This window comes from Equus caballus, chromosome 15 (assembly GCF_041296265.1).
Source record: "Equus caballus isolate H_3958 breed thoroughbred chromosome 15, TB-T2T, whole genome shotgun sequence".
Taxonomy (NCBI): domain Eukaryota; kingdom Metazoa; phylum Chordata; class Mammalia; order Perissodactyla; family Equidae; genus Equus; species Equus caballus.
Window position 1 is genome coordinate 55,086,316 of NC_091698.1, and position 72,089 is coordinate 55,158,404.

Here is a 72,089-nt window from a genome sequence, read left to right on the forward strand (position 1 = left end):
ATAAAACTAGTAGAGTTTAATAAGCCTTTAGAGATCATCTAGTTCAATTCTACTATTTTATAATGATGAAAACGAGACCCAGAAAACTTAAATGACCTGCACAAGATCACATAGCTAATAAGTAGCAGAGGTGGAACTCAAACTAGGATTTTGGACCCCAAAATTAATACTATTTACATCGTTACACACTCGTTTCCATCATACTACATCAGTTGTCTTAACAAATAATTACACAATATTTATGGGCTACTTAAAGTAATCTTGTCCTTTGAAAAGAAGTCTGGCCCGGAGGCTTACGGATGGCAGAGTACATAGGAAGATGCATCTAGTGCTAATATCCTGAATGCTTTAAATGTTCCTTACGATCACAGCATTAAGTACTTGGGACAACTGTCCTTGAACCTATTCCAGGCACCTATCACTTTACAGGTACTGAATAATTATTTGTGAACGAATACTGAATGAACCTCACCTGCAAAAACTTCCATATTAAAATATAGTGGTAACAAGAGCCCATCAGTTTAGCTCACGACCTCTGAAGTCACTGCTCTGTACTGGAATACTGCTTCCATCTACTTACTGGTTTACCTCGGGCTTCAGCTCTCTTTGTGCTTCGGTTCTCTTATCTACTAAAAAAAATAATAATGGCAACTATTTCACAGCATTGTCGTGAGAATTAAACGAGATAAAACGTGTAAAGGCTTTAGCACTCCGCCTAGAACGTTAACTGAACTAAACGATCGTTCTTAAAATGCTTAGGTTTCCTAAGAGTCAATGGCTATGTTACGTAGAACAAACTAGCGTAAAATGAGGGAATTGTACTAACTAAACAGGCAGTCCTGATTTGGCAGGTCATCTAGCTCCAAAACTTGTAAGACTCTCTGACATTTAATGAGGGTGTATTTAAATCTCTACTACCTACCCAGTACTGATCAAACCGAGACAACCAACGCCAGCACTGAAAAGCAAAGGAAAGCAGCGACACCCCTTTTATTTTTGAGGAAGATCAGTCCTAAGCTAAGATCTGCCAATCCTCCTCTTTTTGCCGAGCAAGACTGGCCCTGAGCTAACATCCGTGCCCATTTTCCTCTACTGTATATGTGGGACGCCTGCCACACCACGGCTTGCCAAGCGGTGCCATGTCCGCACCGGCGATCCTAACCCGGAACCGGGGCCGCCGAGGCGGAAGCGCGCACTTCACCGCTGTGCCACTGGGCGGCCCGCCGACCACCCTTCACAATGAATAAAACTGAATAAAACACAGGTCTACGTGGCCCGGCAAAAACCAGGTCAGCCCCAACCATTCGGGAGCAATCCGGACAGACAGAACACCTGGTGGACAGTCTAGCTCGACTCTACGGAAGGGACCTCAGGGCCAGGGAGGGAGGAGTGGGAGATGTGGGTGTCCCGACTCCTGCCTTTACAATCGCGGGTTGTCATTTCTGTCTCGCGTGAGTCAGTCCCACCGCGCCCCCGACCCCCAGCGCCCTGCGCCAACACCGGCTCTGAGTCCCGAGCTCCGCGACGCAGCCGCTTCACCCGGCGCGCAGCGGGCAGCCTGTGACGTCATGCCGGCGCCGCGCCGCCAGGCAGGACCCCTTCTCCACCTCCTCCTCCCGGCGCTGGATCAGTCTTCTGGAAGGTTCGTGAAGGCTGTGGGCGCGTACCGTTACTCCGCGGCCAGCCGGAATCCGCGTCCATCCGTCCTTCCCGAGCTCACGCAGACCCAGCCAAGCTTGCCATGCCCGAGAACGTGGCACCCCGGAGCGGGGCGCCCGCCGGGGGTGCCGGCGGCCGCGGGAAAAGCGCCTATCAGGACCGCGATAAGCCGGCCCAGATCCGCTTCAGCAACATCTCCGCGGCCAAAGGTATCGCCTCCCGGGCCCTCCCCGCGGCCCTGCAGGGTCGAGCTCTGCACTCTCACCCCGGTGTTGGGTGGGCATGGCTCATTTTCTGTTTGTTCAGATGATCCCCCCTTGTCCTTCCATGAAAGAAACTCTGTGAAGGGATCCCTCTTTCTGCTTTCTGCCGGTAATTCCCGACCCCGAGTATGTGGGCCTTTGGACTTGCCCCATTCTGTGGTTTAGACGCCCATCGTTTTTCATTCTGGGTGTGCACCATTCATCACATTTCCGCAGAAAGCAGCCGAGGCGCGCATGCAGCGGTCCCTTGGGGTCTGACACTTAAGAGCTGTCGCTTATGCGCTTATTAGGTCCACAGGTAGAATATTGTTTGCACAATAGTTTCCGGTTTTCTTCTTATAAAAATACCATTTAAATAAGCTTTGCTCGGCACAACTATTGAGACAAATTGGGTAAACTCTGCGCTTAAATTGGGGCGGGGCCCCTTGTACCGTGGTGTGGGGAACCGACTTACCAGACTCGTGCAAGCATGATTACGAAACGTTACGTTGTGCTTTTATGTCCTCTCTGCACGTGCAACCAAACACCAGCAAACCGAGAAACGTGAACAGTTCACTGTTTTTGAAGAACAGTATTTGGTCCTTGGTGGAAATTAAGAACTCAGTTTGTGACCTTTAACCTCTAGCCCAGGTTTTCTTACCTATAAAATTGAGGAGGAAAATGTTGGCTTTTTTAAAGAGTTGTGAGGATTAAGAGGAGTCTGGTTGAGATGGAAGAGTCTGGAAGGAAAAGTGAGAAGGACGTAGAGGTCTTGCCCGTTGTGTGTAGTGAGTACAGAGAGTATTTCGCTCGGGTTAGAGAATAAAGTGCATGAAGAAGTGAGATGAGAGTGGAAAGGTAGAACCGGGCCCAATCTTGAAGGGCCTGGTGTCCTGGAAAGGGTTTGGCATAGCTCGTGCACTACAGATTGTTCTTCAGCATAATGAGACAATAGCTAACCTCTGCACTTGCTGTGAGGGTTAAATAAGAAAGCATATAAAGAGCCGCATATGTAAAGTACAGCCTTACAAATATTTGAGGTCATCAGCCCAAGTCACTGAGGGTGTACTGATGATGCTGAAAGAAGTAGGTACACTGGAGGAAGGATGATGGAAGAAAAGAGAATAAGTTCTCATTGGGGCCTAATGAGTTGGAGAGGTTTGAGTGACCAGGTGGGTAGATTTAGAAGTCATTTTATGTACCTGGAAATAAAATTTGATAGATAGTTGTCAGGGAGTACAGTTGAAGCTTAAATTTACATTAGGTGTTAGATAAATTCTGGGGCCATCCGGAAGGTCAAAAGAGCTATATAATGTGGTAGATTTTCAACAAACAAGGAAGATAGAAAGTAGGAGGTTTACTTTAGTAAGCTTTGAAACAGCAGCGCACAGTGAATTGAAGCTGGACAAGGGAGCTATGCATATAGGAAGGAAAGACCACCTAAATTATCTATGAACTTGACCCTTTATTCTAAGTGAGGAGAGCTGTTTGAGCAAAGGGGCACAACTAGTCTTTCCAAGTCAGACAAAACCCCACAAATTGAGAAAAGCTGCTGCCTGTTGCATCTTTAGTTTGAGGAGCCTGGTGCCCGCCCGCCCAGCTGTTACCAAAAAGATAATCCCATTGGTTGATGCTGTGAAAACCACACACAAAAGGAGTGGTAGTTCTAGTACTACTCAGTGTGAGTCCTCCACACGATATGTTAAACTTCAGAGATGTAAGCGTTGTAAAATCTTTTTTGAATACCGTGTATCTTTCTAGAGTCTTCACATAGATGAATAATAGCGCATTCTAAAGTGAATTAGTCTGCATGTAGGATCATGGCCATGCAGGTCAACTGAAATTGCCTGAAAGGGTAAAATTGACTGGATAGTTACGAACAGCAGCCCCAAATTATGAAATAATTAAGTAGAAAATAATTTTTAAATTATACCAACTATTTCCTTTTAAGTTAAGATTGTGTCTTATTCTTCACACGGTATGGGAGGAAGTATGTGGTAGTTGTGGAGTACACAAAAATGATGAGGGCACAGTCTCAGGCCTGCGTATATGGGGTGAGGTGGTATGTGAGGAAGGGGAGGACTTAATCGTTTGTCCTGGACTTGTCAAAGAAAGGGGGATCAAGTACTGTTTGTCAATTCCACTTTCTCTAGGAAAATAACTGGATTAGTAAAACAAATATTCTTTCTCATGGACAAATAATAAGTAACTTTCGAATGGTGGACTCTGTTCAGAGATGTTTCATAACACACTAATTATGACTAAAAGCTGTGATTTTTAGTTTTGGCTTTTTAGTTAAGGTTTAGGGTTTTGTTTTGGTTTTGTTTTTTTGTGGGGTTTTGGGTTTTCTGGGGTCAAAAGTATTTTTTTTACTTGAGTCATCCATATACTAGCTTCACGTTAGAGAACAGAAGTCTTTGCTCTCAGAAATTGCTCTATAGTCAGAGGAGAGAGAAGGAAACAAGTAAGTGAATTATATAGTATGTTAGGAGGTCTGCTTGTTTTAAGGAATGGAGGAAAAAAATAGTCCTCAACCAGCACATAACTAGATTGTACCCTTTTGATATTTAAAGGAAGATTAGGTAAGTCCCCAAAATTTATTCTGCCATAGGCAGAGGACAAAGTACTATGTATAGTGATTTTAACAACAGAAAATGAAGTGTCATACAATTAAAGGAGTAAAATAATTATTCTGTTTCTAGTTGATTTTGATTAGACGATGTATTTTCTTTAGTGGACACAGTGAACTGTTGTACACCATATCCTAATAAGGACACAGGAATTATTTGAGAAGAGAAATGCTTTGTGCTCTAAAGAGTCTTGATTTCTTTTTTTTTCTCCTTCTGTTTACAGCTGTTGCTGATGCTATTAGAACAAGCCTTGGACCAAAAGGAATGGATAAAATGGTAATCATTCATTACTTAATGAGTGCTGCTGTCCATACTGCAAGATCTCAATCAAGGGTCAAGATGTGCTGTTTAAAAAGTAAAATGTGGGGCTGGCCTGGTGGCTTAGAGGTTAAGTTCATGCACTCTGCTTTGGCAGCCTGGGGTTCACTGGTTTGGATCCCAGGTGCAGACCAGGACACTGCTTATCAAGCCATGCTGTGGTAGGCATCCCACATGTAAAGTAGAGGAAGATGGGCACAGATGTTAGCTCAGGGCCAGTCTTCCTCACCACAGTGAGGAGGATTGGCAGTGGATGTTTTAGAGTTCACAAGAAGGATAGTTCATAATAGTTTACATCATTGTGAAATTTTAGTTGTACCGTATTTCTTGTCCATCACCATATACGTGCTCCTCTTCACCCCCTGTGCCTGCCCCTGCAACCACTGAACTTCTGTCTTTGTCCAGGTGTTTGTTTATATTCCACATGTGAGTGAAATCATATGGTCTTTGTCCTTCTCAGTCTGCCTTAGTTTGCTTAGCATAATACTTTGCAGGTCCATCCATGTTGTTGCAAATGGCATGATTTTGTCTTTTTTTATGATTGAGTAGTATTCTGTTGTGTGTGTGTGTGTGTGTATCTATATGTGTATATATATGTATATGTATATATACCACATCTTTATCCAACCATCAGTCGATGGGCACTTGGTTTGCTTCCATGTCTTGGCTATTGTGAATAGTGCTACAGTGATGATAGAGGTACATATGTTACTTTGGATTGTTGATTTCAAGTTGGTTGGGTAGATACCCAGTAGTGGGATCGCTGGGTCATATGGTATTTCTATTTTTAGTTTTTTGAGGAATCTCCATACTGTTTTTCATAGTGGCTGCACCAGTTTGCATTTCCACCAGCAGAGAATGAAGGTTCCATTTTCTCCACACCCTCTCCAGCATTTGTTATTTTTAGTCTCAGTGATTATAGCCATTTTAACGGGTGTTAGGTGGTATCTAAGTGTAGTTTTGATTTACATTTCCCTGATGATTAGTGATGTTGAACATCTTTTCATGTATTTATTGGCCATCTGTATATCTTCTTTGGAAAAGTGTCTGTTCATGTTCTCTGCCCATTTTTTGATCTGGCTGGGTTTTTTTTGTTGTTCACTTGTGTGAGTTCCTCATAAGTTATGGAGATTAACCTCTTGTCGGATATATGATTTGCAAATATTTTCTCCCAATTGGTGGGTTGTCTTTTTGTTTTGATCTAGTTTCTTTTGCCTTGTGGAAGCTCTTTAGTCTGATGAAGTCCCACTTATTTATTTTTTCATTTCCTTTATCTGAGAAGACATGGTATTTGAAAAGATTCTTTTAAGTTTGATGTCGGAGTGTACTACCTATATTATCTTGCAGGAGGTTTATGGTTTCAGGACTTATCCTCAAGTCTTTGATCTATTTTGAGTTTATTTTTGTGTATGGCATGAGATAATGGTTTACTTTCATTCTTTTACAAGTGGTTATCCAGATTTCCCAACACCATTTATTGAAGAGACTATCTTTTCTCCGTTGTGTGTTCTTGGCACCTCTGTTGAAGATTAGCTGTTGGTAGATAGGTGGTTTTATTTCTGGGCTTTCAGTTCTGTTCCATTGATCTTTGTGCCTGTGTTTGTGCTGTTTTTCAGTGCTTTTTAAACAATGAAAGTGCATACACAAAAGTAGTTACCTACTATGTAGCTAGATGGAAAGTATAGTAAGGCTAGGTGTCAGGGCTTGAGTTCAGTGTTCTTTATTTTTATTTTTATTTTTTTTGGAGGAAGATTAGCCCTGAGCTAACAGCCACCGCCAATCCCCCTCCTTTTTGGCTAAGGAAGATTGGCCCTGAGCGAACATCCATGCACATCTTCCCCTACTTTATATGTGGGATGCCTGCCACAGCATGGCTTGATAAGTGTGTATGTCCGCACCTGGCATCTGAACTGGTGAACCCTGGGCCAGTGAAACAGTGTGTGAACTTAACTGCTGTGCCACCAGGCCAGCCCTCAGTGTTCCTTATTCATGTAACTCTGTGACCTAACTCTGTGGGATTTCAACTGTGCTAGCTTGGTTGACTGGCAGCATAAAATAGATGCATTCTGGGGCCCGCCCCATGGCCGAGTGGTTGGGTTCGCGTGCTCAGCTTCGGCAGCCCAGGGTTTCGCCCATTCAGATCCTGGGTGTGGACATGGCACCACTCATCAAGCCATGCTGAGGCGGTGTCCCATGTGCCACAACTGGAAGGACCACAACTAAAAATACACAACTGTGCTGGGGGGCTTTGGGAAGAAAAAGGAAAAATAAAATCTTTTAAAAAAACCCGAAAAACAGATACATTCCAGTAACTTTTGAGTAACATACCCTCAAATTCACTGCTAGCTAACATCCAAAATGAGAGATAAAGGAAACAGTATGGAGGATTGTCTGGATGATACACAGATCATTATTCCCTCTGGATATTTTAAAATCTGTTCCTGCTAGTCATGCTGTTGCCCTCTGTTGAGAATACTAAGGAACAAGTTATTATGTTGACTGTAAGAAGAATTGTGTTCACCACATTCATGTACTGTCTTTTTGGGGATCCATGGTATTGTTTCTTATTGTTAATAAGAAACCAGGAATGATGATTTTTTTTTTTTTTTTAAGATTTTATTTTTCCTTCTTTTCCCAAAGCCCCCCAGTACATAGTTGTATATTTTAATTGTGGGTCCTTCAGGTTGTGGCGTGTGAGATGCTACCTCAGCATGGCCCAGTGAGTGATGCTAGGTCCACGCCCAGGATCCGAACCAGCAAAACCCTGAGCTGCCGAAGCAGAGTGCGCAAACTATCCACTCAGCCGTGGGGCCGGCCCAATGATTCTTTATAGTATGTGTTTTAGTCTCTCTTAGTGTCTAGATTTCTTCACTTTTAAGTACCCTGGAACAAAGCCAAGTATTTCACTTGTAAAGCTGGACTATTACTACATATTTTTAAATCATTATACAGCCATGTGTCACTAAACGGCAGGGATACATTCTGAGAAATGCATCATTAGGCAATTTCATCATTGTGTAAACATCATAGAGTGTACTTACACAAATCTAGATGGTGTAGCCTTACAGTAAATACATAAACCAGTAACAGTCATTTATTATTAAGTATCATGTACTGTACGTAATTGTGCTATACTTTTATGTGACTGGCAGGACAGTAGGTTTGGTTAAACCAGCAGCACTACAAACAGGTTAGTAATGTGTTGCGTTACATTATGACTGCTATAATGTCACTAGGTGACATTATAATCTTATGGGACCACCATGTCATATGCTGTCCATCATTGACTAAAACATTATTATGCAGCACCTGACTATACTAAGGTAAGGGAAGATAATTTGAAATTAAGCACTATGCAAATATGAATTAACTTCTCTACTAAGAAATATTAAAGTTATTAGAACTAATTAGGGTGTCACATTAATGCTGGGTAAAGAAAACAAAGTTTTTGAAATATAACTAACTTAATAAAACAAACTTACCAGATTCAAGATGGAAAAGGTGATGTGACCATTACAAATGATGGTGCTACCATTCTGAAACAAATGCAGGTGTTACATCCAGCAGCCAGAATGGTAAGTATAATTTTTAGGTGAGGTTTTTTTTTTTTTTAAGTGTATTGTTTGATATTTGGTAAACAGTTAAATTTGTTTTATTTGGTCACATGATGTCATGTAAGCGTGGTGAAGATGTTTTCTTTCTGTGATAGGCACAATTTTAGAATACATTGTGTGCTTAACATAATGCTCTTCAGTTCAAGGTCATAATAAAACAGGAATCAGCTTGCCCTGTCCCTAGGAATGTGCCATACAGTTGAGGAAGGAGGAGATAAGAATATGAAATGGTACAAATTGTTTGTTCAATGAATGTTAGGTAGAAGAGTGCAAAATAATTTTAATTGTGTGCAAAATAAATCGTGTGTCTAAACTTGCACTGATGTTTGTAAAAACACAATTAGCAATTTAAGGATCATGATGATGAATCTAGTGTCAAGTGAGAAGTCACCGTATCAGCAAAAGCTAATTCCTTAGAAAGAAATTTTTATCCTTTAAAAAGTCCCTTTTAGTTATGTAGAGATGACTGAGAATGAATCAGATTGTGCTTATACTGGGTCACTTCACATAAACTTGGTAAAGGACTCCAACTGGCACTCTGCTCTCATCTGGAATGCCGCATTTCATAGCTTCCGTATCTACAGGGTACCCATGGTATGACATCATTCATGCTTTCTGACAGGAACTTTTAAGTAGCTGGGAAGAAAAAATTTACAACCCACAGTCTGAACTGGAAATCATAGCTTCTTATAGAGGAAGTATATAAGCAGAATTTTATGTGCCACAAATATGTGTCATTATTTTTCAACAAAACCCAAGATGGACAACAAATAGAAGTCAAAAATTATGTTGATCTTACAGTGTTGATAATCATTATAGTGTTGATAATCAAATTGTGAAACTGATGTGAAGCCATTGATATTATATTTCATTGATGATAATGGGTTCTCAAATTTTTCATTGAGCAACTTGGCATGTTCTGTTCACTTAGCTGGTGGAGTTGTCTAAGGCTCAGGATATAGAAGCAGGAGATGGCACCACATCGGTGGTCATCATTGCTGGCTCTCTCTTAGATTCGTGTACCAAACTTCTTCAGAAAGGTAGGTAGGACATGCTTTATAATTGAACAAAGGCAAAAAGTTAAATAATAAGAGATTTAAGATTTAATTTGGAATAGGTAATCTTTTTATTAAGGATTTTTAGTTTAAATTTTGCGATATTTACCATGAATTAGAAATTTTTTCTTTTTGCATCTTTTTTTTTGCCAGGCTTCTTTTTGAATGGAACTTGATAAAACTTTGCTTTTCAAAACTGAATGGTGATGGTGTTACTAATGTTAGGCTCTAGATGAGAACAGTGACTTGAGAGAGAAGTATGAGTTCTTGCTTTGGTAAATAGTGCTTAATCATAGTAGCGACTCTCCAGTCACATATTCTACTTACTATGTACATTTGTGATGTTTTGAAAAGTATAAAGTTGGTTTCAGTCTTAAGTATCACATGAATATATAATTGATGTGTTCCAAATTAAGTGGAAATTATTAGCAGTTCATGTTATTGAAACCCTTATATTTATAACTGATGCCTAAGTTAATTTCTAGTTAAGAATAATTAAAAATTTATGACTGCTTTGAAATTTTTATGCATAGAAATCTTTCAAGTCATGTCAAATATGTAGTTTATTTGTTATAATTAAATAACTAGACTTTCACAAATGGCAGGGATTCATCCAACCATCATTTCTGAGTCATTCCAGAAGGCTTTGGAAAAGGGTATTGAAATATTGACTGATATGTCTCGACCTGTGGAACTAAGTGACAGAGAAACTTTGTTAAATAGTGCGGCCACTTCATTGAACTCAAAGGTGAGAATGGCACTAAGAGATCATTGTAAAATTACACCTTAAGGTTCATTAAGAACTGCAGCTCTCATGCTGTGATTTTTGATGCCATACAGTTCATCCCTGTTAAACCTGAAGAGTGCCTAGGGTAACTAAAGTAATTTGTATAACTGAATTAGTTCAAGTAAAATTTACTCCTTAAAGGTTTTCAGATAAGTTATAGTATCCCTCTTTTACAGATGGGAAAATAGGTCTAGTGAAGTTAAATAACTTATCCAAGACCTACCAGTAAGAGGTGGAACTGAGACTTGGACCCAAGACAGGGCTGCCCATCTATGATCTGTCTTTTAACTAATTGTCTATGCTGCTTTTCTTAGTTATCAAACTTAAAGCAGTGACTTTCTTTTAAGTTACTTGGGAACTCATGTCACCTTCTGTTTTCCATCATATCCTGTGTCACGCAGCCCCCCCCCCCCGTTCTTTTTTATCAGCATTATGTTGATACATTCATTTTCTTTGAATGTTAAGAGGAGAACTAGATAGTCTTACTGATACTAAGTGATATTGTTTAATGTCCCCAGAACTGATGTAGACAAAATAGCATAATGGCTACAAGCATTGGTTATAGAGTCTCTGTTGCTGAGGTTCAGTGCTGGCTCCATCATTTAACTAAGCTGTATGACTCTGTTTCAGATTCTTCATCTGAAGATTGAATGAGTATATGAACAAAGTGCTAAGACCACTGCCTGGCATGTAATAAGCGCTTAATAAATGTTGGCCATTAGCTATTTTTTCAGCCCTCTCAATATTCAGGGTGCACATAATATAACATGCAGTCACAAATTCATTTTAGACAGGAAACCTCCATAAAATTAATTTGTTTTTTTGGATTTCCTATAGAATTATTAGCAATCTAGACAGTCCCAACTACTATATTAATAAAAGAGGAAAACAATACATGTTTTATTTTGTGTCCTTGGTGACTGACCTGAGTGGAAAAGACAGTTTATATGGAATGTTTTCTCATATGTCCCCATTCCCTGCCCCACCCAAAAAAAGTCATTAAGATTACTTCTTGAATATCTTTGTCATTAAAGAACTAGGACTTTTTCTGTTGTGGAGCTGACTTTATTATTATTATTTTTTTTAATAATTGTAGGTTGTCTCTCAGTATTCAAGTCTCCTTTCTCCAATGAGTGTAAATGCAGTGATGAAAGTGATTGACCCAGCCACAGCTACTAGTGTAGATCTTAGAGATATTAAAATAGTTAAGAAACTTGGGTAAGCATCTCTAATTATAACTTTAATAAAAATTAATTTTTAAAGTAAACATAAGCTGTTGCCAAAAATAAATAAATAAGTTAAATGAAAAATACCTAGACGAAAGTCACAAAGCTCTCTTTTCTTTTTGGTTTTGTTTTCATGAGAACTTGTATTGATGTGGGAATCTCAAGAATTTGTTTCTATTCCCTTATGATGGCAGTGCAATGGTGTGATCAAAGAGTTTCAGGAAAGGGACACTAATAAATGTGTGTGTGTCTGAAGCACATTTTATTAGACTGATGATTTTTAATCTGTTAACCTCAAAGATTTCCACCCCCTCTTAACTATCCCCTTGTTTTCTTTTTTCTTAGTGGGACAATTGATGATTGTGAGTTGGTAGAAGGGCTGGTTCTCACTCAAAAGGTGGCAAATTCTGGCATAACCAGAGTTGAAAAGGCTAAGATTGGGCTTATTCAGTTTTGCTTATCTGCTCCCAAAACAGATGTAAGTAGAGCCAAATGAAATTGGTTCCTTGTTTATGTGTTTAACTTTCTAATAACTCAGACTTTTGTTCATTATTATAAAAATAGAAGAAGCTGATACTAGTGATAAAAAAGCATATATCTCAAAAGAATTAGTAAAGTTAAGACAAAAGTAGAAGTTGTTGAATGACAAACATAACAAATCTATAGCCTAAATTGGCTATTCATTGAAATTGAGCTTTGACTTACTTCACGGGTGAAGATAAGTAACAGTAGGGATATGTATGAAATAATAAAAATAGGTTATGTAAAAGTTATAATTTAAGTGAATTTCCAAATTCTTTCTGGCCTTCTGAGAACAGAAACTTTCACCCATCCTCAGTAGTGGGCAGATCCTTGGTCCTACATTTGCAGAAATGGAACGTTAAACCAGTTTATTATCCGTACTCTTCAGAAGTTTTTTATTTAAGATATTTTCGTATGTATTAGTCTTAAGTGCCATTCCCTAAAAGAGGTGGCTGATCTTGTCACCTCACATTTGCTCTCTTTTTACATTGTGTTGGCATATAGGTTTCCTGTTTAGTCGTTTGTTTCCCAAATTTTAACCCGTACAAAAATTAATGTTGTTTTATCAGTCTTTGATACAAACAAGATTTGTCCATGGTACCTCCTTTGAGCATACCACTTTTTGTAACAAGTCATAGAGTAAATGAGATGCAACTCAAATTATTTCAGTAATACATATATTTATATGAAGAGAATTATCATATTCAGGAAATGGGATAATCATCTTTCATTTTTTGATTACCAAAGATGTACTTGTAAATAATATGAATAAGACAGAAGGATGTATAGATGAAAATAAAAACTCTGAGTTAAGTTTGGTGCATATTCATCTCTCTAGACCTTTTCTATGCATGTCTATATAATTTGCTTGGTATGAATTTGGTTGAATTTATACTACACATAATATTTCATTAAAAATCTTACTTTTTTGCTTAAAAACTCTTAGAATGCAAATTATTAATATGTTCTTTTTCTAAACAGATGGATAACCAAATAGTAGTTTCAGACTACGTCCAGATGGACCGAGTGCTGCGAGAGGAGAGAGCCTATATTCTAAATTTAGTGAAGCAAATTAAAAAAACAGGATGTAATGTCCTCCTCATCCAGAAGTCTATTCTAAGGTATGGGGCTATTTATTTTGTTCACTTCCTAATGATAATTGGTTTTGCATCCCCTCTAGCATTTTTTTAGGAAACATTTGAGGTGGGTAAACCACTAGAAATCCAGAATGAATCTGCATTTTGGGGCATTGTTGTATTCTGATAAATCCTCTAAAGTGAGTTCTCATCCCATTGTGGTAATTTAAATGTGGGACATATAATCTTTCTAGATCAAGATTCTAAATATCAAGTAAAAAGCTAAGCTTGGTCTAAAATTAATGGGCTAGCTAAAAGAGGCATCTGTTTAAAGGTCCATGTAATTGCTTGCCTTGAAATTTTAGAAGTTCTTTTTGGGGAAATGCTGGATAGTCTGTGAATTGAAAGAATTCTCCAAAGTTTGAATTGATTTTTTCCCCCTCTGCTCTCCAATGTTTTCTTATAATAGGTAGACACATTCCCATGTACTCAATATATTATGTTATGCCAAAAAGTTCTGTGGATGCTCATTTTATATAGAAACCTTGATGAAGAGTTGAAATACCTGGCTCTAATCCCAAGTCATGTAATAGGTAGTAACCTTGAGTAAATTGCTCTCAAAACTGTTTGCTTATCTGTAAAAGGATAGTGATATTCACCCTTCCAGTATCAGAGTTGTCAAGAGGATCATTCCAGGTAATTTCTGGGAAAGTGTAAATTTGTGGAGTCTTGAATTAATCATACTTAATCCTAAATTCATGAATTATCAATAAAGTTTTAATTATCAGAGATGTACTCATTTAGTATTAAGAAAAATGACGATTACCTGGTGTTTTCCAAATACTGTCGTTGGGGTACATTTTAACCTACCCATTGGAAATTGTAGTTAAGATTTTGAGCTTATAAACTTGGTAAACTACTATGTAAAGCATCTTCCTTCACAAATAATTTGAGTCATTGGCCATTTAAACAACGGTAAAATAATGAAATCCTTAAAAGGTGGCCGAACAGCAAAATGGGTTTTTTTTTAACCAAGCAGTGACATAATTGCTGATTTTGTGTTTTAGAGATGCTCTTAGTGATCTTGCATTACATTTCCTGAACAAAATGAAGATTATGGTGGTTAAGGATATTGAAAGAGAAGACATTGAATTCATTTGTAAGGTAAAATATTCTTCACATCTGTTTGTATGAAAATGTCCAGTAATCAGATATTGCCTCAATTTGTGGATTTGCCATTTTTTCCCCAGACAATTGGAACCAAACCAGTTGCTCACATTGACCAGTTCACTGCTGACATGCTAGGATCAGCCGAGTTAGCTGAGGAGGTCAATTTAAATGGTTCTGGCAAACTGCTCAAGGTAACAGTATTATAATTAAGCTTTTATTTGCTGGGGGTTTGGCTTGTTTGTTTATTTTAGTCCTTACTTCAAATACCTGATTTGGAGTTGTTTACTAAAGATTACAGGCTGTACAAGCCCTGGAAAAACAGTTACAATTGTGGTTCGTGGTTCGAACAAATTGGTGATTGAAGAAGCTGAGCGCTCTATTCATGATGCCCTATGTGTTATTCGCTGTTTAGTGAAGAAGAGGTAATATAAATTACTAAGTAACATTTTGAACATTAAAATTTCTGTATTTTGACTATTTTAAGGTATAAATTTCCGTTGGATAAAATAAGCTAAAAATGTATTTGTGAATTTCAGAGCTCTTATTGCAGGAGGTGGTGCTCCAGAAATAGAGTTGGCCCTCCGGTTAACTGAGTATTCACGAACATTGAGTGGTATGGAATCCTACTGTGTTCGAGCTTTTGCAGATGCTATGGAGGTCATTCCATCTACACTGGCTGAAAATGCTGGCCTGAATCCCATTTCTACGGTGACAGAACTAAGAAACCGTCATGCCCAAGGAGAAAAAACTACAGGCATTAATGTCCGAAAGGTAATAATTTAATTTTTAATTATTGCAGAAAATGTTGATTAGTATAAAAAATATTAAAAGCTTCATAATCATCTGCTGAATGAAAATAAGTAGAATAACGCTGGATTTAAATGAGAACTGCAGATTGATTAATGTATACCATTGAGTGAGAATAAAGATGATGCCTTAAGAAGTCTTATTTTTCATTAATTCTGTCACTTACTGACTGACTTTTAGCAAGTTATTTAATTTGTGCTTTGGTTTCCTCAGTTGTAAAAACAGGGACAATTAGTAGATTCCGTATAGGCCTGTTGTAAGGCTTAAATGTGTTACTAATTAGAAAGCTCTTACAAAGATGCCTGGTGTATAATAAACACTATGTAAATATTAACCATTGTTACTGTTGTGAGCACCAGTTTAGTATGGTTCTGTAGGGTAAACACAGAACAGTAATAATTTCCCCTTTTGTATTAGTGTTTAATTAATGTCTCCTTTTACTGAGAAGACAAATAGTACATAATAGAAAAAAACTCTGAAAATCCAAGATGGTAATTTTTGAATGGTACAGAATTCCAGAGGAAGGACTACCTGATTAGGGAAAGCTTTATGAACATACAACTTTGGTTGGTAGGGGATGAGGAAATTTCAAATGTGTAAGCAATGGGTTAGAGGTGAGAGGGACCAGGAAGTTACTCGTTTTGTCCAAAGCAGAGGTTATATGGTGGTGATATAGTGGACTTTAAGGTTGGAAAGATCAGATAAAAGCTAGAATGTTTTTTTAATTCCAGTGTAGTTTGGGGCCACTAAAGCTCTTTTTAACCAGGAGGCTAAGATGAGTATATTAAGGAGGGAAGACTGGAGATGGGGTTGCCTGTTATGGCCATCAGCAGTAATCCTGGGATAAAAATGATTAGGATAGTGGCAGTAAGAATTTAAAAATGGCAAGTGAGAGAGGTAAATGCAGGTTAGGACAGACTTGGTCATAGTCAGAATTTAGGATTCAGAGATGATTTGAGCATAAAGATGTTATAACTTAGAATTACTAGGATCATCTACCTAACTTTTGCCAGGATACTTTTGAATAAAAGATACTTAGAAGGAGTTGTTTTTGAGTCAGGCTCTGGGGAATCCAGCATCAATTCAGTTTTTCCAAATTTTAGTTGAATCTTACTCTTGACTAGACCTAGGGAAAACTAGTTTAGAAGAGGGCTTAAGGCATACTGGTGACAGTGTAGTTGGTGACTTGTATAATTACAAACACTAAGAGCAACTTGTGCTGATTTGCAGGGTGGTATTTCCAACATTTTGGAGGAACTGGTTGTCCAGCCTCTTTTGGTTTCAGTCAGTGCACTGACTCTAGCAACTGAAACTGTCCGAAGCATCTTGAAAATTGATGATGTAGTAAGTATATATAAATTGTGTATTTTCCTGCAGGGTCAAAAAGGTGTATTTTTTGAAGAGGTGTTTTTTTGTTTGTTCGTTTTTAGGGTGGGCAGTAAATGTTAGTTTACTAGTCATCAAGGTGATAACAGTTCATACTTCTATAATCTTTTCTCATCTGTAAAATTAGGGGAGATTTGGATAATTGCCTTAAACATCTTCCATCCTTAAAATGCTGTCATTACAAGTTTTGAAACTTAAGTTTTTCTCTTGTCAGGTAAACACTCGGTAATCTGGATAACACTGGCTGACTGGCACCATCATGGCCGCTAATAGTGCAGCTGGAGTGGAAGGTCGCCTTGGTGTTCCTTGTTGTTTGGAAGATTGTTTCCTCTATGAATTCTTGGGGCCTGGTCTTCCAGTTGGCATTTGCTTGAAATTGTATTGACAGCAATTTATGAAAATATTAAATATTTGATTTGAAAAGGTGAATTTGTTGTTCCTCCCAGCCTTTTATTATTTCTGATACTCTTGAAAAACCTATATAAGAAAGGGAAAAAAATGACTTTATATTTACATGTTGACTTCCATGGGCTTAATCCTGAGTACTTTAAGTGGTGTTTGTTTTTTAAATGGAAGCATGGAGAAGCAAAAAATGGCCCAATATGCTTATCACTCTGATAATCCCCATTTATATAAAAAATCAAAGTACTATAAATGCTATTTGAAAAGTTAACAGTACACAAAGAAAGTGAAAAATGAAAGGCTCCCACCATCCTATCATCCTAATCCCCTTCTCCAAGAGTAACCACTGTTGTGTTAATTGGGATTCTTTCTCCAAATAAAAGTGTATGTATATACATAGCAAATCTTACGTATACAAAAGGGATTCTTAACTAGTAAGTCCTGTTTCCGTGGTTTTAAACATCTTTATTACCTCTGTCCTGATCCAGGCATCTCTTGTCATGAATAGTGTAACATCTAATTAGTCGCTGCCGTCACTTTAGCCACCTTTCAATCAATTCTGCACACACTATAGCCAGTGACCTTTTTAAACTTGTAAGGCGCTCCCCTTTATAAAAGCTTTCATGGCTTCTGATTGCCTTTGGATAAAGGCCAGACCTTTAAAGGGACCACAAATTGGGCCTGTGTTATCTGGCATCACTCCCACCATCTCCAATCTTGTGTATTTCACAAGGTACGTTAATGAAAGCAACTGGGATTCTCATTTGTGGAGAAAGAATTTTAGCCAACTAGTGTGAAAGCCTCTTTTGTATCTGACAAGTAGTTAACTAAAATAACTAATTTGGTAAATGGTAAGTCTTCATATGTATAGATGACTTTCTGGATAGTCTGGAATTTAATAATTCAATAATTCTCATTTTAATGGATATTAGGAGCATGCTATAAAATACACTTTTTCTGGCTACCATAAAACAATGAAATGTGTATTTTAAAAACTTTTAGTCAAAATACTTCTCTAGTCCATAATTATTTATATTGGTACTTTTATGAGTTACTCAGCACAAGTTTCTGTGTATCTTGGGCGATACCTGTATACCTAAATAAACAAGTGGTTTATATAACAAAATTCTTTTTTTTTTTTTAAGATTTTATTTTTCCTTTTTCTCCCCAAAGCTCCCTGGTACATAGTTGCGTATTTTCAACTGTGGGCCCTTCTAGTTGTGGCATGTGGGACACCGCCTCAGCATGGCCCAATGAGTGATGCCATGTCAGCGCCCAGGATTCGAACTGGCGAAACCCTGGGCCACCAAAGCGGAGTGAGCGAACTTAACCACTCAGCCACAGAGCCGGCCCCAATAAAATTCTTAAAAGGAACTCTTCCAAGACAAATGTTTCTTAATCATTTGTTCTGTTAAATTTGTTTTGATATAAATTAAACCACTATTTCATTTAGGGTTTGACATTTTATAACAGTTTACAAAATAAGCCAGTTTTAGGGAATGGAAGACAAAATAAGAAAGCTTAAATAGAAGTTTGATATAGTTATATAATACCAAAGCAATGATGAGAAATGTATCCTGTTAAATATTTGAAAGGTATGCTTTTAATAATGAGAAAGGATGACTCTACCCTAATGGGGCAGAAGTTCTACGTATTTTTTTTCTCTTGAGTGCTATTCATTGCTCACCCTCGCCTTAGTATAAGAATTTTCCATGTATAGAAAAAGTTTAAAGAATACTATGAACATCATATACCCTCCACCTAAATTTAACAGTTATTGACGTTTTGCCTTACAGTCAGTTCTATCACATGACATATACCTAAAAATCACGATGTGCAAAATTGTGCAGTAGAAGCCACAGGACTTAAGAAATGTGGATGGGGCACAATACTCAAATTTCATCAGCGACACACATAACAGGAACCTAGTAAAAAGTTTTGTACATGTTAAATTGTTAAGAAATACAGATATATTAAATATGCTACTTTACCTTGAAAAACACCTGAAGCTTGTTTGTGGAAGTTTATGTTGGAAGTTGCCGCTGATGTAATTGCAAAGTGGTAGGAGGGTTATCTGAAATCTGACAAAGTTGTAACACCAGATGTGGACGGGTTTGGCTTGTAAAGGTGAGATGATGTAGCTAGGTGTTTTGAGATGTGTGTGCGTTTTGTTCTTAGGCAGATTGATTGAACTGGGTGCGTTTTTCTGTGTTCATCTTTCTCTGAGGAAATTACATAAGCAAATGTGAAATTAGCATTTTGCTCAGATTGTTTGCTTGCTGCTTTAAGATTCTGTCTGTCAACAGTTTGACTATGATGTGTCTAAGTGTGGATCCCTTTGGGTTTTCTTGAGTTTCTTGGGTGTGTAGATTAATATTTTTTCCAGTGGTCTTTTTGAGTTATGGAGATAGAGATCAAAGTTCAGAAGACTGAAGTGGCTAGAGGTTGTGGGATAAAGTACTAGAAAAGAGGGAGATTTACAGAGAGTTCTAGAGATGAGTAGTCTTGAGTTTTGGGCTGAGTACTTATTTCTGCATCTGTATGGTAAAATTATCTAGAGTTCCTGGAATAACCACTGGAAAGCAGTAGAGCAGCGTTTCCACTGGGAAAGGAATAGTGTAAATTCTCATCAGCCAGACTGGAGAGAGACAGAATCACAGCCTTCAGAAGGGGTGTTGCCTTAGTAGTAGGTCTAAATTAGCCCTAAAGACAGCTCCTGACTCTTCATAACAAAGGATTTCCTTAAAGGATCAAACCAATCCCAAGTAACTTGGGTATCTGAACAAAAGTTTAAAACTCTTTAAAGGACACAATAAAATCCAGCACTCAATAATATAAAATTCATTTCTGGCACTCAAGTCATGCAAATGAAAAGGATTATTAGATACTAACTTGAGGCTGTATGGAAAATAAAGATCTTAACAGAGGTAAATACATGGGTAATCCTAAAAGCTAGTATTTTAACAATTTTTTTTTATGGTTTTATTTTTCCTTTTTATCCCAAAGCCCCCCAGTACATAGTTGTGTATTTTTAGTTGTGGGTCCTTTTAGTGGTGGCATGTGGGATGCCATCTCAGCATGGCTTGACAAGCAGTGCCACGTCCATGCCGAGGATTAGAACTGGCAAAACCCTGGGCTGCTGAAGCAGAGCACACGAACTTAACCACTCGGCCATGGGGTGGCCCCTAACAATGGTTTTTAACTGTACTTTTTGTCTTCATGATTTAAGAGAGAGACATTTGAAGAAAAAATTATTAGTCCAAAAGCTAGTCTTCCAACTGGTTTGTAACTCCAAATCTCTTCTACATAATTTTAAGAGACTAACACACTTAAAAGAATTAGTTTATGTTTTGGGGCACACAATGTATAAAGATGTAATTTTGTGACGTCAACAACCAAAAGGGGTGGGGATGGAGCTATAAAGGAGCAGAGTTTTTGTTGTTGAAGTTCTTGAAGCTGCTATAAATTCACATTAGAGTGTTATAACTTTAGGATGTTAAATGTTGTCCTTATGGTAACCACAAAGAAAACAGCTATAGAATATACACAAAAGGAAATGAGAAAGGAATTTAAACATTTCAATACAAAAAATCAACTAGACAAAAAAGACAGTACAGTCATGTACCACATACTGATGTTTCAGTCAATGACGGCCTGCATATACAACAGTGGTCCCATAAGATTAGTACCACATAGCCTAAGTATGTAGTAGGCTATCCCGTCTAGGTTTTTGTAAGTACAGTCTGATGTACACACAATGCAATCACCTAACAATGCATTTCTTAGAACATATCCCCATCATTAAGCAACACATTAGTTCATGAAATGAGGGTCAAAAAACCTATAAAGGCACAAAACAAATAGAAAAATGACAGAAGTAAGTTCCTCATTATCAGTAGTTACTTTAAATGTAAATAAAATAAACTCTTCAAGCAAAACAGAGATTGGCAGAATGATAGAAACACATGATCCGACTATATGCTGTCTACAAGAGACTCACTTTAGATCCAAAAACACAAATAGAAGGAAAGTGAAAGGAAGAGGAAATTCCATGCAAATAGTAACCAAAAGGGAGTAGAAGTAGCTATACTAATATCAGACAAAATAGCATTTAAATGAAAAAAAGTTACAAGAAACAAAGGAGGACATTATATATTAATAAACTATACAGCAGGTAGGTAGAACAAACATTTGTGCACCTGACAGAACATGAAAATGTGAAGCAAAAACTGACAATTGAAGGGAAAAATAGTTCTCCAACAATAATAGTTGGAGACTTCAATACCCTGCTCACAATAATGGATAGAACAACCAGAGAGAAGACAGTAAGGAAATAGAGGACTTTGTAAACCAACTAGATCTAGCAGATATATGCAGAACACCATTTCACAATAATAGCACACAAATTCTCAAGTGCACATGGAATATTTTCCAGGATACACCCATATGTTAAGCCACAAATTAAGTCCCAAGAGATTTTTAAAAGGTAGATAGCATATAAAATATCTTCATTGACTATAATAGGATGAAGTTAGAAATTAATAACAAAAGGAAAACTGGAAAATTCAAAAAATTGTGGGAATTAAACACTTTTAAGCAACCGGTAGATCAAAGAAGAAATCAAAAGGGAAATTAGAATACAATTAGAGATGAATGAAAATGAAAATACAACATACCAAAACATGGGGCACAGCAAAAGCAGTACTGAAGGGGAAATTTATAGCTATAGATACATTAAAAAAAAACAAGCAATGGGCTGGCCTGGTGGCAAAGTGGTTAAGTTCGCGCATTCCACTTCAGTGGCCTGGCGTTCGCTGGTTAGGGTCCTGGGTGCGGACCTACGCACCGATTATCAAGCCATGCTGTGGCAGGGATCCCACATATAAAGTAAGGAAGATGGGCATGGATGTTAGCTCAGGGCCAGTCTTCCTCAGTAAAAAGGGGAGGATTGGTGGCAGATGTTAGCCCAGGGCTAATCTTCCTCAAAAAAACAATACCTCAAATCAACAACCTAACTATACAACTTAGAGAAAGAACAAACTAAACCCAAAGCTAGAAGAAGAAAGGAAATATAAAGATTAGAACAGAGATAAACGAAATAAGAGAATAGAAAACAATAGGGAAAATCAATGAAACCAAAAGATGGTTCTTGGAAAAGATCAACGAAATTGGCAAACCTTTAGTTAGATAGGCTAAGAAAAGAAAGGAATAAGTCGCTAGAAATCAGAAATGAAAGTGAGGACATTACTACCAATTTTGCAGAAATGAAAAGGATTAAAAGAGAATACTATGAACAACTTTTACACCTACAAATTAGATAACCTAGGGGCCGGCCACACGGCCAAGTGGTTAAGTTCGCACGCTCTGCTTCGGTGGCCCAGGATTTCACCGGTTCGGATCCTGGGCGCAAACATGGCACCGCTTATCCGGCCATGCTGAGGCAGCGTCCCACGTGCCACAACTAGAAGGACCCACAACTAAAATATACAAATATGTACTGGGGGTGTTTGGGGAGAAAAAGCAGGAAGAAAAAAGATTGGCAACTGTTGTTAGCTCAGGTGCCAATCTTTAAGAAGAAAAAATTTAGATAACCTAGATCAAATGGACAAACTCCTAGAAACACAAAAGCTACCAAGTCTAAATCACAAAGAAATAGAAATTCTGAATACATCTAAAACTAGTAAGGAGATTGAATCAGTAATGAAAAATCTCCCAAAAAAGAAAAGCCCTGTAGCTGATGGCTTCACTGGTGAATTCTACCAAACATTTAAAGAAGAGCTAATACCAATCCTCAAACTTTTCCAAAAATTGAAGGGATGAAACACTTTCTAGTTCATTCTATGAGGCCAGCAGTACCCTGATACCAAAGGCAGACAAAGAAAACTACAGACCAATACCCCTTATGAATATTGATACAAAAATCCTCAACAAAATACTAGCAAACCAAATTCAGCAAATTATTGAAAGGATTATACACCAGGACCAAATGAGATTTTATTCCTAGAATGCAAGGATATTTCACCATAGAAATTGATCAGTGTAATACACCATATTAACAGAATGAAGGGGAAAAAATACATGATCATCTCAATTGATGCAGAAAAAAGCAGTTGAGAAATTTCAATACACTTTTATGATAAAAAATACACAACAAACTAGGAATAGAAGGAAACTACTTCATCATAATGAAAACCATATATAAAAAACCCACAGCGAACATCATACTCACTGTTGAAAGTTGGAAAGCTTTTCCTCTAAGATCAGGAACGAGGCAAGGATGGTCACTTTCATCACTTCTATTCAACATAGTACTGGAAGTTCTAGCCAGACCAATTATGCAAGAAAAAGAAATAAAATTCATCCAAATTGGAAAGGAAAAAGTAAAATTATCTCTGCAGATGATATGACCTTATATGTAGAAAGCCTTAATGATTCCACAGAAAAGCTATTAGAACTAATAAATTGATGCAGCAAATCAACAGGATACAGTCAACACACAAAAATCAGTTGCATTTCAGGGCCTGCCCCATGGCCGAGTGGTTAAGTTCGCTTGCTCTGCTTCAGCAGTCCAGGGTTTCACCAGTTCGAATCCTGGGCGTGGACATGGCACTGCTCATCAAGCCATGCTGAGGCAGCATCCCACATGCCACAACTGGAAGGACCCACAACTATGTACCGGGGGGGCTTTGGGGAGAAAAAGGAAAAAATAAAATATTTAAAAAAAATCAGTTGCACTTTTATACACTAACAATGAACAATCTGAAGATGAAATTACAAAAACAATTCCATTCACAATGGTATCAAAACCAATAAAATACTTAGGAATTAACCAAGGAGGTGAAAGACTGGCACAATGAAAACCACAAAACATTGCTGAAAGAAATTAAAGACACATAAGTGGAAATATATCCCATGTTCATGAATTGGAAGACTTAATATTGTTAAAATATCAGTGCAATCCAGAGTGACCTACGGATTCAATGCAATCCCTATCAAAATCCCAATGACGCTTTTTGCAGAAATAGAAAAAATCCATCCTAAATTTATGTGGAATCTCAAGGGATTGCAAATAGCTAAACAATCTTGAAAGAAAAGAACAAAACCAGAAGACTCACACTTCCTGATTTCAAAACTTACTACAAAACTACAGTAATCAAAACAGTGTGGTACTGGCATAAAGACAGACAGATCAATGGAATAGAATAGAGAGCCCAGAAATAAAGCCTCATGTATATGGTCAAATGATTTTGGATGAGGGAACCAAGATCATTCAATGAGGAAAGGTCAGCCTTTTCAACAAATGTTGCTGGGAAAACTGGGTATTCACCTACAAAAGAACAAGGTTGGATCCTTACCACCATATACAAAAATTAACTCAAAGTGGATCAAATGTAAACCTAAATGAAAGACCTAAAACAATAAACTCTTAGAAAAAAAACAGAACAAAAGCTTTACAATATTGGATTTGACAATGATTTCTTGGATATTTTACCAAAGGCACAGGTACCAAAAGAAAAAATAAACAAATTGGACTTCCTGAATATTTCAAAGTTTTGTGCATCAAAAGACACTATCAACAGAGTAAAAAGCAACACACAGAAAGGAAGAAAATATTTGCAAATCCTATGTCTGATCAGGGATTAATATCCAGAATATATAGAGAACTCCTAAAACTCAACAACAACAACAAAACAACCCAACTAAAAAATGGGCAAAGAACTTGAATAGACATTTCTCCAAAGAAGATATACAAGTGGCCAATAAGCACATGAAAAGATGCTCAACATCACTAATTATAAGGGAAATGCAAATCGAAACTACAATAGATACTACCTCACACTCATTAGGATGGCTACTATTGAAAAAACAGAAAACAAGTGTTGGTGAGGATGTAAAGAAATTGGAACCCTTGTGTACTGTTGGTGAGAAAGTCAAAAGGCACAGCTGCTGTTGAAAATAGTAAGGCAGTTCCTCAAAAGATTAAAAATAGAATTACCATGTAATCTAGCAATTCCACTTCTGGGTATATACCTAAAAGAATTGAAAGCAGGGTTTCAGAGAGATATCCGTACACCCATGTTCTTAGTAGCATTATTCACAATAGCTAAAACATGGAAGCAACCCAAGTGTTCACTGACAGATGAATGGATAAGCAAAATGTGGTATATATACACACTGGAATATTATCCAGCCTTCAAAAGAAGGGAATTTCTTTAAAAAAAAAAAAAAGGAAGGAATTTTTTTTTTCCTCCTCCCTAAGCCCCAGTACATAGTTGTATATTCTAGTTGTAGGTCCTTCCAGTTCTTCTATGTGAGCTGCTGCCACAGCATGGCTACTGACAGAAGAGTGGTGTGGTTCCACATCCAGGAACCCAACCCAGGTCGCTGAAGTGGAGCATGCCAAACTTTAACCACTAGGCCATCATGGCTGGCTCAGGAAGGAATCTCTGGCATCTGCTACAGCATGCATGAAGCTTGAGGACATTATGCTAAGTGAAATAAGCCAGTCACAAAAAAGACAAATATTGTGTGATTCTACTTACATGAGGTACTTAGAGTAGTCAAAATCATAGAGACAGAAAGTAGAACGGTGGTTGCCAGGGCTGGGAAGAGGAGAGAATGGGGAGTCCCTGTTTAATGTGCATAGAGTTTCAGCTATTTATTCAATATATTTTAATATATAATTTATATTTATTTAATATATATTTTAAGTAGCTTAAAGCTACTTAATATATTAATATAGTTATATAAATATCTATTAACTCACAGTAATGTATTATTCTATAAATATATAAGAGAGACAGCAAAAGGTGGAAAACAAACACAAGGTGTGAATTACTGAGGTGGCTACAGCTTTAAAGAAAATTAAGTTCAGTTTCTTGTTCGTGAAAGACTTGTCCAGACAGCTGCCATAGAGTCACTGTGCCTTAAAAGAGTCATCAGGTAAAGGAAGGGAAAGAAATTAATTTGCCAGTTTCCCATCTCTCTCATTGGTCAAAGCTTGTTCCAAGGTGTTGATCCTTGCCCAGTGCCTCCAGTCAGATGCTGGGGAAGCCAGATCTTGGGCCACTGGTTCAGTGCTTTCTCAGAGTCTGGAAGTGGTATAAGGAGCCAGAGGCTCCGTGGGTATAGTCAGTGTTGCTTTAGCACAAGAGATGCAGACTCTGCTACTGCAGCAGGGAGCAAGAGGACAAGAGAGCAAATGGAACTGAGTAGACAGGTATCCTAGAGAAGAATTAGAGCCTTGGTTCTCCAACCTGTAACACATCAGAATCGTCTGATGCATTCTGGCAGCTATACTGACAATCAGGTGTTGAAATTACCTACTTCTGCATTAAAAAAACTACTCTGAAACTTAGTGGCTTTAAAATCACTTGAAATATATATTATTAAATATATTAAGTTATACAACTTAATATATGATTATATAATATATATTGTCATACTATATTAATATATAAATAAAATATATAATTTATATTAATTTAATGTATATTTTAAGTGTTTCTAAGCAACTTAATATTATAAATATATTAATTTCATATGTAATTTAAATATATATACTTATTCTATATATTTTATAATTTCTGGCTTGAGTTCTTCTGTAACCTATGAATTGTTTTTTGGAAGTATTTTAAAGTTTCCAAACTGAAAAGGCTTTTCTAGTTCTTCTTTTATTATTCTCTAACTTAATTGCATTAAGTGATCAGAGAATGTTGATTGTATGATTTTAATCCTTTCAAATATGTTAAGACTAGCTTTATGGTTTAGTACTATGGTTACCTTTTATAATGTTCCATGTGTTCCTAAAATAATGTATACTCTCCAACTGTTTACATATATATACATATATATAAAATACATATATATATGTTAGCTGTGTATCATCTAATAGGCATATATTACCTAATGGTTAATTGTGCTGTTCAAATCTTCTATACCCCTTGATATGTACACAAATGTATCAAAGATTTACACAGGACTGTTCATAGCTGCTTTATTTACATATATGGCAGATGTGGCAGCCACAGACCTGAGCTTCTTAGATGTCCCTTAAAGACAGGATCTGCTGTGAGGAGTGTAGTCAATCAATATAGCAATGTGATAGAGCCTGCTGGTACTGACTTGAGAGATATGATTGTAAAATTTTCAGGATATTTGCAAACTGGTTGTTAAATACGTCATTATTAAAAATTAGTTTTGCTAAATTACAATTAAATAATGTTCAAAACAAAGATAATTTCTCAAAACTCTTCACTTCCGTTTCTGTTACTACATTTTACATATATTTATATGCTCCTGAGGTCATTTGCATCTACTGCATCTGTATAGTGGAAAAACTATATTATGGTGTGCTACTGAACATCTTCCCCCAAGTTCATATTCAGTGATGTCACATGGGTAGCCTGAAATTGGCCTTGGTGGGGGGATTGACAAGATGGAAATCAGCAAATGCTACAAATTGGACTTTTAAACTTAAAGTCATGGGGAAAATGTTAATAATGCAGAAAAAACAAAATTGTGTGGTGCCTGTAGCCATTACATTGTGAATAGCACAAAAAATTAAGGAGAATTCTTCCAGCATTAGAAAAGTATTTATTCTAGCAAAGAAGTTGCTCACAACATTGAAAAACAAGTGAAATTCTGACATACATCTTGGTTATTTCACTTTCATCTTACCCATTAATATATGCAAAAATATCAAACAATATTCATGTTGGAATTACACTGTTAATTACACAGGCTGGCTTCAGATATAAGAGTTCAGCAAAAACTAATGAAAATATTCTGGGAGAATCAATTATTTATGAGGAAGTTACAGTAAAGAGTATAGTATATTTTGTTATTTATAAATTGTATGCTACAAGCCTTTATATCACTAAAAGTTATAATAAGTGTGCGTAATCACACACACACACACTTTCTCCCGGAGAGTCTGTCAGTAACCACTTACCAGCATACCACTGGCTGACAGTCTGCAGCCACAGCACCTCAGGATTTTCCAGTGTTGCATCTGAGGACAGGCTCTTCCCGGGGAGCTCCAGCCAGTGATCGAGGTGGCAGGGCTGGGAGGGTTGAGCCATTTCTGCCCCTTGCGGAACTCTATGAGCAATCTTAGTGCTGGAGCTCTTTTTTGCTAGCTGAGACTTTCTCAGAGCTGCACTGCAGTTTCAACCTCCTCCTGCACAATAGTCTCCCTTCCTTCTCTCCTTTCTAGGGTGTCAGACTGTATGTTGGCCTGAAGACATTCCTGTTCCTCTCTATCTTTCACAGGAATTTCCCCCAATAAATCTCTTGCACCTCTAATTCCTTCTTGGTGTCTGCTTCCTGAAAGACCTAAACTGACAGCCAAAAAAATGGAAACAACCCAAATGACCATCAATAGATGAATGGGTAAACTTAAGATACTGATAAAGACAATGCTAATAGTGCAGATTAAATTTAAGAGTATGCCTCATCTTTACATTATGGATAGCACAAAAAGGAAAATTCTTCTAGTATTGGAAAATTATTATCTCTTTAAGCAAAGAATGCTATTCAGCAATTAACAAGGAACAGACTACTCATATATACAACACCATGGATGAATCTCAAAAAAAAAAAAAAAATAGGGGCCAGCCATGGGTGAGTGGTTAAGTTCGGGCGCTCTGCTTTGGCGGCCTGGGCCATCTCCGGTTTGGATCCTGGGCACCAACCAACACCGCTCATCAGGCCATGCTGAGGCAGTGCCACACATAGCAGAACTAGAAGGACCTACAACTAGAATATACAACTATGCACTGGTGGCTTTGGGGAGAAGAAGAAGAGGAAAAAAGATTGGCAATAGATGTTAGTTCAGGGCCAATCTTTAAAAAAAAAAAAAAACAGTATACTGAGCAAAAAAATAGCTGAGAGCAAAAAGTGTACATACTGTATGATTCCATTTATATGAAGTTCTAGAATAGTCAAGGGGATGGAATGGGCAACCAACTGGGAAGGGGCACAAGGGGTCTTTCTGGGATGAAGGAAATATTCTATATCTTAATAGGGGTATGATTTTATGAGTGTATGCATTTGTCAAAATTCATCTATCTATACATTTAAGATCTATTCATTTCAGTGTATATATTCCATCTCAATTCACAAGTGCAAAAACAGGGGCCAGTCCCCTGGTGTAGTGGTTAAGTTTGGCGTGCTCTGCTTGGCAGCCTGGGGTTCACACGTTCACATCCCAGGTCTCAACCTACACCACTCATCAGCCATGCTGTGGTGGCGACCCACATATAAAATAGATGGTGATTGGCAGAGATGTTAGCTCAGGGCTAGTCTTCCTCGAGAAAAAAAGGAGGAAGACTCACAGCAGATGTAGGCTCAGGGCAAATCTTCCTCAGCAAAAAAAAAAAAGTGCAAAAACAATTTTTCCTATAATGATGTAAGTCGTGTCATTTTCTTCTTGTAGATCTGTCCATTTCTGTTCTATATACTTTGAGGCTATGTCATTAGATATCTGCAAATTTATAATATTGCTGGTGAATTTGGAATATTGCTGGCGAATGGAAACTTTTCTGCTCTTCTACACAAACACACACACACACACACACACACACACACACTGTGTCCTCCACACTCATTCCTTCTATTCTATTCTTGCCTAATCTTCCATTGTCAGTGCTTCAGCATGTAGACCTGTCTTGCTGTTTGGGGTCAGGTTTATACCTAATCCCAAGAGGGGCACATGCAGCCGCAGAACCAGCTGCATATGAATGACTGGAAGTCCCTACTCTGGTCACTTGGGACATCCATACCTCATGGGCTTCCAACTCCAGCTTCTGCTCAGAATCCAGCCAGCATCTGTTTCAGTGTGCAAAGCAAATCTCAGCAAAAACAAAGAGAAGCCTGAAGGAAGTGGGGGAGTAGGGGATTTTGCAGGTGTTAACACTCCAGATCGGCGAACAAGAAAGGCTTGGAAACAAGAAAGGCTGAAACCTCAGAGATGGGTTCCGGGCAGCGCACGCATGCTGCATAGCCTAACTTTATGGTGACGAGGGCCAGGGGCAGGAGGAGGCTAAAGAATAGGGAGGGGAGGTTGCGGCAGCCTCAGCTTCAGCAAGAAGCAGCTTAGGTAGCAGGTGGCTGAGACTACATCCCGCCTGCTCTTTTAAGGCTAGGCCTCTCCTACAGCCACGCGGGGTAGGGGCAGGGCACCATTTGAAGCACCCAAATCCCGAATGGGCAATGCTGATGGGGTGAGGTGGAGATGGAGTGTGTCTGTGGTTACTGGTGAGCGCTCACACCCTCCAACTCTACCACTATAAAGCTGATGAATCCAAGCAAGCAACCGCCCAGTTCACACACCTGCACCGTCACTCACTGGTGGGTGGTCCAGGAGCCACCCAACGCTGGCTTTTATTGGTCAGGCCAAGAAAAACACGAGTAGGATAACTAGCAGCCTCCTTCGGATTGGTCGATTTCTGCCAGCTCTCAAGTCAATCAGAGTAAAACGTACCTCGCTCTTTCCCATTCTCCCGCTCCCGAGGGAACCATGTTAGGTAGCAGGATGTAAACCTTGCCACTGTTCTGACGTCCCCGCCATACAGTAGCATACCCTGCTTTCTCCTGCCGCCGCCATGTCCTCGTAGCGTGTTATTTCATGCACTGTTTTTTGCACAAAACGAGGTGTTTAATGTGAGAAGTCTACGTTTAGGCGGTGAGGCGCGAAACCGGGGAAGAGGTGCCAGCCAACCCTCTAAACCGACAAAGACTCAGGATAGGATAATGACTCCTGTTATCCAGGTGGCGCCCGTCTTAGGTCTACGGCAGCGTGCGAGGATTTTGAGTGACTTTTGGCCCCCGGCGGCCCCTGTAGCGTTCCTAGTTACCGCGCCCCTAGTAACCGCCCGCCCCAAGCAAGGAGCCGCCGGGTCGCCTGAGGCCGCGCCAGCTTCCCCTCCCCGGGCCAGCGCGGGCGCTCAGGCCTGGGCGGCGAGGTGATGGCCGCCTCGCACCGACCGGGAAAGCTGCTGGCCTCAAGTTTCCAAACCCCGGAACGCGGGGTAAATCGCAACACCGGAGCGCGGGTCGCCCAATACGAACGCCAAGACCCCTCAGAGGCCCTGGCGGCGGCGGCGGCGGCCTTGGAGGAGGAGGGAGAGGAAGAGGAAGAGGAGGAAGAGGCGGTGCGGCCGGCGCGGGCGCCGGTAATACAGGGGCGGGACGTGGGCTGGGGCTGGGCGCCGGCTGAGGGCCGGTCCGCGTCCGCGCGGGGCTGAGGATCGGGCTGGGACACGGGGCGCCCTGTCCAGATCCTCCCCACCCGGTAATGCTGGCCCACTACCTTCTCTCTGCCCCCACGGAAAATGCTCAAAACCGAGGCTTTGAAAAGGCTTTTAATTTTCACCAAAGAGACAGTTGAAAACTTTCTCAGCATTTGCTTTATTTCTGGAGTGCAAAGTACAGATCTTTACTCCTTATGCTCTAACATCTGTTGGAATAGATATTTCCTTTTCTTTTTAACTTGAGGAAACCTGATCTACCCTATAGTGGATAACCCACAAAAATAAAGCGTATCAGCCGTGCTGTCAGCTGTGTTTTGTCGTCACCTAAGGTCTTGCTTATTAGTGCATCTTAACACAATACATGAGAGGCAGTGTTTATACCGTCAAGAGTTCAGTGGGTAGATCAGACATAGATATAGTTAAGCATCCAGAAAAGCAAATTACTGAGTTTCCAATGTTTCCCAAAGGTCGCTTCAGGGTAGGGTGAGACAGCCTTTTCACTGATCAATTTTCAGTGTCAAATGTGTCGTGAACACCTGTCTGCCACGTAGAGAGCCAAATCTGCCATCTGCTCCATTCACTTAAACGATGGGAACCTTGAGTTTTGACTAGCAATCTGCAGATATAAAACTCCTAACCTGCAATTAAAGATTCTTAATACTATTTGTCCAAAGCTTCTCAGTACAAAACATTATGGTCTGGAGCTAATAGAAATCACTAGATATTTTGGACTTCGAATCTCTTTAATCTGCACTAAAACTGTTAATGAGAAAATCTGTAGCAGCACCTCTTATGGTCAATATTTCAGCAATAGACATAACTGCTTGAGGTTATTTAGAGTAAGGCAGGGTGAGACCCTCAACATGAACCAGGCTCGGAGTCCTAGGACCTGTTTCGTTCATGATAAAGTTTCCCTTCAACACAGGTTTCAGGAGCCATCACAGGAGGCAGAGTGATGGAGGAAAAAAATTTGATGGGAGGAAAAGGATTTGGAGTCCTGGATTAGGATCCATTCTCTGCCATTTGCCTGATGATAGTAAGATATAACTTCCTTCAATCTCAGTTTCCCTATCTGTAAAAGAACTATAATAATTGTCTCTCTTTCTTGTCTCACTGGGATGTTATGAGAACCAAGTGACAGAATGTGTGTCATATCTAAAGATCAGTTTGTATAAATTAGTAATAATAATAACTGCCAATGGAACTTTTGTTTGAACAACTCGCCCGAAGATTAAATTCTGTTTTGGCTTGCTGTGGTAGAGGAGTCAGTCATTTCTGTAGCTGCGTGTATAGAGTGCCCTGTTAAACTGCAAATGTGTATTAGAAACATTACCTTAGGAGAGACTAGTTATGTAATGAGCTGGTTTCAGAGGGACAGGATCCTACCACCCTCTCTCCCCCGAAATAAAGGAAGCTGAGTCTTATGAGTTTGGCAGTGTCCTGAGACCACCACACTTGAAGGATCCAGAAGCAAAACCTGGATAAGCTGCCGCAGTAGGCCTGATAGCCAGAGGACACTGGGGCTGGAGGAAGATGCACAGGAAAGACAGTGCAGGAGCCAAGCTTGGCCGCCTTCACCGTTTGGCTTGGGTCTCTACCTTGATGTTTTTCTTTTTTTTTTTTTTAAAGATTTTATTTTTCCTTTTTCTCCCAAAGCTCCCCAGTACATAGTTGTGTATTTTAGTTGTGGGTCCTTCTAGTTGTGGCATGTGGGATGCCACCTCAGCATGGCTTGATGAGCGGTGCCATGTCTGCAGCCAGGATTCGAACCTGGGAAACCCTGCGCCGTGGAAGCAGAGTACGCGAACTTAACTATTTGGCCACGGGGCCGGCCCCTCTACCTTGATTTTTAAAGGTTAATTTGTCTCAACTTTGTCGTCTGTAAAATGTAGTAAACTCAGATACTGTACCCACTACACAAGATTGATTAGAGAACCAGCTGTCACAGGCCCCTTTCAGTCCTTTGGTTCACCAAAGCCCACCCCCTCCACACACCCGTTGTAGGACTCTGTGCCCATATTGGGCCCTGAGGCATGTTCCTTGAATCTAGCCTCAGCTGAGGGTATCAGCTCATAGGCTTTGGTGTGTGATTGATGATGACATGGGCAAAGAAATATTCTATAATTCACAGTTAAAATTTCACTGACTGATGGGGTGGCCTTCTCTTTTTCAGCGAATTTTTAGCGTTTAGTAGGTGCTTGTCACTGTGAATTAAGCCGACATTGTTCAAGTTGTCACAGAGCTTCCAGTCTGGTGGGAGGGTAGACAATAAAAAATCAACAGTCATGTAATTATAAGATAGGAAATGTTGGGAAAGAAATGAACAGGCTACTATGATTAAAAAAGGGAGTTGGAGGGAACCTACTTAAATGAGTTAACATTTAAGTCGATGCCTGATAGATGAGAAAGCAGCCATTTGAAGAGTTGAGGGGGGAAAAGCATTCCAGGCAGAGGGAACAGCATACGCAGAGGCCCTAGGATAGGAAGAGAAAGAGGTTTGTGTGATTAAGTATCTAAAAGAAAGCCAGCAGGACTGGAAAAGAGAGAGGGAAAGAGGGGAAGGGATGAGATTGGAGAGGTGAGCAGGGCCTGATCATTCAGGGCCTTATAGACCAAGGTAAGGAGTTAAGTGTTTATTATAGGTGCAGTGGGAGGTCCTTGAAGGCTTTTAAGAGATAGGACATATTCCTATTTAGATTTTTTTTTTCTGTTTTTAAGATTGGCACCTGAGCTAACATCTGTTGCCAACCTTTTTTCTTTTTCTTCCTCTCCCCAATGCCCCCCAACACATAGTTGAATATTCTAGCTGTAGGTGCTCGGGCTCTGCTATGTAGGACGCCACCTCAGCATGGCCTGATGAGCAGTGCCAGGTCCGCGCCCAGGATCTGAACTGGTGAAACCCGAGTCCACCGAAGCAGAGTGCATGAACCTAACCACTCAGCCATGGGGCCAGCCCCCTATTTAGATTTTTTTTTTTTTGAGGAAGATCAGTCCTGAGCTAACTACTGTTTTTGCTGAGGAAGACTGGCCCTGAGCTAACATCCATGCCCATCTTCCTCTACTTTATACGTGGGACACCTACCACAGCATGGCTTTTCCCAAGCGGTGCCGTGTCCGCACCCAGGATCCGAACCAGTGAACCCCGGGCTGCCAAGAAGTGGAACGTGCAAAATTAACTGCTGCACCACCCCAGGCCGGCCCCCTTATTTAGATTTTTAAAAGATGACTCTGATGGCTTTGTGGAGAGTGATTGGAGAGTTTGACAAAGCAGAAGTAAGGAGGTTGATTAGGAGGCTATTGCAGTAATTCAGGTGCCGGAGGCAGTGGCTTGGACCTAGGGTCCGGGGAGATGGCAAGAAGGGGACAGATTTCTCTAGAATGGATAGGACTTACTGTTCGATTGGATGTGAAGGCCAAGGAAGAGGAAGAAATCGAGAATGCTCGTTCCCAGGTTTCTGGAAAGTAGAAACTAGCTGCACGGACAGTAATGCCGTTTACTGAATTGGAGATGACTTGAGGAGGAATAGGTATAGAGGCTGGCTGGGAATCAAAGTTTCAGTTTTGAACATGGTAAATTTGAGATGTTATGAAAGGACCAAGTAGAAATGTGTAGGAAGCAGTTGGGCCTATGAAACTGTAGTCCTGTGGGGTCTGGGCTGGAGATTTCTATCTGGGAGTTTTCAACCTTTCTAAAACAATGGGAATGGATGAAGTGGCCTAAGGAGAGAGTGCAGAGAAAGAAGAGAAGGGGCTCAGTGTAGAACTCTTACAAACCTCAACATTTAACGGTCGGGTAGAGAAAAAGAGGGCAAAAGAGATTTAGGAGCAGCTACAGTGGTAGAAGGAATATCACTACAGTGTGGAAGTCCACATTCATTCTTTTTAATGATGAGAGAAAGCGTCAAATTCTTCTAAGAGAAGGGACGTTTCATCCCTGAAACAGGAGGGAAGGAGAAAAGGGGCACAAAAGCAGTCAGTTTTGGGGGCCGGCCCCGTGGCCAAGTTGGCGCGCTACGCCTCACCGGCCCAGGGTTTCACTGGTTCGGATCCTGTCCGCGGACATGGCACTGCTCATCAGGCCGCGCTGGGGCGGCATCCCACATCCACAACCAGAGACACTCACAGCTAGAATATACAGCTCTGTACTGGGGGGATTTGGGGAGAAGAAGAAGGAAAAAAAAAGCAATCAGTTTTGTAGGTGAGAAGATGAGGGAATTTCCCTCTGATAGTTTCTGTTTTCTTAAAGAAATATAAGAGTTATCATGGGCAGCTGAGGGGTGGATGTGGGATCAGGTAGAAAAGCGAGGGAGAGGTAAGCAGCGTTGCTTGGGGAATGCGAGAGCCACCTTCCAGGAGGGATACAGGAGGCTCCAAGCCGATCCAGTATCCCTTAGAAGTTACTCAGTTTTTATATTCACAAAACATTCCTTTTTTTTGGTTACATTTTGATTATGGAAATAATACATGAGCACATTCTCCTTTTAAAATATCAAATGTCATAAATAAGGCTTAGGCCCTTTTTTTTTTTAAGATTTTATTTTTCTTTTTTCTCCCCAAAGCTCCCCCAGTACATAGTTGTATATTTTTTTAGTTGTGGGTCCTTCTAGTTGTGGCAAGCTTAGGCCCTTTTAACACCTCTCCCCCCCAAAAAAATCTGGGTTCCCTCCTCCCTCCCCACTGGTGCTCAGTGTTTTGAAATGGACATATATTCTTCTGGGCTTTTTCCTGTCTCCTGTGTACATAATATTTTAATATGTGATGCATCTTTTATATGCATATTGTTCTGCGACTTGCTTTTTTTCTCTTATTTATTGGGGCTTTACCCATGTTAGTACCTGTAGATCTGCCTCATTCCTTACAAATCCTTTCAATGAAAAAAAATTTTTTTAGTAAAAATTCTAGAATTGCGGATGATACTAGATAGACTACAGCACAAATAATTATGGGTGCTGATTACCAATGAAGAACGTGTGCCTGAAGGAGTCATCCTCTAAATGGGTCAAGCCAATCTAGGGAAGATTATCCTCTAATCTAGTGGCTGCAGGTACAACATTCCACAAAAAGCTGAACAATTAAAGGGAAAGGATGCTATTTTAGGCTCTTGGAAAATAATGTCCCTGGCCTAGGTTGTTTGATCTACTAAATATTTTCTTCTATGTAGAGACAGTTAAAGATGAAATTAGACTTGGAAGTCACTTATTAACCATTCATCTGTTTTAGTAAGACACTGTGAGACCAGTTTATCTGAAAAGTTGCAGCTAGTGTTAACAATATTAAGCTGAAATGGAATGGATACTGTGCATAAGTGTAATTTTCAGACCTGCCACATCCCTTCAGAAGCTACTCATCCTTCTATATCTTTTTCAAACAGTTTTTTTAGGTCCAAATAAATTTTATCCTTTTTGTGAAAATGATTTTTATAAGGCCTTCCTTTAAGGGATGTTCTAGAAGAATGAATGGAGAGAAAATGGATGCTTTTGCCTAAAAACAGTTCTTTCGAATATCCTCCCTGTTTTAATGACACTTTTGGGAAAATAACCCCTTTCCTTAATACTCAGTAGAATATAGCTCTTGAGAGCAGCCAGTTTTTCCTTGAATGATTCAGGCCTTTGTGAGGGAATACGTGTCTTCTTCCTTTGGTGGGAACTTCATATTTTTTTAGCTGTACATTCATTCGTCTGACAAATACTTATTGAGTATCTGCCATTGGTGAGGAACTTTTCTCAGCACTAGGGACACAACCGTGAACAAAGCAGACAAATCCTTGCCTTTGTGATGCTTTCTTTTCAGTATAGGCACGCATACAACACACAAATAAATAAGTAAAGATATGTAGAATGCCCTTTGGTGGTGAGCACCTATGAGAAAAATAAAGCAGAAAAGGGAGGCTGACCATGAGTCGGGGGAGAGGTTGTAATTCCAAATAGGGTAGTCAGTAAAGACCTTGTTGAGAAGATGACATTTGAGTAAAGACCTGAAGAGTGAGCAAGTTGGCCCTGCAGATAATCTGGAGGAAGAGCATCCCAGGGAGAGGGAACAGCAAGTCCAAAGGACCCGAGCTGATTTTGCTGATTCTGTGAGCATCGGAAAAACTGCAAACTGGAATCCACCACTGCTACCAGTCCCTTCTTCCTCCTCCAGCCTTGCAGTCTCCTTCTAGCCCTACTTTAGGCAGAGTCTAGCGGGGAGCAGCTGGCAAAGAAGAAACGTGGTTTGCAGAGTCCCATTCCCAGTATCACATATCAGGGTGTAGAAGAATGGCACTGGAGCTGAGAGACAATAGTTTAACACCTGGCACACCTACTTTCTGTATCGGAAGGCTGATGTTCGAAAGGTCAGTGCTCACATCACGTGGCTAAGAAGTATGGAACCTAGGCTTGAATGAGAATGAGAATTCCACACCATGTCTGTAATCTTTCTTCCAAGTCATGAGAACACTCCAAACTAAAAAGTCACTTGACTTCCAGCCCTTTCAAAGGTCATAAGGGGGCTGAAACCAGGTGACCAGTGAGTGGTCAGGAGCCAGGAGTAGACAAGACATGGAAACCACCTCTTTCTTGCCCTAACCTCCCTTTCCAGGCTTGCTTCCCAAAATTGCTTTATGCCTTTTTAAATTTTTTATTTTTTTTTTTTATTTTTTAAAGATTTTATTTTATTTCCTTTTTTCTCCCCAAAGCCCCCAGTACATAGTTGTATATTCTTTGTTGTGGGTCCTTCTAGTTGTGGTATGTGGGACGCTGCCTCAGCGTGGTTTGATGAGCAGTGCCATGTCCGCAGTGCCATGTCCGCGCCCAGGATTCGAACCAACGAAACACTGGGTCGCCTGCAGCGGAGTGCGCGAACTTAACCACTCGGCCACGGGGCCAGCCCCAATTTTTTATTTTTTTGAGGAAGATTAGCCCTGAGCTAACTGCTGTCAATCTTCCTCTGTTTGCAGAGGAAGACTGGCCCTGAGCTAACATCCGTGCCCATCTTCCTCTACTTTATATATGGGATGCCTACTACAGCATGGCTTGCCAACTGGTGCCATGTCTGCACCCCGGATCTGAACCGGCGAACCCCTGGCTGCCGAAGCCGATCCTGCGAACTTAACCTCTGTGCCACCGGGCAGGGCCCTGCTTTATGCATTTTACTCTCCTCTTATCCTGCAACTGTATGCACCTTGCTCTCCACCATCCCTCCCAACCCTGCCACTTTTGCTAATGTCATTACCTTTGTGTGGAATGCCTTTTCCCTCTTTCCTCCTACACTTTCTCTGATCCTTCGGATTCTTTGATTCTTCAACTCAACTCAAATATCACCTCTTCCAGGAAGCCTTCTCTCTTCTTCCAGACTCAAACCAAACAATAGCTCCCTTCATTTGAATGCCCTTATCACTTGGTCTTTGTATTTCTCGTGACCACTTTCTACTTCATGTTAGTCCTCTTCTCACTGCTTATGTAACTGTTGGTGTTTGCCAACGTTTCCATCCTCAGGTTCTTGTCTCTCATTGCCCCCACTCTCCCCAGGCAGCGTTATCTACATCCAAGCTGCACCTGCCACTTCTGTGTGCTTTGGCGGTTCTCCTATTTCCATCTCCAGCCCAGCCTTCTTACCAGGTCTCCAGATATATTTACCCACCTGTTTCCTGGACATTTGGTTGCCCTCCTATCCCCTCAAACTCCATGTGTCTAAGAGGTTAGTTTCCTTTCCCTAAAAGATTCTCCTCCCCTGTGTTCCCTATATTGATGAATGGCAGACCATCGTCTACCTAGACAGCACTCCAAACAGAAATCTTTTCAATTTCTTGCCCACAGTCCAGGCCATTGTCCAGTTGATGCTTCAGTCTCCTAAGTCTCCTGAGGCCGCCTCCTTTCTTTTGTCCCTGGCACTTCTCCCTTAATTCTGCCCTTAATAACTCTAACTCAGACCTTTGCGGCAGCCCATTAACTGCTGCTAACCTTGCTTTCCTTCACTCCACCCTACTTGCTACCGGAAGAATCCTTCTGAGCATTAGTGACCATGTCACTCCTCTGCTCACATCTCTCAAGGCTCCTGTTGCCTGTGACCTGGCCACCCAGGCTCTCAGTTGGGGCTCTTGACTTGCCTTTTTCGCCTTGTTTCCCACCCTCCCCTGTGCTCCATATACCCTGTTCCCCAGCCCCACTTAGACTATTTAGCTCTCTCTCAGCACGTCATCACTATTCCTTCCTCTGGTGGCTAAAAACCCTTCCTGCCCTTGGGAGGAGTGTGTTGTGTCTTTGGAGCCTATCAGACTTGGGATTGAATCCCAGCTCTGCTGCTTGTTAGCTCTGTGACTGCAGACAGGTCTCCTAACTCCTGCCAGCCTCAGTTTCCTCATTGAGAATGGAGGACCTGCCCATTGCGTCATCATGAAGTAACATATGATGAATGCTCCAGCACTGTGCCTTGGGTTTCTTTGTTTTTCTCTGCTTTCCTGATCTGGTAAACTTTGTCCTCATCCAACTCTATGTGTCTAGTTCGGCTCACCTCTGCAAATTCTGCCTCCGCTTTTCCCCTGGTCAGAATTAGGTGTTCCTTCTGTGAGCTCACAAGGTGTCTGATATTGGGACACACGTGGGCACTCATCTGTCTCCCTGCTCAGCTGGGAGCAGCTTGTGGGCAGGAATCAGGAGTTCTTTCTCATTCAAAGTCTGCTGTTGATTATTTATGTACATGTCTTCTCCTAAACTAGCTGGAAGCTTCTCGAAGGTGGAGTTTTTATCTGATATGTATCTTTTCAGCAGCTAGCTGAATGCTGGGTGTCTCTAAATGTTTAACGAATGAGGAGATTGACAAGGTACTCATCCCCACAGCTGAGAAGGTAATGGTGGGAGCACACACAGAAAGAGAAGATAGCAGGAAATTCTCTTAACTGAGTTGCATAACATACATAAAGTAATTCTGTAAGTCATAGATTTGTTGCTAATAAGTTTCTGCACACCAGTTCTATTGAAGAACACTTTTTTTCTCTGTTTTCTCTAACTCACTCCAAGTGGTACAACACTGGCCTCTTGTACACTGTCTTTAGCCCATTAAAAACAAAACACCATATCTATAGCTATTATAAACAATTGATTCTTCTGAATTATCCTGTTGGGACAAGCTACTCAGATTTATTTCCTGGAGTCATATCAGATTGGACCTATAATTTTCTATAGCAATACGCCTTTTTCATTTTGAGTCTATTTCAAGCAGAGACTAAATTTAAAACCATGGTTAGCAGCCTTTTATGCTTAGTATCATAAATAATTTCAATTGTTTCTCAACTGAGAAAATATTAAAATTTTTATATTTATGGAGAAAAATGGGTGTTACCTCTTTAGTTGCTTCAGTTGAAAAAACTATGAGAGGTCTGTGAAAGAAGTGAGGGGAAAAGATCAGTCCAGCCCTTCCACACGTGACCTGTATATGGAATAACTATACCATGTATAGTTGCTATACTATTACCATATTAGTCTTGTTCTCTTGTCACTCCAGAAGTCCCTGGCACCCGTGCGAGCTACTGCTCTTGTTGCCCGCAGGAGTGGTTGTTCTGAAAGTCCCTCCTACACCCTCCTACTCCTTGCTGAGGTCTCCCCCTGCCATCCAGGAGGGCTTCTCCTTGGCTCCTTGATGAGCCACTGAGAACTCTGTCTCCTCCCTTCCCCCATTCCCCTGACTTCTCCATTCCCCTGTCTCCTCTCCACTGGCACACCCTGGGGGCCCACACTGCGGGAGCCCAGCTGAGGGAGGGCATTGGGCTGTGCTTGCTTGGTTTGCAGCAGGAGGAACTGTGTTCTTCATCTTAGTTAAAAGTTACAACTCAGAAGGAGGCTCTTGATAAAGGGTGGTTTGGTTCTATCCTATTATAATGTATGGGTTAGTACATGATCTGGGAATCTAACCATCCTTTATAAAATGGATTAAATAGCACTTATTTTCTGGCAACTTGGTCTTTCTCTCTCTCTTTTTTTTGATAAAATATCATTAGGGGAAAATATAGCCCACAAATAACATAATCCATTGTAGGTATATAGCCCACAAGTAATGGATAACCTAATTAAGTGGAGTCTTTCAGAAGCAGCATTGGGAATCAGTGTCAACTTAATTTGTCCATCAGATCCAAACACTGTATAATAGGTTTTTCCTCCTACCAGGCTGATTTTAGCACCAACGTTTCTGGGGTGGATGAGCAAGCACGTGTAAGCTGTGAGGACTTTGTGGACTTTTCTGATATTTTCCACTCTAATGAAGAATATTTCAGGAAACTAGAAGAGCTGAAGGCTGCCCACATGGAAACTATGGCAAAGTTAGAGAAAATGTACCAGAATAAATTAAATTTAAAGGAGCTTCAGCCAATGATCATCAGAGAAGAAGATTCTAGTGTCTCTTCCGGGTAAGTTTGTACATCATGTTACTGGTTGACTGTAAAATAAAATGCACTAAAACTGCAGAATAAAATTGTTTCAGAATATTTTCTCTCAAATATCCCTCTGTACTTTTAATAATATATGGAGGTGGGATTTTGTTCAAAATGTTTAATGGCTTATAACCTACTAGGTGACTTCTTGCTTTGAGGATCATTTGGTGGCCATTTGGTCTTTTTTCTGCAACCCACCACTCATAGAACTGTAGACATGTATCAAAATATTTAGTCTGGGCCATTTTTAAATGATGAACATTAAAATTTAGTTTTAAAAGCCCTTTATAATATGTGGATTAACATGAGTTCCTTAAAGGTATAGTACAAAGAGTTCAGGACTAAGATATAAATCTGATTCAAGTTTTCAAAATAGCCTGTCATTTCAAGACCCATTTCTGCTATAAACTCGCTTGTTTTGAAACTTGAGGCAAGTCCCTTACCTTATCCAGTTGGTCAGTGCTGATTACACATCTCCTGTGTGCCAGACCTTGCCTGGGCACTGAGTCAGAATCAGGATGCCCTCAAGGAGCTCAAAGACTAGCTGAGAATCAAAATATTGCAATACAGAAGGTTGTAACAAAGTGTTATGGAGTCAGAGGAAGAAGCAGTTGATCATGTCAGGGTGTTGGTGGAGGGTTGCAGGCAGGAATTTTCTACTGAAGTGTCACAACTGAGTTCAGTCTTAAAGGGGGTGTAGCTGCAGCAGAGGCAGGAAGCAAGGAGTGGCCTTCTAGGCAGCAGAAACCATGTGTGCAGAGGCATGGTGGCATGAGAAATCATGGTGTGTGAGGAACTTCACATGCTTGGATGTGACTTAAGAACGGTGACGTGCGGGTAGGGAGAGGCGAGACGCAGAACTGGAAAGGTGGGCAGGGGCTAGTCTTGAAGGGCTTTATAATCTAGACTCAACTGTAACAATGACAGCCATGGAAAAGTTTCAAGAAGGGGAGTGCCATGATCAGAGGTATGTTTTAAGATGGTGACTTTGGAAAACGTGGAGAACTCAATCGAGGTTAGACACAAGGAGCCTCTGCTGTCTCAGGTTCTTCCCCTGTGAAATGAGGGAGTCAAATTAGATAATTTTTCTCCCAGCTCAATTCTAAGTAACAGTGATAATTTTTACAAGCCCTATCCAGCTCCAATCTTCTAACTGATTATACTTTGATCTTAGAAAATATATAATTCTTAATTTTTATGTTTGGTCACATACAACTGAAAATATAACTTAATTCTTCCTCTCACTTAGGTCTGTATCAGAAGAGAACTATCATCCTGTCTCATTAATGACATCGCCTTCAGAGCCCGATTTAGGTCAGTCTTCCTCCGTGGTTATGTCTTCCTCTGAAGACGAGTTGCCCAACTTAGAAAAAGAGTATCCTAAGAAAAACAGAATGATGACCTATGCTAAGGAGCTCATCAACAACATGTGGACAGACTTTTCTGTTGAAGATTATATTCAGTGTAAAGATGCTGACTTCCCAGCAGTTGAAAAAGCAAAGAAGAAACCAAAAGAATGGGTGCCAAAGATTACAGTACCTGAGCCTTTTCAAATGATGGTTAGAGAGCAGAAGAAAAAAGAAGAGAACATGAAATCTAGATCAGATATTGAAATGGTAGACAAACTGCTCAAAAAACAAGAAGATGATTCAGAGTGTAAGAAAAAATTCCGAGCTAATCCAGTTCCCGAATTCGTCTTTTCTCCCCTTTACTGCGATATAGTCAAGCAAAATGAAGAACGGAGGAGGTCTATGAAGGAGAAGAACAAAGAAGCTCTTTTGGCGTCACAAAAGCCATTTAAGTTTATGGCAAGAGAGGAACAGAAGCAAGCAATTCGGGAAAAGCAGCTGAGAGACTTTGTTAAGTCTAAAAAGAAAACAAATCGATTTAAAGCCAGACCAATACCTCGATCTACTTATGGTTCAACTACCAACGACAAGTTAAAGGAAGGAGAGCTCTGTAGAAACATTAGGATGCAGCTGAGAGCCCAAGAGCTTTTACAGAATTCATCCACTCTGCCTCGTAGGCCAGCTGGTAGAAGTTTTGCTACAAGGAAGCCCAAGTATCCTGAACAGCCTGAAAAGTTGAAGTGTAAATGCAAGTTGAGGTGCCAGACTGCTGATTTGGAAAACCTTCCTGAGAGATACCTCTCACAACAGAAGTATCCAAAACTCCTAACAGCCTCTAAACCATCTGATCTTCAAGCAGCCAGCTCACATGCATCCACTAAAAGAGAGAAAATTTTGGCAGACATTGAAGCAGATGAAGAAAATTTAAAAGAAACGCGTTGGCCTTATCTGTCTCCAAGGCGCAAGTTACCAGTAAGAAATGCAAGTGCAAGGCCTGTGCCTTGTAACGGCAGCCCTGCGGTGCCCACAGTGTCTTCCAGAGGAAGAGAACAAGCCACAAGGTGAGTACCTGGGACACAGGACTGAGTGACGCGTGGTTGCTAGAATCGTGTATACAGCTATTTATTGATTTTACGTTGGTGAATTTGAAAATATGAAGAAGTTACTGTATTTGTGATATATTTTACTATGTAATGTAGAACATTTTGCCAGAGAGTGTTTTGCTAAGAAATGAATGTATTTTCCATTTTATGAATCTTTGGGGATAGAAAAGGTTACAGTCAGTCTATTGATTTCCAATTTCACAAGTCAGATCCTTTTCAAAGGTTTCCTTTTTTGACCATTGAATTATCCTGTGTTAAATCTTTGCTAAACAACATTCTCATTGGCTTAAAGTGAATTAAGCCTTAGTTTGTTGTCCTCAGGAGATCACTTGAGGAAAAGAAAATGTTGGAAGAAGAGAGAAATCGGATCCTAACTAAGCAGAAGCAAAGAATGAAAGAATTGCAGAAACTCCTGACGACTCGAGCTAAGGCTTATGACTCACATCAAAGTTTAGCTCAAATGTCTAAATCCAGAGTAAAATCTCTCAGGTATCATGAAAGAATCCTGAACTTCCAGATCACTGGTTTTCAAACTTTGTTTTTTAAATCAGTAAATACCAATATATGAACAGATTCAGACTAGTGTTGGTATTTTCGTTTCTGGATTCAAGTACTATCAGTTACTTGTACTCAACATAGATATACACGCTCACACTCACTCACTCACCTCTTGGTGAGAACCAACATGTAGGCTCACCTCATGGTGAGGACCATGAAGCCATGTTGATGAACAGAAATGTTTTATATTGTGGCCTTAGTTAATAGTTGTAATCTTACATCAGCATCAAATCTTTTTCTTTATATTATTCTAGATTGCACAGTACAATATTGAGAAAAATCTTGATTCACACAGATAAAGCTCCTTTTTAACAGCTTGCTGTGTAATCTCAGAATGTTCCTCAATAAACAAGTGTGTCAGAGAGCTTTGTTCTAAGGTCTGCATGAAATCTGGTAGCACAAATTAACACATTGATGTTAATTACCATCAGTTATGTGTCAGTTAACACGTGTGTTAATGGTTAGTGGTATGTGTTGCATTTTGTTATAGTTTTAATATAAGTAAATAAAAATATTTGCAGAAGCCCTTTACAGAACACTGGAATTCTGCAGTACAAAGTTTGAAAACCAGTATTCCAGAGGAACGTTTTTATGTTGTGACATAAAAATGTTCATATTTAAATAGGAAAATATCTCCCCGAAAGCTGGGTAAGTAATATAGTTTATTAATTTGTAATCTGATTTATAAGTACCCCTGAAAAATCTATATTTGCTTTTAATTACAAGTATTTCTTTTTGAATGTATATGTTGTATAATAATAATTATATCCCTTTATGATATATATTATATATATATTCCTTTATAATGTCTATCAGTGTAATTCATTGATCCAGGGAGCTTAATTTGATGAACTTGAGTAAAAAATTCCTTAGAAAAGTAAACTGGATTTTTCTTAATACCAACTTTTGTATATTTAATTATCATTTTATAGTATAACTATTTTCTGTAATCCACGAAGTTTTATTATCTTGGTAAAGTTAGTATATTTTACATAGAGAAAATAGCATTGTTTAATTCATTATAGGATCTTGTCCAAATAATAAGTACACTTACTGTGAATTTATGTATTTTGGTTCCTGTTGCTCTGTTATATTCCCATATTTCTCCCCTCACCTGCTCCCTTTTAATTAACTTTGCCACCAACCTATAGGAGATCTCATTTAGGGGAAGAAGAAGAGCAAGGTCTTGTTTTCAGAAGAAATTCTTTAAAGAGAAGACGTCTAATTTGGAAGAAATTTTCTTGGTTTTATACACTTATAAATGAGCTAAGAGGGCATTCATTTATCTCCTCAGGCCAGTTTGAAGCTCCTTAACACGTTAGGTCTTGAAGATTTGAGAACCTCGAAGTACCCAGACTGTTGCCAGGATGTAAAATGTGTGCTCTCAGAGCCTGGCATTTTTATTCTGCACTCCGTGCAAATTTGCCAGTTTAGAAAAGGAATTGTGGTAAACTGTGCTCATAATTTAATTTCTGATTTGTCATCTAAGCTAAATGTTATATGTGCAAATTCTTTTTAAAATTCCATTCCTTTTATTTGATTTTAGAAAGAGTGAAAAGGAAAGGATGAGAGAATACCGACGAGAACTAGAAGAAAGAGAAGAAAAATTAAAAAACAGGCCACTACTCTTTGAAAGAGTTGCTCAGGTTGTGTTCGTTGGAATTTAAGAGCTATTGTCAGCTTTTTTTTTTGAAATATCTCCAGCTCCTAATTTACAGTCTGTTTTTCTTATGTGTTATATAATTTATTGAGACATAGTATCATTTCTGTGACAGCTTCATCAAATCAGTCAAGTGAGTAATTTTGCTTAAAATCTGAGCGTTGAATCTTGTTCATGCGGCATGTGAGCTTGATAAAGAACACGGTGCTAATCCAGTCATTTTCAAAATAATAGTTTCACAACCTGTTTTTAATGGCTGGTCTCTTTTTAGTACCATCTTAGCCAAATACTAAGATGAGGCTTCATTATATGATTTAGAGGTCTTTGAAGAATTAAAAAATGAAACAAAATGGCTAACTGAATCAGATTTATTTCTGCCAGGTTTTTTTTTTTTCAGTTTCATTCAGATATAATTGACATACAGCACTGTATAAGTTTAATGTGTACGGCATAATGACTTGACATCCATATATTAAGAAATGATTACCACATAAGTTTAGTTAACATCCATCACCTCATGTAATTATCAAAAAAAAAGTTTTGTTTTTCTTGTGAGCAGAACTTGTAGGATCTGCTCTCTTAGCAATTTTCAGATATACCATACAGCAGTGTTAACCATAGTCATCATGTTGTACATTACATCTCCTGTACTTATTTATCTTATAACTGGAAGTTTGTACCTTTTGACTACCTTTATCAAATTCCTCCTGGTAACCACAAATCTTATTACTTTTTCTATGTGTTTGGTGTTTTTGTTTAGATTCCACATATAAGTGAGATCATACAGTATTTGTCTTTCTCTATCTAACTTATTTTACTTAGCATAATGCCCTCAAGGTCCATTCATATTGTCACAAATGGCATGACTTTCTTTTTTATGGCTGAATACTATTCCAGTGTGTGTGTGTGTGTGTGTGTGTGTGTGTGTGTGTGTGTGTACCGCATTTTCTTTATCCATTCATCTTTCACTGGACACTTAGGTTGTTTCCATGTCTTGGCTATTGTAAATAATGCTGCAATGAATGTGGAGATGCAGGTATTTCTTCAAGATAGTGATTTCATTTCCTTTGGATATATCCCCAGAAGTGGAATTGCTGGATCATATGGTAGTTCTATTTTTAATGTTTTGATGAACCTCTGTACTGTTTTACATAGTGGCTGTACTAATTTATGTTCCCACCAACCATACACAAGGATTCCCTTTTCTCCACATCCTCCCCAGCATTTATTTCTTATCTTTTTGATAATAGCCACTGTAACAGGTGTGAGGTGATATCTCATTATGGTTTTGATTTGCATTTCCCTGATAATTAGTGATATTGAGTACCTTTTCATGTACCTGTTGGCCATTTGAATATCTTCTTTGGAAAAATGTCTATTCAGATCCTTTTCCCATTTTTCAATTTGATAATTTGTTTTTTTGCTGTTGACTTGTATGAGTTCCTTATATGTTTTGGATATTAACCCCTTATGAGATATATGATTTGCAAACATTTTCTCCCATTCTGTAGGTTACCTTTTCATTTTGTTGATTAGTTTTTTTTTTTAAGTGAGTTTATAATTTTCAATCTTATCTACAATTAGTCAGAGGACTTCCTTTTTTCTTTTGTGGACTTTCTTTTATTTATTTATTTTTTAATTTTTATTTTTTTCAGATGTACATCATATTTCGAATTCTGTATACATTACATCATGTTCACCACCCGAACACTAATTATAGTGCATCCCCTCACGTGTGACCCTAATCACCCCTTTTGCCCTCCCCCCTCCCCCCTTCCCCAATGTTAACCACCAGTCCAATCTCCAATGCTATGTGTTTTTTTTTTGTCGTTTTTATCTTCTACTTATGAGTGAGATCATATGGTATTTGACTTTCTCCCTCTGACTTATTTCACTCAGCATAATACCCTCAAGGTCCATCCATGTTGTCACAAATGGTCGGATTTCATCATTGCTTATGGCTGAGTAGTAGAAAGGACTTACTTTTTATTGGAAAAATAATTTGGTCTTATAGACAGTGAATCCTGGATTTACTAAATTTACACTCAGCTTTACAGTCTTTTCCTTAAGAGAGATTTGTCAATTTCAGATCATCCTCTCTTTTGTACCCATAAGGGAGAGGTTCCTACGGGTGACGTGGCTTAACAAGAGACAGAATCAGTGGAGGTTACAGGTGCTGTGTTGTGAATTTCAAGCTGTTACATTTGGAGCTTCCTGCCAGCACATACCTGGGATAGATGGGTGTCCTTACAGGACTGTCCTTGTCAGTGACTCAATGAGGACCAGGAACATGTATTGTGGGTAAATTTACATACTACAAATCTCTCAAAGTTATGGGAACCCTTTACTTACTGATTTGGATATAATTTTATGTAATGCTTTTTGTTTTAAGGGGTGGGTTTCTATTTTTAACATCTCAGTTTCAACTTTAGGGGAAAAAATCATCATGAGTTGTTCTGCATTACTCAGCATAAAGTGACTGACTTTTGGCTCACAGTAGTTATCTCCAGCTCCCAACTGCAGGTTTTTATGTCCGATTGTCTGGTGGATATGTCTGCCCAGGTTTCCCACTGGCATCTTACATTCATCTAGCCCCAGCCTAAATCCTGGTCTTTGATTTCCTGTTTTGGTTGGGCCACAATGTAGATGACTGGGAACCACTTTTTCTCCCTATTCAGTTGTCACTGAGAGAACTGACAAATTTGCTTCCTAAATAATTTTTGGATCTGCCCTTCTCCATTCCTGATAGTGAAATGCTAGGCGAAACCTCTATTTCCTGAGTTATTATAATGATTTGACTAATTTTCCTTCCTTGCTTTTTGCAAAGCCATCCATTATATCTTCATCTTGCCATTCCCATTCCCTTGCCAAAATGTTAACCCTGGGTAGGTAGTTGATAGCCCCTGATGACACTGGCAATCATCCATTTTCACTGATTCCCTTCGTTCTCATTTTCAACAAATGGTATCAAGGGGTCTTGTCACTGAAGTCTCTAAACAGTGCTGTAAGGTATCCCTGTATTACAGAGGGCGTTCCAAGAAGGTAACTCATAAGGCTTATTGTTAGTAATAATGGACCTAGGAGTGTAACCCAAGTCAGTCTGCTTCGGAACACTTAACACAAAGCTGTCCTGCTCTCTCCCAAGAGATGCATCCAGGAGTCTGAGCGTGGTATACAGGATCCTCTGCTCAATCCCTGCTGACCTCTTTAGTTCATCTACCACTGCATTCCCCACACCCCTTACTATGTACATCGTTTACTTTCAGGCCATACAAAACCATTAGTTTCAAACGTGAAATCTCTATTCCTGCTATTTCTGAACACCCTTAGAGCCTCTTCCTATCTTTCCTCCTACTCTTTCAGGTCTTAGCATAAAATCACTTCTTGCTGTCTTCCCGGTTTGGGTTGGTGCCCTTTCCTCTGTGTTCTTTCATTACCCTTTGCACACTTCTGTCTTTGCTCCTACCACATTGTGTGGACATTAACTGTTTAACGATCTATCTTTCCTTCCAGCTAATTACTTTTAAAGGTGGTGATCAAATCTTTGTATTCCCAGCACCTCAGACAATGTCTGCCAACAAGGAGATGTTAAACATTTGTTGAGCCAAAACTGAACTATTACGATCCAATTAGCCAGATAATGACCTCTCATCTTCTCTCTGGGATTAGCCCAGGCTGAGAGCACTACCCTGATGTATTAGTCATGAGTCTCAGCATTAATAAGCAGTTTTGCCATGCTGTGAATTCCCACTGTTTCTAAGCACCAGAGAAAATGTGGCAAAATAAGTGGTGTGTGGGAAATTTAACCCATAAAGAAATTTTAATGTGGAAAACATAGGTTACTTTCGTAGCTGATATTTCTTTTACCACTTTTGGTCCTCACATATGATGTTCCATTTTCCCAAAACACTTTTCTCCTCCTATATATCTCTTACCTCCCATGAGGGCTTGTCACAAAATAAGTATTCAGTAATTATTAAATAAATGAAAGAATTACTATAAGCTAAACTTATGATTATAAAAAATAAGTCCTTTTTTTCCCTTCAAACTAGGGTAGTGATTGTAGACAAATTTTCATCCTTACTTGTTATTTTGGTTTCCTGAAGAAACAAAGCTATTTTTTTGGTTTCCTTTTTATTTTATTTATTTATTTATTTATTTATTTGGTGAGGAAGATTGTCACTGAGCTAACATCTGTGCCAGTCTTCCTCTATTTTGTATATCAGATGCCGCCACAGCATGGCTTCGTGAGCAGTGTGCAGGTCCACGCTTGGGATCTGAACCTGTGAACCCTATGCTGCCGAAGTGGAGCGTGTGGACTTAACCACTATGCCACCAAGCTGGCCCCCAAAGCTAATTTTTTTTTTGACAGTCTTTAATAGTAAAATAAAATAATCATACAGTTATTTTAACTGTTCCTTTTATCGTATAGTCTTTATAATTCTTTTGCAATGTTAAATGCAAGGGGGAAATAATTGTTTCAATTAGGAACAATTACACACTATTCACTGTGATATAAAATATTAAAAGACAATTCTATATACAGAGTGACTGGCAGTGACTTACCATTCCTTTGGTTTTATTAATGTAAATTAGTACATTTTTTTCTTGTAGTCTATTTTGCTGTAACTATCGCTGCTAAGTAACAGCTGCTGTTCAATAAACTCACTCACCGTTTGGTGCCTTACCCATTTATAAGTGTTCATGGCAGTTTTGCTGCTGTTGCGTTATCCCCCAGCAGGCTAACCCTATGAACCAGGACACAACAAATCATGTTGTCCTGTTTTGTGGAAATCATGGGATCTATTAACTGAGTAGATATTAAAACGAAGTTTAAACCAGATTCGGATGAAGGCCTTACAAGCACTAACTTTAATTAGTATCATTTTCATCTGTGTTGCATTTAATTTGCTTAACTCTAATATACTGTTCTTAATGCATTCATAGTTAGTTTGGGGTTTCTGCATTCTGCTTACAGTCTTTGAGGTATAGTTCTCATCTTCTCACTTTGCCATACCTTTCACTTCCCCAAGGCTTGTCTGTTGGTCTGGATGCATTTTTACTTACTTTTCTAAAAATTGTTGTTATTCACAGTGGGTGCATTTTAGCAGCAGTTTAAGGGCTTCTTTCTCAATTTTCCAGAGTGTCAGGAAATGCACTGGTGATAGTTTTATCCGCTGTAATCAGTCTTTGCTATTTTGGTTTCTCCCGTGGAACACTAGACTCCATGGTCCCTCAGTATGCTGGAGTCCCTGGGTTAGGCAAATATCTGACACCTGCATTGCTAAAGTCAGGCTTTAGGCTACCTTCAAACTCTGGGATGACTACTACCACTTAGCGAAAGCAGCATGGTGGAGTGAAAAAGATCCAGAAAAGGGTAAAGAGACTTGGTTCTGCCACTCACTATCCTGTGACCATAAGCAAACCACCTAACCTCAGCGCGGGTAGAAGGAGTGTCTTGGTTTCCTTACTTGTTAAATTTGGGGGCAAGTCTGGGTGCTCTCCCACACCCTTTCCAGTATGAGATACCATTGGTACATTGGAACTGGGCCATTCCTAGTTACCTTGCTTTCGTTGAGGTCCAGATGCTAATTCTTTGCACTATACTACTAGTTCATATCCACTCATAGGAGCTAGAAGTGGACTAAACCTGAGGCACTAGTGTGAACCCTAGTCTTGTGGCTCCCTAAAGCCTGTGGGCTCAGGAACTGTGAGGACTTCAAGCTTGCTTCAGATATGAGAGGGTCATCACAACTTCCACAGGTCCCAAAGCCAGGAAGTAATATTTTGGAGATTTGAACCCAGTTGTAAATTCATGTTCTTTTTGCTGTATCCATGGCTTCCTCCACAAAGTAAAGATAACACTGATGATTTTATCATCTTTGGTGGGTCGGAGATATGGCTTATAAAGAGTAAAAATTACAATAGGCACGTAAAATAAAAGAACACTCTGATAACTAGTACATAAACTTATTTTCTTATAGATTTCTCCAGATATCCTTGAATAGACATAAAAGTGTATGAAACAGATTCAGTATAAAGAATAATTATAGATCAAAACTCATGTGGCCACCACCCAGGTTAACAAATTGAGCGTTGCCAGCACTCCGGAAATGCTGTTTGGCCCTCCCAGATCAAAACTCTCTCCCTCTCCCCTGGAGGTAACCACCTTTCCAACTTTGTTTTGTTTTGTTTTGTTTTGTTTTTTGAGGAAGATTAGCCCTCAGCTAACTACTGCCAGTCCTCCTCTTTTTGCTGAGGAAGCCTGGCCCTGAGCTGACATCCGTGCCCATCTTCCTCTACTTTATATGTGGGACGCCTACCACAGCATGGCGTGCCAAGCAGTGCCATGTCCGCACCCGGGATCCCCACCGGCGAACCCCGGGCTGTCGAGAAGCAGAACATGCGAACTTAACCGCTGCGCCACCAGGCCGGCCCCCATTCCAACTTTTGAGATAAGCATTTCCTTGTTTTTCTTTGCAGTTTTACCACCTATGTACCTATCCCCAAACAATGTAGTTTAGTTTTGTCTGTTTGGGGACTTTCTGTAAATGAATCCTACTCTATGTACGCTTGTATTCTGCTTCTTTTGCTCTGTATTATGTTTGTGAGATCCTCCAGGTTGTTCATTCATTTTCATTGCTTTATTTTACTCTGTTATATGAATAGACCACACTTTATTTATCCATCCCAGTGTTGATTGATATTTGGGTTTTTCCAGTTTTGAGTTGTTACAAACAGTACTATCCCGAACATTCTTGCACATGTCTCCTGGGCACATATGTAGGAGTCCCTCTGGGGATATACCTAGGAGTGGGGTCGCTGGTCAGAGGGTATGCATATTTTCAAACGGCTGTGATTATTGAATTTAATTTTCACCGGTGCTTTTAACCCATATGTTTTTAGTGGAAATTTAAAGTCCTTTGTTCTCGTCTAAAAAGGTTTGTCTTTCCTATAGAAAAATGCAAGAATGGCAGCAGAAAAGCAATACTCTAACACCCTAAAAGCACTAGGAATATCTGATGAGTTTGTTTCAAAGAAAGGCCAAAGTGGAAAAATATTTGAGTTCCTCACCGATCAAGAGATGAAAAGTTTCACTGAAGAAAAAGAAAGGTAACATATGTGAGATGTCTGAATGGTTTACCTTTGAAAAAATTCTTACCTGCAGGAAAGCATAAAATTCTGTTCTATGATATTCTAAAAAGGTATTTTACCTAATGCAATACATGTGAACTGTTGTAAAACATATTGATTCTTTAACATGTTTGACACATTCAAAATATTACACAGCGATGAAGTATCTTGTTTTTAAAGCAGAATAGTTTAAATTTCTGACTGAAATAATGAAAATAATAACATGCTTCCAAATGAAGTTTAAAGAGTCAATCAAGTTTTGAAATAAATTAGTTCTCAGAGGAATATTTACTTCCCCAGTTGGCACTTTGATAGAGTTTTCTTGATAAACTGGAGCTCATACACTTGATGAAGAATGACTACATGATGGCATACATTGCAAAGGGTTTGTTTACCTTTAAACCAAATCATTTTTCCTTTGAAAGATTGATAAATTTCTTCCTCTAGCTTTAATGGAGAAGAAAAACTAGAAGAAAGAAAGAATGAGGAAGAAAATTATTTTATTGATACCAACAGCCAGGATTCTTGCAAGGAAAAAGATGAAGCTGATGAAGAGAGTGGAGAAGAAAAATCTGTTGATGAATAAAACAGAATCAGCAGGGCCTCCTCTCTGTGCCACGCTGGTGTTTGCAGCCTCGGGTGTCAGCAGCCGCGCATGTGGTGTTAAGAATGTCGCTGGGAACCCCTCCCATATGTGCAGGGCACTGAAGCAAAATCCTCCATCGCCTGAAAGGGCCGAATCCAGCTCATTGGTCATTTGGTCAGTTAGAGTAGGCTTTGCCTATTCAGCGTTTTTAATTGCTGCATATTGTCTGTTTGCAACTTTGATCTTACTTGTATTTTTAAAAAGCGTTTTTGAATCACAGCTGTCACAAACTGATTAATTATAAAAATATACATTACTTCATTATTTTTGGTGGAAAAAAATGGCTTAGCATTGAGGGCAGAGAGAGGTATTGGCCTTTTGTGATTTGTTTGAAAAAATTTCTCTGGAAAGCAGGAATCAATAAATATTTTAAAATTAGACTATTTGCCTATTCTTTTTCTCTGCAGTGTATCCCACAAAATGAACCCTCAAACGTGTTTTACTAGGCATTGTAAGTTTCTTATCTGAGCCATTTAAAAAAACTATTAAAACATAGAAAAAAATAGATACTTGCAAATTTACATTCATTTCTGCACTGAGAATTTACTATTAAATTATCCATATCATCATCACTTTTTCTCTTTACCTCTAGTTTTATTCCAAATTATTTTTGGTGTGTAAATTATTAGAAAAATTTTTATACTAGTTTTTTTAACCCTGTGTGTTATGACAGATGGAAATAATTATTATAATTGGAGGCAAATATCAACCTTGTTTTATATATGATGAAATTGTGCATACCAACTTGTCCAAGGCAAGTCTCCAAAGTAATTCAGATTTAATACTAGAGCCAGTTGTGCTCAACTTTTTACATATTATTGCAGACACACGTTGTCTTTCTGTGCATGATAATTTGATTTTATGAATCTATCATTTTTCTCTTTAAGCAAATTTTTGTTTTAAAATTTCAACCAGTCATAAAGATGTGATAGGGTAGGACATTTTCTTTTCTAAAAACAATCCCTCCTTTAGCGAGGATGAACTAATAAAGGTGTGTATAGTAGCAATGTTTCCTGACTGGCAATTTGTACTTTAAATCAAGAAATAAAGTGATTTTTCTCAGTCAAAAGCAAATGTTTACTTGTAATTCTTTTCCTACAGTTTGTGTTAAACTATTTGTCACTATTGTTAGATTTGTAAACTCCTTGAGAGTTGACACCATTTTAAAATTCATCTTTGTATTCCTTTAATATTTTGCACAGGATTGTACTTAATAAAGGCTTGGATGAGTAACTAGACAAATATGGTTTTTAATTATAATTACTTCAAAATGAGTACACATGAGATTAAAAACATTTCCCTTCCAATTTATTGAGAACCTGTGAAACACAATCCACAAATTGTAATATTTAAAACATGACTTGGTTTCAGCACCAATCTTCAATTTCCTTTTCTTTAAAAATGGGAATAGTACCTATCTTGGGTAGCTGTGGGAAAGATTGATGAAGTCATCTATGGAAAAGCTCTTTGTAAACTAGGCTATTCAGATGATAGTGTCAGAGGACAGAATATTCCTGAAGAAACTTTTAACTTTAAACATACTTTTATTTAAATGAAATACAAAGTGATTTAAATATTATTTTGTTAGAAATAATGTTTGAATCACTTTTTTAAAAACAGTGATCTGGTAAACAGAGCTAAACTTAAAAGACACTGGCAGTTTCAAACCATTCTATGCAAAATCACTATTTTTTTTTTTTAGAAAGCACCATATTGACAGCTAAAAGATTTCTTTAGTGTGTGGCATTACACAGTGATGGTCAGAAGTCAGTGTGAAAGATTACATCAAATATATTTGTTAGGTAGTAAATAACTTTGAAAATTTTGTACATTTATATCATCAGAATTTCCTCCACAATTCTTTTCACGTGTAGGATTGTCTGTTATTTATGGCTAGCCTGACATCAAGAAGAAGGTTATGCTCTTATTTCCTTAAATAAATAAAAATATTACTGGGTTACCTAGTGACCTCATACTTACATATTTCTTTAGAAGAAGTGATCTGGGTATTGGAGGGCTAAGTGATTTTATATATATATATATACTGAATATATTCATGTAAAATATACAGTATGTATAAATATATACTGTATAGGCACACATACATATGTACATATAAGATGGAAAACTTAAGAAATTATTCTTTTACTCCATTTATTTAGTCTACACGATAAAACAAGCATGCCTATAAGGATATCAGGCATTTTTCTCATGGACAATATTTCTTAAGTTAATTCTAATAATTGGAGAGTAACAAACATTTCAACATTTGGACCTAGGCAATAAAAATCGCAAAAGTTAAAATATTGCTTCACTGCTTTAAAAAAATTACACTGTTCTCAACCATCATATGCTTGTATGTATATGTGTATTTTTAGTGGTTATTTTAGAGGAAACAAGTTCTTGTGAAATGAAGTTTTGTCAATGTATTGTAGTCTAAATAAAGCGAGTACTTTTTCCTGAATGCTCTAGGCACTGTCATTTCTTATTGCTTTTAAGTTGTCCTGATGTGGCCCGTGGTTGACTAACTTATCTGTGTCATCCTTTAGAAAAGTTATAGGAATAACTTTTATAGCAATTTTGTTGTTGTTTCTACAGAGGCAAAAAAATCAGGGTCCCAGTATACAGTATGTTTTTTAAATTCTACTTAAAAAAAATCCCAGTATTCAGAATCTGTTTAAAAACTAATATAGATTGAATAAGTAAAAAACAAAACCATAGTTTGTAAGATTTCCTAGCTATGAAAGCACATATACTAAAATTTAGGATATCTACTTTAGTTATTTTTTCAGATTTTTTTCAGTTTTATTGAGATAAAATTGACATACAGCACTGTATAAGTTTAAGATATACTGCATGATGACTTACATATATTCTGAAATGATGACCATAGTAAATTTACATATAGATTCAAAAAATCATTTCATATAGATTCAAAAAAAAAGAAAAAAATGGTTTTTCCTTGTGATGAGAACTTTTAGGATTTCCTCTGTTACCAACTTTCAGATCTACCATACAGCAGTGTTAACTATATTCGCCCTGTTGTACATTATTACATCCCCAGTACTTATTTATATTTTATAACTGGAAGGTTTCTACCTTTTGAGCATCTTCATCCAATTCCCCCACCCCTCACTTTTTTTCTTTTTGTAACAACTAAGATTTTGTGGTCTTTGGCAAGTTGTAAATCTCAATAGAGAAGGAGATAAAAATTAAGAAAAGTAAAATTTGTTATGTAACTATCAAAAGTCAGGGAATAATATGCATGCTTATATCTAACTCTGAAAAGATGATAAAAAAAATGGTGATAGGATTTGCCTCTGGGAACAGAGCCTAGGATTGGGCAATGGAAGACAGTTTTTTGTTTTGTTTTTTCCCTTTCAATATACGTATATTTATGAAAAATATAAATGAAGCTTAAACCTTGTTGGAAGCTATTTTCTAGTCATGGATTATAGTATCCTGATATCAAGAAAAGAGAAAAATGCTTATATCTTTTCTTGATACAAAAAGAAACTTTACTATGAAATATTTTAGACATATACAAAAGGAGAGAGAATGGTCATGAACACCACAAACCCATCACCCAGTGTGAACAATTATCTACTCAAACTTAAGCTTATTTCCTCTATGCTCCCACCCACTACCCCCTAATTTTTTTAGAAACAAACCACAGACATATTCATGTGAAAATATTTCAGTATATATCTTTAAAAGATAAATACTCTGCTGTTACATAACTCAAGTGCCACATCACATACACAAAATGAATAATTCCTTAATACCAGTTATCTAATAGTGTTCACATTTAACCTATTGTATTATACATTTTACACAGTTTATTTGAATCAGGATCCAAACATTGCAATTGATCATTAAGTATCTCGTCTCTTTTTAATACTTACCTCTTTTTTTCTTGCAGTTTTGTTGTTCTTGAAGAGACCAGGTCCTTTGTCCTGAAGAGTATCCCACTCTGAATTTTGTCATTTAATGTGTTCCTGTGTGCTCTATTTCCTGTAAATTAGTACTTAGATCTAGGCTTGATCAGATTCATATTTCATATTTAGTGTTTGACAAGAATCCTTCATAGGTGGTGGTGTGCATTTCCATCAGGAAGTACCTGATGTACAACGATCTGTCCTTTTTTGATGTTATCCATCATAGATGATCATTGCTACAATTTCTCATGCCAATGCCTCCCCCTCGTTTTGGTTATCTGAACCTCTCTTCTCTAGTAGATTCCTTAGGAAGGGCTCATGGAGAGACTATTCTGATTTCTTACATTTTCCTAACTGTTTGTCTATGGTCTTGATATTTGAAGATCGGTTTGTCTGGATATAAAAGCTTTACCTCATATTAAGTATCTTAAATATGTTTCTTGTCTTCTGGCATAAAGCATTGCTATCATACCGTCTAACAGTAATCTTATTTTCTTTCCTTTGTAAGTGACTTGTTCTTTTTGCCTGATAGCTGAAGTATTTTTTTTCTTTTTGGTTAGGTCCAATAATTTTACTAGACTGTGTCTCAGTGTTGGCCTCTTGGGTCAGTTTTCCCAGATACATAGTGTGCCTTTTCAGTATTTAGTTTCAGGTTTTCTTTTGTCTCAAGGAAATTTTCTTGGATTATGGTTTTTAGTATTTATTCCATTACTTTAAGAACCTCTTTATATATGTTGAATCTTCGTCTTCTGTAGATTTCATTTCTTCTTGAATTCTTTATTTTTTCCTCAAGCTCTCTTTTTATTTTTAACATTTTCCTTTCCCATTTCTTTCTTTCTTGTTTTTTTTTTTTTTTTGCCTGAGGAAGATTCGCCCTAAGCTAACATCTGTTGCTAATCTTTCTCTTTTTGCTTGAGGAAAATTCACCCTGACTTAACCTCTGTGCCAGTCTTTCTCTATTTTGTATGTGGGTTGCCGCCACAGTATGGCTGCTGACAAGTGGTGTGGGCCTGCTCCTGGGAATGGAACCAGGACCACCGAAGCAGAGCATGCCGAACTTAACCACCGGCCACCGGCCCAGCCCCCTCCCATTTCTTTTAAAACATAATTTCTTGTGTTTATTCACTCTAGTCTTCATTTTTGAAATGACCATTTTCATTTATTTCTGATCTTTCCTGGGTTTTTCTTATCTCTCTTTTTGAATCTTTTTTCAAATCACTTCATTTCAGAGTTTTTCTCATTGTAATCTATCTTTTCTCTTATAGTTTCTGTCATTTTCTTTTAGCTCATTCTGGAATATTATGATGGCTATAGTTTTCATTTCTTTTTCGGATATGTTTTTCTGGTGTGCTTTCATTGTCCATAGAGTCATTATTCTTCTCTCATTCTCTTTATTTATTTATTTATTTATTTATTTATTTGAGGAAGATTAGCTCTGAGCTAACTACTGCCAATCCTCCTCCTTTTGCTGAGGAAGACTGGCCCTGAGCTAACATTCATGCCCATCTTCCTCTACTTTATGTGTGGGACGCCTACCACAGCATGGCTTGCCAAGTGGTGCCATGTCCGCACCCGGGATCCGAACAGGCAAACCCCGGGCCACTGAATCGGAACGTGCGAACTTAACCGCTGTGCCACTGGGCTGGCCCCTCGTTCTCTTATTTAACAAAAACTGTTTGATTTTTTTTACTGTATTATTTAGAAAAAATAATTAGAAGATATTGGACTGGGAGTAAAAGTTTTAGTCCTACCACTTAAATGAAGTGAAATAAAAAGATGGTGGTAATAAATACAAGTACTATAGAAAATAAGTTAAGCAGAGAAGGAAGATGAGGGATAGTTCATGCTGCAAATTTAAATGAAGTGGCTAGAGAGGGTGACCTTCGAACAAAGCTCTGAAAGGCTTTGACGGGTGGGCCTGTGGCTATCACGGGAAAGTGCTGTAGGCTGAGAAGAGCCAGTGCAGAGCTCTGAGGGGTGTGCGCTTGGAGCAGAGGGAAGAGGAAGAAAAGTCAGGAGAAAAAGTCAGAAAGACATGGGGGTGGGAGTAAGGTTGGGGGCAGAGTAGGAGGGGATCTGGGAGCTCATTGTAAGGATTTTAGCTTCTTTGAGTGAGATGGTGAGACACTGGGGGTTTTTTTGAGTAAAGTAAAATGGTTTGACAACATTTAGGGTCTTTCTGCAGCTGGCTGAGAATGGTCTGTATGTGGCAAAAGCAAGAAGGTCTCTTAAGAGGCTTTTTAAATAACCCATATACGGCCCAGGGTTCATGGGTTCGGATCCCGGGTGCAGCCCTACATACCGCTTATCAAGCCATGCTGTGGCAGGCATCCCACATATAAAGTAGAGGAAGATGGGCGTGGATGTTAGCTCAGGGCCAGTCTTCCTCAGCAAAAAGAGGAGGATTGGCAGCAGATGTTAGCTCAGGGTGAATCTTCCTCGGGGAAAAACAAAAAGGTCACATCCAACCTGTGAGGCAGGTAGAGTATCCTTTCCATTTTGCAGACGAGGAAATTAAATAACCCAGGTAATACCATGCAACTAGGTGATGACAAACCTCCCTGCTGGTTCAATTGCCCCATCCTACACTCTAAGGAATGTTACCTTCAAAACAGAAGATAGAATCAGTTCAAGCTCTGAGTTGACTCAGAAACAAACAATAGTTTTCTTCATAGAAAGCACAGTTTTGTTTTCGTTTTTTTTTTTTTTTGGTCCTTAGAATAGATCCCATTAAAGATGTATAGGAAATTTGTGTTCAAAAGCTTCAGAATCTAGAAACTTAAACCATACCCCAAATGTAATGTAAGATGTAACTAAGAAAGACATTACAGTCCTGATATGAAAACTATCAGAAGGAACTAATGAAAAACTTTTTTCTTATTTTAAAAGTCCTTTATGTTCATGGTAAACACTCTCAATAATATAGGAGGGTCTAAATTTTTTAAAACAGCTTTGTGTGTATTCTCCCAGAAATGTTATGTGTGTGTATATAAACATTCTATAATGCATATAATATTATATATATTCTATGATATGTAAATTCTACACTCTGCATAATCTATATGTCATTGTCCCACCAATGGCATCACAGATTTCATACATACCTGCTACCATCTGCATAATCTCAGAGATGTCTCCTCTTTGCAGACAACCTGTCCTTGCCCAGACCTCATAGACTTTAGACCTTTGACTTCCTCACCCCCAAGGACCTATTTTCTTCCACCTCATCCAGCCACCCCAAAATCATTCTTTTGAACCCCACACTCTGACCTCAACTGCTACTGACTTCTACCTTAGTTGCTACTTCTCTTTTTGGTTTACATCTTTCCAAATGTTGTTAAGCTCTACGTTCATCCACTCTCTTCTCTTGCTTTCTTTGTTCTTGTGGCTTTGTACTTGTTTTATTCCTTTATTGCCATTTTGGTAGAGTTTCAGGAGGATACCACGTGGTCAGAGCATTCATCCTTTCATAATATTTTCTCTTCTCCTGGGTATTTCCCCGGTTTTCTGCCTTCTTTGCCAGCGACTTCTATTCCATTTGTCCTCAAAGGGCTCCCCAGGACTCTTCCCTGATCCCCTTCTCTGGTCTCCATGGGCGATGCCAACCTTTACCTACAGCATCTACAGTTGAAAACTTCCAAATCCATGTCTCAGTCGCAGACGCCTCCTCAGAACTTTACCTTTTAATTGCGCACATGCAACATGTCCAACACTAGTCTTTGATTTTCTTGCTTTTCCCTTAGGTAGAACTGCCATCCTCCAGTTGCTCAAGCCAGAAATCTGGGAGTTTTCATCGGTTCCTGCTTCTCTCTTATGTCCTATATCTAAGCCCTCAGCAAGTGTCATTGGAAATCCCCCCACAACATATCTAAGAATGGATGGCTTCTTTCCATTTCCACCTCCCCTCTCTAGTCCACATCACTGTCACCGCTCACCTACATCAGTGGAATGCAGCCTTTTATGATTTGTATCCTGTGAGAAAAAGAAACTTGAGCATGCACCTCCAATGTATTTATATTTTTATATAATGTTTATATTTTATTTTATATTTTATGCTATTTACTTTATATTTGATGTATTTATATTTTTATTTAATGTTTATTTATTATATACATGTGCTATTGTGCTAACATGTATATTGTAAAACATGTACAAAAAGATATTTAAAAGGATAAGATTCGAGGGCCAGCCCCGTGGCTGAGTGGTTAAGTTCACGTGCTCTGGTTTGGCGGCCCAGGGTTCGGATCCTGGGCGCAGACATGGCACGGCTCATTAGGCCATGTTGAGGTGGCGTCCCACATGCCGCAACTAGAAGGACCCACAACTAAAATATACAACTATGTACTGGGGGGATTTGGGGAGAAAAAAAAGCGGAAAAAAAAAAAGAAGAAGATTGGCTACAGTTGTTAGCTCAGGTGCCAATCTTTAAAAATAAAATAAAATAAAAGGGTAAGATTAGAATATAACATTATTTTAAAAGTAATTCTTTAAATGTAATAATCATATAAAAACTTCTGCTCCATGAGAGAAAGGTGTTTGAATATGGTTCTTTATTTTTGGAAATGTTGGTTTAACACTTTGTGATAAAGCAATTTGAAAGATCAGTCCTAAGTTGAGTGTGTCTCAACGCTGGGCTTGACTGTCATGCTGAGAAAGACACGCCACAAGGCTCACTGCTCAGTATCCAAAATTCGCATATGGTGAGGTTTGCTGTTAATTATAGTGGACATAAATCCTTATCTCAAAGTTTTCTTGATAATTTTGAATTTTTTGGCTTACTCCAAATAAGACCTGCTTAGATCACCGTTGTTTTTGCCTCCTTATGTGGCTGATTAAGAGCTCATACTGGGTGGAGGAGAAGTGCTCTGGTATGTTCTTGCTCCCTTGTGCTTGGGTTAAGAGTATTATCCTCAGTCAGATGTTTCTTTACAGGATTTTCTTTTAAAGCCGCTTGTCCATTTTGTGAGGATTGGTTTTAGAAAGCTGCTAATATAATCGGTGAGGCTACCTAACAGGGCACACACAACCTGAGATGCATGGCCACAAGTTCCATGTGAGCAAAAGTGGAAGGCCCTGTCCCAGTGTGGCACTTGGCTGTCTGAGGACCGGACCATGTGAGCAGTCAATGACAATTCACATATGAAATTTTGGTAAAGCTTTATTTTTTTTTTAAGACAAAATTAGTAGAAATTTTCTAGTAGCAGTTTCCACACCAAATGGGACGTCTTGCTCCCCTCCTACGCCAGGAGTGTGCATCCCACTTTGGAAATGACCAGTCTGGGCCCCTGCTTCCTCTCTTGCTCAGGCCATCAGTATGGATAGAGTGAAGACTGATTGTAAGAATGTGGTTGCTAAGGCAAATAGGGCAAAGAATAAAGAGCCGTTTGTTTGAAGTCAAGAAGTACACGCATATCATCAAACTTGCTGATAAATTCAGGTTCCAGTGGGGCAGTGTTGAGGTAGGGTAACCAGAACTCCCACTACCCACTGCCCACTGTGTCCAGATGGTACAGGGATTTGGGCGAGGGATGAAGGGATGCCTTTGCTGTCAGTCAAGGTCAGAGTGCTTCGCAATGTGACCCAGGCAGGGGGGAGGGTGTATATAAGGTAATGTGATAAAAGGAATAAGACTTCTTTGTGTAGATCAGATGTGGGGCTTCAGAAGAACATGCATCCCTAGGTATGGAGGTGTGTTTGATTTTGTGCCTGAGAGAAAGCCAGCATGGAATGGAAGTCTCGTCTCACTGGCATCCTAGGATCCAGAGCTCACCCCTTTTTCAAGTAGGGGGATGGGAGAAACAAGCAAGGCCTGAGCTTACCTTTCCTCTTTGTGAGCCAGCAGAAATGGGGTTAAGGGCTCAAGAGAAGATGCTGATTTTCAGTAGAAGGCAAGGACGCAAAATTTGCAAGACACAAGAAAGAAGGGGATAGGAATTCCATTATTTTTGTTAGGAGGATTGGTTTGCTCTGGGTAAAGGAGGGTGTAGTGGGGAAGGAGGGACAGAAAATAGGGAGAGGTGGGGCCACCTGGTGCCCGAGTGGTTTAGTTCACGCGCTCTGCTTCAGCAGCCCAGAGTTTCAGTTTGGATCCTGGGCACAGACCTAGCACTGTTCATCAAGCCATGCTGAGGTGGTGTCCCACATGCCACAACTAGAAGGACCCACAACTAAAATATACAACTATGTACTGGAGGGCTTTGGGGAGAAGAAGGAAAAATAAAAAATAAATAAAATCTTTAAAAAAAAAGAAAAGAAAAGAAAATAGGGAGAGGTTAAAGAGGGGACTTTGGGAAATAAGGAGACAAGAGTTGAAGGAGAACCAGCCTTTACATCCTTGCCTTTGTGCATCCCAGAGAATGGGACCTAGGCCCTGATTATCCGTTCTGTTCTCCTTTGCTCAGAAAAGAAGTTTTTAAACCTTTTCAGGGGCTCAGTGTGTATGAGTTTTCCCAATAAGGAGGTAATCTATAGACACTTGCCAAAATTCCTTAGTTAGACCTAATTCAGTTCTTTTTCTCTCTCTCTCTCTCTCTCTTTTTTTTTTTTTTTTGCTGAGGAAGATCAGCCCTGAGCTAACAGCTTCCTCCACTTTATATGTGGGTCACTGCCACAACATAACTGTTGAATGGTATAGGTCCACACCTGGGATCTGAACCTGCAAATCTGGGCTGCTGAAGAGGAGCATGCCGAACTTAACCACTACGCCACAGGACCAGCCTAATCTTTTTTTTTTTTTTTTTTTAAATAATATGGTGGAATTTTCAGGACAGCATGAGATCTAGAGACCAATCAAAGGACTATTCAGTTGCCCTGGCTTCTCTTCACAAAATATATTACATAATGTTCAGATATTACCACCTGGTTTCTACCCTCTGCAGTAAGATCTTTTATCTTCAAATATCTGAGCAAATGTGGCTCCTTACTCGAACACATACACACCTTGCAGGTGGTGGGCACAGCAAACACTTGGCTTCAGAAAGGAGAGGCTCCTGACCCTTTGTGTGTGTACTCCTGGGGCAGAACAATCAACCACCAGGACATTAGTCATAACTCATCTCTTCCCTGAAGCTGATTCGACAGGCAGGTTCTTTTCTACTCTCCAGGTGCATCAGGAAGCAGTGTGCTGACTTGGTTTTAGACAGAGTGTTTCCACATAACTTTGTAATTGTAAGGAATCTCTCTGAGAAAGGTCCCCCCAGATCCTGGGGTGACTTATTAGAGATCAATAATTTATAGCCATAATGTGCTAATCCCATTTGTATCCCTAGAGGGAAGAAAAATGTTGATTATATGGAAGGTGTAGGGACTTCAGGCCTGTGTAGAATTGACCCAGAATTGCCCCTCCCTGCCCCAGGGTCATCTGATGGGGCACAGCTCCCTCCTTGTGGACACCTGGGGATCAAGGAATAGCTGGACACCCACAGATAGTGTTCCCATTGGACAAACAGGGAGCTGATACTCCTCAGACTGGCTAAAGGACAAGCTTTCACATTCAGAAGGGGGATTTGCTGGGTGACATAGGGGCTTGAGATGGCTAACATTTCTCTTAAGCTTCTTGATTCTAAGTGTGATGTGGAGGAAGGGAAGAGAGGCAATGCTATAGAATATAATTGTGATAACATTTGTCCGAGTATAACTGTATTATGGTATTGCGATTACTACATTTCAACTGCTGTTACAGCGAGCATTTCAATTAACAAAAAAGTATTCCTTAAAATGGAGGATGGTTTTATCTACCTATTTGGAACTGACCACAGCTGACTAGGAGAATCCATGTCTTACAAAGATGAGTGAGAGAGACGATAAGTGAGAAGAGGAGAGAAAGCAAGAAAAGAAGAAAAGAAGTGGAAGTAAAACACCGCCTTTGATCAAGGCATTCTGTAGTTCAGGGCTGAGCAGAAAGCAGTCAAAAGATCTAAGAAAACTGACAGTAAGGGGCAAAAGAGTTCAAAGTGCAAACTGTCGGGAATCTAGGAACTCAAGAAATGGGGATAAATTCTGGATGAACTCCAGCTGATTTCCAGAAGAAAAACCAGTTAACAAAGCTCTGAATCTGAAACTCTGGGTACGACAATTCAATTATATCCCGAAAAGGAAGCAGAAAGGTTCCTAAACAGTTGTGCTATTCATTATATCTCCTGTAACAGACGTTGTTTGGTTAGACTCCAAACCAACAGTTTCAATTCAGTAGTCCATATCCCAACACATTTCTAAGGCAATAATTTTCTCACTGGCAAGTGACACTCCAGCCGTCCGGAGCTACTGCACGGCCTCGACAAACCTTGCACCCCTCGTCTCTGTGGCTGCGTGCTACTCCCCCAGCCAGGACCTCCCCCTTCTTCCCCTGCCCGAGTCCAGGGGTCTGTGCATCTTCCCTCCTGCCACTCCCTGAAGGGGTCTTTCTACACCTTTTACCTTAGTATTTGGACAGGTGACAGGCCTGACTGTCCAGCGTCACACACACTCGCCAGCTCGGAACCTCTCTTTGTTCTGTGGTAACTGATTGTGATGATGTACCCTTGAAGGCATGACTCAGCAATATAGGAAGCGCTCAGGCTGTATTTTTGAGTGAATGATTAATGAATAGATCTATAATAATCAAGCACGGCATGTTTCAGTAAACATCTCAAAGTATGTCTCTAAGAATAACTTTTTCCTAACACCATTACTTTAACCTTTATATGAATGTAACCCAAGAATATTTACTACCAACTTTCCAATTTCAGCAGTCTTCTTTAAAGTTTTACTGGGGGCTTTTAATTCTTTCATTTCAACTAGAGAGCTAGCCTATAAATAATCTATACAAAATAATCAGAATGCCCCACAATACATACTAATTCAGTCAGTCAGCAAGAACTTAATCTGGGTACATAAAGAGCCTCTACCCTCATGGAACTTACATTCTAGTGCAGGGAAATAAGCAGTATAAAAACTACATGCCAGCCGATTAATAAAGAAAAATAAGCAAGGAAAGACGGTAAAGAGTGACTGGGGAGAGTTTGCCTAGAGTCAGGGAAGGTCTTTCTGATAAGGGGACACTTGAGCAAAGACATGAAGAAAGTTAGGTGTGTGGATACTGGGAAGGGCAATTCAGACACATGAACAGCAAGTACAGTGACCCTGAGGTGGGAGTGAGCCTAGGAGTCTGAAGAACTACAAGGAAGCCAGTGAGGCCAGAGCAATGAGAGATGGGGAGAGTTGTAAGAACAAGGTCAGACAGGGAGCAGAGCGCAGAGCCCATGGAGCCTTCCAGGCCAAGAAAAGACTTTGCATTTTATTCTGAATGAGATGGGGAGCACCAGGAGGGTTGAGAACTGAAGAAGGACTTGTGTTTTAAATGGTCACTCTGGCTGTTGCATAGGAGACCAGTGAGGAGGCAGTTCCAATAATCCGAGTGAGATGATGGTGGCTTGGACCAGAGTCGCAGTGGAGGAGATAATGAGAAATATTTGCATTCCAGATATATTTTAAAATTAAAAGGATTTTAGGGGCCGGCCACGTGGCACAGTGCTTAAGGGCACATGTTGCACTTCGGTGGCCGGGGGTTCGCCAGTTTGGATCCCGGGTGCGGACATGGCACCACTTGGCACGCCATGCTGTGGTAGGTATCCCACATATAAAGTAGAGGAAGATGGGCACAGATGTGAGCTCAGGGCCAGTCTTCCTCAGCAAAAAGAAGAGGATTGGCAGCAGTTAGCTCAGGGCTAATCTTCCTCTAAATAAATAAGTAAATAAATAAATAAATAAATAAATAAAATTAAAGGATTTTAGTGTAGAGTGTGAAAGAAATTGATTGAGTCCAAGGATGAAGTTTCTGGCTTGAGCAACAGGACAATGGAGTTGCCACTTACTGAACTGGGGAAGATTTGGGAGCAAATGGGTTTGGGGAGTTAGCAGACACTGTTGATGCCCTGTCCTGCCTCCCGTAGGCCTACTTCTGAATTTGGAACTTGGTGGACAGTTCCTCCCTCATCCCTCTATTTCTCTGTCTCGGGGATTTCTCCATTGTGGAGAATTATTCAGCCTGGCTGTAGAGCAGCCTGGAAGTACTGGGAACCTAGATCCCCCAGGGATCTCTCTACCGGTAGGAATGGGGAGGGAGTTATTGGATAAATAACCCAGCTTCTCTCTTCCTGGGTGGGACAACTCTGAGATGCCTTCTACAAGATTCCTCCCACGGTATCCAGCAGGACTGAGCTTCAATTGCCCACAGTAGTAACTTGTTCCTTAAAACACCCTTTATTAACTTTTCTCCCTTCTTTCTTGCTTCCCCTATTTCTTTGCTTGTACTTCCTGGGCTAACCTCTTGTATAAGTTTTCTTTTGCTGTATAACAAACTGCCCCACAATTTGGTGGCTTGAAACAACGGTGATTTTTGCTGATGATTCTGTGGGTCAGCAATTTGGGCTGGACTCAGCTGGCGATTCTTCTGCTGGCCTTGCCTGGGGTCACTTAGTGGCTACAATCGTCTGGTAGCATGACTGAAGCTGGATGGTTTAAGACGACCTCCGCTGATAGATGGTATGTGCTAGCTGTCAGCTGGTTGATTTAAGAGGCTTCAGAGCGAATGGCTCATCTGCTCCCCATGCCCTCTCATCCCCACTAGGCCAGACTGGGACTCTCCACATGGCAGCCTCTAGCGGGCAAAAGTGGAAGCCACAAAGCATCATGAGGCTTGGGGTAAGAAGTCTCACAGCGTCACTTCTACCACATTCTTTTGGTCAAAGCAAGTCACAATGCCAGACCAGATTCAAAGGGTGAAGAGATATATCCCACTTTTGATGGGAGGGATGTCGAGGTCACATTGCAGAGGGGCAGGCATACAGGAAGCAAAGAAAGTTTAGGCCATCTTTGCAAACAGTTGACTCATCTTCCCTACTCCCCTGCTAACCAGGGCTCTAGGACCTTGTCTCAGAGTCGGCTCCCGGAGGAATCTAAACCAAGATGGGGTGGGTGGGAATCAAAGCTCTGGTTTGGACATGCAAAGTTTGAGAAGCTTATTGGAGAAACTCAAGCGGAGATTTTAAATTAGCAGTTGGATACATGAGTCTGGAATTCAGAACAGAGGTCTAGGCGAGAGATACTAAATTTGGGAGTCATTGAAATATATATATATTTTAAAGTCACGGACCTGCCTAAGAGCGTATAGGGAAGGTGTGTAGAGAGAGAAGAGGTGAGAAGACCTAGTCCTGGGCCACTTCAGTGTTGAGAGGTCACGGAGACGGGGAGGGACCAGCAAAGGACACTGAGGAGGAGCAGCCAGTGAGGTCCTGGAGTGACAGTGGTGTCTTGGAGGCCAAGGAAAGAGTGTTTCCAAGAAGAGTGATGAATAGTGACAGGGAAGAGCATTCCATATACTCTCTGTGTAAAGTGACTTGGGGATCATTGTTTCATATGTGTATTTTATATCCATCTTCATTATTTTCTCATTCATTCACTTACAAGAATTATTTTACAACTCAAACATAGAGATAAGTAGAACACTTACCTTTGGGGCAGGTCTGTACACATGGAGTTGAGAAGGAAGCCAAGGAAAGGCAACAGCCGGCAGAGTTCGCACAGTAACAAGTTTAACTAGTCTCTGCAGCCCTGGGGAGATATTCACGATTTTTATAGAGTTTAGTCCTAGATACAGGAGTTACCATGGGCCCTACATGGGAACTAGAGGGTCAAGCCATTTTAAAGTTCATATTTAAAAGAAATTCAACATTATATTGCTTGTTTACAATTAGCTTGTGATCTGGTACTATCCACCCCACTCAAATCCATTCTGTTAATTGCTATTCACACCTCATTTTAAGAATGACAATTTACTTTTCCCCTCCAAGTCTTCCCAAACCTGTTCTTGTCATGCATTCCAGATCTAATAATGCTATAATTTCCTGACTAGTACATTCTATGCCTAAAAGAAAGAAAAAGAGCCCACCTTAAATCCCAGGTTCAGAGCATAGTCAGAAAAATTTTTTCCATTGTCTGTAAACAATCACTAAGGAGCTTTAAATATGTTTACTGTTAATAACTGAAATTCAAACTACTTCTTTTGAAAAGACAAGGCAATTTCCCTTCTCCCTCCTTTCAGTGATTGCCAGATGGTGGCGGCCACACGGCTGCCCTCTTCCTTTACTGAGCTCCTGGGGATCACCTCCCAAATAAACACTTGCACCCAAATCATTGTCTCAGGGTCTGCTTTCGGGGGAGCCCAAACCAAGACAGTGCTCTGAGTACCTGGAACATCTCACAGCCCTGGGCCAGCACTGCCCCTGGCTACAAACGGTGTCACCCAGAGGCAGCTCACCCTTTCATGGCCACGTGTCCCCCAACTTTGGACAGCCCTCTCTGGGGTTGGCCAAGTAGGCATCTGAGTTTGCAATCCTGCACATGTAAGACAAAGGCAAGGGGAGTTATCTCTTTTTTACATTTTCAAGCAGTGAGAGAAGAGACGTAAGGAAGAGACATATTTTACAACTTCAGAACCATAGTACAATCTATGCAGTGCATGTAAATGAAAAAGCTAAATATAAAAACAAAAAAATACTTCCTTTCATAAGTATCTCATAATCCGTCATTTTTTCTTTTTCTAGTTTTTTCTCTTCCTGATTCTTTTTCTTCTCAAGTTGGAGTTTCAAGAGTTTCATTTCAAGAACTAACTTGCTTTGCTTAAATTTTGTTCTCTGGGCTTTTGTTACCTCATTAGCTTGAAAGCTTTCAGGAGGATGTTTAATCCTTCAACTTCAATTAGCAAGTTCTCCTGGAAGAAAGAACACACCACTGTCATTTCTAAATTAATTCCACAACCTTGCAAAATTTGATTTCCATAAAAGCATGTGAAAATCATCTTAGATAATTTAGGCAGCAATTTCATCTGACAAATGTGAGATTTGGTTCTTTCAAATGAAAAGATGTGTAAGGCAAAATTGCTTTCATGTGAAAAATATCACACATGATTTAAACTTTTTAATATCAATTACTCATTAAATCTTTCCCTAGATTTACTTCTGAATAAAATCTGAGAATTAGTATTAAATTTTCAAGACCATTAGCCCTTTATCTGATGTTAAGGCATGGTTAATGGTCCCATTCCCCAGGTGCTTAAAATGAACATTTCACAATGACAGTGATAGAATAATAGGGGGCAACTGCAGTTGCTGCCACATCTGAAGCCTGCTCATTGTAAAGTAATGCCAGATTCTTAAACTGGGACTAAAAAATAATGTGAGTTTTTAAATAGAACCTCAACATGCATTTACGTAAGTGGTGATGGCTCCTTCAAAAGAATGGTTCTCAACATATTTTGAGCCACTGTGGATCAAAACATGCTTAGAACCATCCCTCTGGATTGAAATTGATTTCTGAGCCCAGGGTGTAATCTTTTGAGTGTCTCAATAATGCCAAATATTTCTTCTTTGAGAACAGGTTAATTTTTTTAAAAACTGACAAAAGTAATTTGATAACAAGTCTAGTGAAAAAGATAGGTGATCGAACTAGCAGCGTTGGTTTAGCAAAAAAAGCCTAGCAGTAAAATAATGAGACTGGTGTTCTTGCCTTGCTCAGAAACCGGCTTGGAGACGAGTCCGAAGTACTCAGTGTTTTGGACAGTGCAGTAGCATCATTGGCAGCTGCAGCTCCATGAGGGCAGGGCCTCTGACCATTTTGCCACTTACTGTCCCCCAGTATCTACCATAGTGACTAGTGCACAGTGGGTGCTCAATAAACATTAGTTGAATGAATGAATAAATGTGTAAATTCACAGAGTACTAATTCAAAGTACCTGACATTTCTTGAATGCATATATTTGAAATAGTTGTTTTTAAAAGAAAATAATTTCCATAACTTGCAAATATAACAATAATCTGCTAGTTTATAGGAAATGCTCCAAGCTACTCAATTTTATTTCTTTTGACATAATACCATCTTCTAGATATAGTCCATTTTGCAAAATAAAACATCACTTTCACAGCGATTATGTTGGATGGGGAAGACACCATCACTCCCACTCTAGAGATTAGAACACTGGGATGCTGAACAGTTCAGTAGTTTGTCCAACATTAGTGTTATTCATTAGAATATTTCTGGCCACTAATAATAGAAATCCTAAGTTATACTGACTAATGCCCTTTCCTGACCAAACTACTGGGAAAGGGGAGAGGGTT

The 72,089-nt window shown here is 39.4% G+C and overlaps 2 protein-coding genes across 6 annotated transcripts; both read left to right on the plus strand.

Annotated features, from left to right (window-relative positions):
* Positions 1-1,192: 1,192 nt before the first annotated feature.
* On the plus strand, positions 1,193-16,921 carry CCT4 (chaperonin containing TCP1 subunit 4). Its single transcript, XM_023619031.2, has 14 exons — positions 1,193-1,868; positions 4,755-4,807; positions 8,335-8,424; positions 9,395-9,503; positions 10,124-10,266; positions 11,402-11,523; positions 11,877-12,009; positions 13,035-13,174; positions 14,197-14,293; positions 14,380-14,490; positions 14,591-14,721; positions 14,836-15,070; positions 16,337-16,450; positions 16,707-16,921. The coding sequence occupies exons 1-14, from the start codon at positions 1,742-1,744 to the stop codon at positions 16,719-16,721; spliced, it is 1,620 nt and encodes a 539-aa protein (XP_023474799.1). The 5' UTR covers positions 1,193-1,741; the 3' UTR covers positions 16,722-16,921.
* Positions 16,922-30,396: 13,475 nt separating this feature from the next.
* FAM161A (FAM161 centrosomal protein A) lies at positions 30,397-55,070 on the plus strand. Of its 5 annotated transcripts, XM_023619040.2 has the most exons (8): positions 30,763-31,071; positions 32,075-32,185; positions 41,289-41,527; positions 42,801-43,961; positions 44,325-44,492; positions 46,108-46,207; positions 53,180-53,334; positions 53,803-55,070. In XM_023619040.2, exons 2-8 carry the CDS (start codon positions 32,180-32,182, stop codon positions 53,939-53,941), a joined length of 1,968 nt encoding a protein of 655 aa, XP_023474808.1. In that variant the 5' UTR covers positions 30,763-31,071; positions 32,075-32,179; the 3' UTR covers positions 53,942-55,070. The 5 variants fall into 5 exon arrangements, 4 of the variants coding, with proteins under 4 accessions (XP_003363039.1, XP_001495617.2, XP_023474808.1 ...); XR_011426046.1 differs by lacking the exon at positions 32,075-32,185 and having other exon boundaries at positions 30,397-31,071; positions 46,108-46,354; positions 53,803-54,379; XM_003362991.5 differs by lacking the exon at positions 32,075-32,185 and having other exon boundaries at positions 30,397-31,071.
* Positions 55,071-72,089: the final 17,019 nt, after the last annotated feature.

What these genes read in the sequence shown, in the direction of transcription:
- FAM161A (XM_003362991.5), top strand. Translation starts at nt 30,865, where the DNA reads ATGGCCGCCTCGCACCGACCGGGAAAGCTGCTGGCCTCAAGTTTCCAA. An exon ending in TCCAGAGTAAAATCTCTCAG is followed by an intron (nt 44,493 to 46,107) that starts GTATCATGAAAG and finishes ATTTGATTTTAG; the next exon opens with AAAGAGTGAAAAGGAAAGGA. An exon ending in TTCACTGAAGAAAAAGAAAG is followed by an intron (nt 53,335 to 53,802) that starts GTAACATATGTG and finishes TTCTTCCTCTAG; the next exon opens with CTTTAATGGAGAAGAAAAAC.
- CCT4 (XM_023619031.2), top strand. Translation starts at nt 1,742, where the DNA reads ATGCCCGAGAACGTGGCACCCCGGAGCGGGGCGCCCGCCGGGGGTGCC. An exon ending in CCACTTCATTGAACTCAAAG is followed by an intron (nt 10,267 to 11,401) that starts GTGAGAATGGCA and finishes TAATAATTGTAG; the next exon opens with GTTGTCTCTCAGTATTCAAG. An exon ending in ATCCAGAAGTCTATTCTAAG is followed by an intron (nt 13,175 to 14,196) that starts GTATGGGGCTAT and finishes TTTGTGTTTTAG; the next exon opens with AGATGCTCTTAGTGATCTTG.